Genomic DNA, 72,089 nt, shown 5'->3' on the forward strand with positions numbered 1-72,089 from the left:
GTGAACCTAAAACCTATTTCAGGGCAGAGATCTAATGTGATTAGCACCTAAACTGTGCCATGGAGCTTACATGAATGCAAGAAAACTTGTGTTTTTGAAGCTATGGAGCCATCTGTCTACATGGAAAGGTACCAAAATTTCTCTTCAGTATCATCTGACTCTTCAGAGAAGCATTTTACTAGTTTGATGAGCTCAAATTATGTCAAATGGTTATTGGCTTCTACCTGCAGGACTTGCCAGATCCACGAGGGTGCCCAGGAAGTTTCAGAGTATCTCTGAAGTCCTTGAAGGTGACTGATTCTTGATTAATCATTATTCTGAACTGAGACAAACAGACCACTTGGGTTTCAGATTAAGGTTGCCAAACCAATGTCAAATGCTATGACCTAGCAAATGTCATCTAATGTCATCAATAATGACATGGATGACACCAAATTTTATCATCCTTGATTTGTTGCTGATTGAAACATCACCCTAGTTTTGATATGCTCAGAAATGTGATTTTTGTGATGAATGATGCTAGCCTTTTTGTATGCTGGCAACTTTCTAAAGGGCCACAATAAATCTCAAAGTTCTTTCTCCAGACTCTCACTCATCTTGCTGTCTGGCAATTTTGATGCTAACAACTTCCTCTCCTCCCCAGTTTCTTGCCTTTTTCCAACTCTGTTGTTTGTAGTTCCAAAGCCCTCCATGTGGGATACTGTTTAAATAACTCGAGTCTTTTAATGTATGCTCAAAGCATCTGAATTTTCTGTCCTACACTCTTATCCAAGTGTTTAGGAACATTATTACATCTTAAATTAAAAATAAAAAGAATGTCTTGTTTACTTTTTCCCTATAAAGCTTTTTTATTTTTAAATTATTCCCCTCTTATTTGTTCTAACAATATGTCAGTATACAAAGCAGTAGGCTCAAAAATTAGAACTTTTTACCAGATAGGAGTCTCACCTCATTCTTTCTTATTGAAACTTTTTCTTTCTTATCTAATGAGAATAAGAAAGTCATTTTTGGATCTTATTTTTTAACGAAAAAGGTAAAATTAAATTTAACTTCTGTATTTAAAAAACATGAAATATTTACCTATCACACTCTGAATTTATTAGATTATTGATATGCAGATAGTACAAATTTAGATAGTGTAGGAAATAAAAAACAATAGCTCCAAAAGAGAGAATAGTGGAAAATACTAATAGATAAGTTTTCATAAAGCTTTATTTTTATTTTTTAAGATGAAAATTTCACTTATCTATGATTTGGAGCAGTGGGAAATCTCAATATGTTTTGGTAGCAACTTTACCAATAAAACTATGGCTTTTTAAGTGCAAAATATCAGGAATATATTTTTTCTCTTGCTAGAAATCTCCCTGATGTTATAAAAACGTTAGTGACAGCTTCATTTTTAACCTCTAAAATAACAGGATATATCTTTAATACACACAGCTTTTCTACCAAATAGATTGAAGATGTAAGTCAGACAGTAAACAAATAAACAAACAAACAAAAAAAATTACTGTGAATTTTGTGTTGAATCAATGTTTGCATTTTCACCTGTAATCTCAATTATTTTTGGTGTATAGTTTAAATCATTCTATGTTTCAGGAAGAAAAATAAAATGTGTGCAGAATCTCTATACATATACTGGAAAAACAAAATTAGAAAAACCTCATTTGCCATAAAATTCTCCAAAATAATCAACGTAGCCTTTATTAATGACTAATGAAAACTGTTTCTAGTAGGTGTTTCATGCATAATTAAGATGGACTTATACACATCAAGACTTTTATTATGTATTCCAGTAGTCATTGAAAATATTCTTTGTTAAATATTTTTGCTAGAAAGGTTCTTCTTGTATTGTATTTTTTCTCTCCCTCATGATTTTTTCCATATATTTTAATTTCTGGGAAAAACACTAAATCATACCATTAAAAGGTCTATTTTTGACAAAACCCAGACTTTTGTGAAATAACTAGTTCAGCATAAGCTTTTTGTCTGAAATGCTTTCTATTAGGAGAAATTATATTGTGCTTTCCAATGATCTAAATATAGGAATTTTCAATTTTTTTGCAAATGGACACATCAGACAGATAGTCCTTTGAATCACTTCACCTTTGCTCTTGATGCACCTGTCACCTGCTAACCATCCACAAGGGGCAATACATTCTTTTCCTTTTAATGCTGTAGAATTACCTGATGTCAATAACAGCAACAGTTAACATCAGAAAGTACCATCAGGCAAAAACAGATATATTGCTTTTACAAAGAAAAGAAAAAGAAAAAGAAAAAGAAAAAGAAAAAGAAAAAGAAAAAGAAAAAGAAAAAGAAAAAGAAAAAGAAAAAGAAAAAGAAAAGAAAAAGAAAAAGAAAAAGAAAAAAAGCTGATTTCCCCCTACATTTTTCTATACTCTTTGATAGGTCTGTTAGTCTCCTGGAAAAAAAGATTGGGCATTTTACTGTATTCTGTCTGTACACCTAATAATTTCATTGACAAACACTAATGAGGGCTGGGAATCTCCAACCAGTAGGTTGTCACTATCTGTAAACTAAATAATCATCCCTAAATATACTAGGGATTAATACAAAATCAGCTAAGGTCACCAGGTGCCTTTCAATATACTTTGGATCAGACACAGAAAATTCAGAAATTCATGGTCCATTTTGAAATTAAGAGGCTCATTAGAAAAAGAATCCCCTGGCAGTCACACTGCTATTTTATTGAGCAGAACAGAGCTAAGAATGACCTTCCAGTGTTTTTCAAAAGTTTAGAGCATTCAGCAACTTTGAGTTAATCTTAGAATTGGGTATTTCTCTTCTGTGGTTGCTTATTTGAGTTTCAGCCTCTAAAGGTGCCTTAAATTTACAGATACTGTACCTTTGCACTTCTGCTGTTCTAGAGTATAAGTGGATTATTTAATATGGCATAAGGCCTAAAAGGGAATTCTTTCAACCTAAATGCCACCACCTTTGAAAGGGCAAACTGTTAGGGGGAAATAGAATCATGTTGAAAATTTTAGTTTGAAAAATCATTTAGTGTCCAGTTGCCACTGGACCATGGCTAACTACTAATTGCTCCCTTTAGTGGTTATTTTTCACTTCAGCTCTTGTTCCAAAATTTCTGCCCAAATCCAACAATCTAAAAATCTTGTGATAAAGCTCTCACTAATTTACATAGCAGAAGGTTGCTATAGCAACCTGGCAGAACATTTCCAGCAGCAACATACTAGAGGCAATCTTTATCATTATGTGAGAAATGCGTTTTAAAGGTGTATGATAGTCTGTATAACTCTGTTTTTTTCCTCAAGACATTTGTTTGATCACACAGTTAAAGCAAAGTATTTCAACTTTGATATCATGGTCCTAAGTTACTGAGCACTGTTGCCATAAACACATATTTTGAGTTCATTGCATATCAAAGCATGTAGAACTGGAGAACTGCAGAGTTCAAGGCTACAATATGTGTTGCTGTGTTGGACATGCCCAGCTGAGGCTTTTGAACATTGTCAAAATGGTTTTCAAGCACAGTGTGGCACATGGATCCATTGGGAATTCTGCCCTTCTTCCTACACAAGAGCAGTGCTGTGTGTGACTCATGGCCAGCTGTCTCCCTGCACTGGACTTATACTAGGAAACACAGAGCAAAGGGCTTGACAAACATGTGGCCAAAGTTCAAAATTCCGGTACTATGATTACATCAACCAGCAGATCTGTCATCCAACTGTGATGAAAAAATGGATCCCTAATGGATCCATTAAGAAATCTACAGTGATGTGTTTTGGATTTAGTATGAGAATAATGTTGATAGCACACTTGCATTTTGATTGCTGCTGAACAATTTTTACTCTGAGTAAAGGACTTTTCAGTTCCCTATGTTCTAGCAGTGAGGAGGCAAATCAAATGTGGGAGGGAGCACAAAACAGCTGACCTGAACTGGCCAAAGGAATATTCTACGCCATGAAATATCATGACCAATACATGAACTTGGGGAGGTAGTTGGAAAGGGGTCAGTTGCAGTTTGGGAACAAGTTTGGCATTGCTCAGCAGATATTAAACAATTGTATTATTCATCAGCTGTTTTTCTTGGAGTTTCACCCACTCTCTCTCTCTTTTTTTTTAAAAAATTATGATGATGATTATTTTAATAATATTGTATTTTACTTTGTTTCAATTAGTAAACTGATTTTATTTCAACACACAAGTTTGTTTTCTTCCTGATTCTTCTTAGAATCAGGATCAATGCCTGATCAGCCTCCTATCTGGTGCTTCTCCTCATCTCTATTAATAAGAGACTTCAGGGTATGCCACTTTTTTCATTACCAGGATTTACAGCCAGGCAGTAACCATTCTGTCTAGCAGGCAGCAGACTTCTTGGGAGTGCAAAGGTTCATATTCAAACACTGACTTGCAGACAGATGTACACCCAATTATCTGATGCCTCTTCACATTAACAGTTTAAGCTATTTTTTTTGCGTTTGTCAGCTGGGTAAACTCTAAATACAGTATTAATTTTGCAGCAGCCAAAGCAGTTAAAATTCAGCTGATTTCCTCTCTTGTGACAAAGAGGTATGGCTTTGTGAGTGACGTATATTTCATGATGCATCTAAAGCATGAAGAGAGTTTTTACACCAAGCAGCTCACCTGTATAAATGAGCTCCCATCAGAGCCCTGCAATCACACCATCAGATAGATTTAGAGTCTGCATTACCCTTTCTCCTCAGAAGCTATTTATTCCTTCCTGAGCTGAAAGGCTGTCAGACCTCACTGATGTTTAGACCAAGAGTTTTTCCCAACTTAAGTGGTTAGGGAACAATTATTCTCTTTAAAAGGTAGAGTCTGCTTTGCCATCTGTCATGGATCATCATCCAATACATCTTTTGGTGGATCTTATATTTCTAGTTGAATGTTGAAAGCACACCTGAAAAAGATCATTTGAATATGCTAACTGTATGAGCTCATAATTGGTTCATGACTGAGAGGGACTCTTGAAGGTGGGAATGAATTTGGGGTGACGGATCTCTAACCCTTCCTTCCTGAGTTTATGGAAAAAATTAGAGAAGCCATCAAATAGGAAAAAAATCTAATCTTAAAAATAGGAAATTATTATCAATCAGACTGAAAATCTGAAATAAACCCAGTTTAAGATACATGAGTCTAAACTAAGACAATGTAAAAAGCTACATAGGATGGAGAGCTTCATCAGATTTCTGGGCACTGCATTAATTTTAGCAACAGTAGGGCAGTATTCCCAGAGACAATAACCTGCCAACAGGTCTGATTTTGTCTCCCTGCCCTGTGTGTTTTCACCACACAGGTAACAAAGCAGCTGTGACTGGAGCCAGTCAGATTAACCCAGACTTCTAGCCTAAATTCCTGTTTTCAAAGAGATTTGCTGTTGTAAACCTGTCAGCTTTCCAGATTGAATTTTCCAGGTTTGAATGTTCCTCAGAAGTGATATATGACTGGCACTGGCATGGGGCAGAGAGGACATTGCTGAGGAACAACACTGCTGGACTGGTGCATGAAGTACTGGCTGATGGAATCAAGATTTTGATCAATCCTCACCATCTTGATCGTTCTTCCCTGCTTCAGAAGTCACCAAGGGTTCAATCTCTCTATTCTAGAGGCTGCACACCCCTTAGCTCTGTATTGGGTTCAATGACTTGTCCTTGGCCAGTGTGTAACTTCTTTCTGGGTGCATCTTCTGAAACCATCCCACCTTACTTTGAAGATATCAGATCAAATTACATCTTTTATGTCAGACAGCTGTTGGACAAACTCACTTTAAAAGACATGGGCCTAGATTTATCAGACTCATTTTAGGAAACATAATTAGTGTGCCAAACTGGGAGCTCAGTAATTAACAGAAATTAACTGAGAGCCTCAGTGGGTAACTCAACTTATTGAATATCTGCATCACTCTCTGGAGATACCTGACTCCTAACATTGCCTGTATAAAGACTCAGAGATAAACTTTACATTTTTGGCAATGCAGACAAAAGATCTCAAGTTACAATGGATTAATCTGGGCTTTAAATAAGCCCCTTTGTTAGAATAGCATCTCAAAAGCCCATATTCTGACAGTTTTTAATTTAGATGCTAACACCTCTCTGATTTTGCTTGTTCCAGGATAAACTTGCTAACTTTGTAGGTATTCCTTGTTTCCAAGAATGGGAATTTGCATTTTAAAACCATTTTGTTTAAAAGATCCCAGCTGACTAAGTGATCACTTCTTTTACTTTCCAGAGAATAACCTTGTTTGTGTTATGTGGCTGCAATCTTTCAATGTAAATGATAATTTCTTCTTTATACAGTATTTCAACTGATTCTTGACTTCAACAGAAGCATATTGAAAATTATTGCACAAGGAAAAAACTTAATTAAAAGCTGAAGTTTGGGGCTATATAATTCAAGTAAAGGTTATAGCTAATTTAACAGCTGTAAATTCCTAGGGGTTGTTACTTACATAAAGCACATACAACTTTATTACACCCATAGTGTGGCATTTAATTAACTAATTTGACATTTCCATAGCACATGTTCTGATACTCTCTGACAGGTAGATGCTTCATATTTCATCTAAAAGGAGACAATAGGTTTGTGGTTATCCAAATGGAGCCACTTCAAAATTTCCAAAATGTTCTCTGTGTTCGGATGTTAAGAGAAAGGATAAGTGGGAGTTGAATTAATCCATGTTGAAGTCAGAGACAGCAATATTTGCAATATATGAACACTTGATGGCTTCCATAAAGATTTCTCCTTGTGTGTCAGTGCTTTGTATGCCCCTCCCATGATGTCTGCAGACATGGGTGCTTTCTGCTGCTGAAGGAGACATCTCATGGAAAAGCCTGTGAATTAACAACAAAGTATGATAATTTTCAGATTTTTATGGCCCTTTTCAGGACATAAAAAAAATGAAGATTTATAAACAAGAAGCCAGCATGCTCTACAGAAGCCAAAGAATTGTATCTACAGACAGAGATCTGCACTGTGTGATGCACAGATTTCAAAATGCTGGTGGAGGGAGGAATGGAGCACCAAGATCTGTAGATGCCCATGGTGGAAAGAGAATGGCAAAAGCCATGGAAATTGGCATATATTTTGCTTCTATCTTATTATCATTAAGATCATCATCATCATCACCATCATCATTACCATAAAAGAACAAAAATAAAGAAGGAGAAAAGTAAAATGAAAGGGAGAAGAGGTAGGAGAGGAAAGGGGATCCCCAGTGCTGGGTCCAGCATTGGTCCAGCTGAGAGGGGTCCAGGGTCCTGGGGCCACCACACAGGCTTTGTGGGTGCTACCTTTTTATAGGTACATTTTCCAGCCTGGGATTAGGCTTATCTCTCTTCATTTAAATGAGTTATCATGTACAGTCCACTCTCCTTGACCTTTCTGGAAATGGGATGAAGGGCTTTGAGGATCCTATCACAGTCTTGTTCTGCTCCTATTGGTCTTACCTGCCCCTTGACCCCACTTCTGCTGCATACTGTGCCATCCTGATGGACCTGAACAGGTAAACTGGTTCCAGGAAGGTGCTGCCATACCTTCTTATACTCCCCACTCTCCCCTTCCAGACAAATGCTGCTCTGACTTGCCTGTTTGAATGGTCATTGATGTTTGAGGCAAAGCAATGCATTAACTCCTTGCTGCTCAAGCTTCTACAAGGTCAAAAACCTCCCAGACTATCCCTTTCATGGTTTTACTGCTGAACAATATGTGGTTGTGAAGATCCTGAGAAAAATGTATGAGAAAAAAAAAGTTTGCTTTCTGATCAACTCATAGGGTTATTTTTGTGCATAAAAATCGAAGAAGAAGGACTTATTACCATTCCTCATTACAAAGAATATGTATAAATTTCTTTCAATGTAAACTGAACTTTCACTGTCAGCACAAAATTTGTACTTTTTTGCCTGAAGCCACGTTTTTTAATCATTGTTATATAAATTTTTTAATAAGAGACTGCATAAAGTATTAACAGTGTAAATTCTTTCTATCTAAGCAATTTGGGTTTATTTATTTTACTGCTAATTTTCAATTGTGTTATATTAAATCTGTGACATTAAGGCTGACACATAAAACTGTCAATGAATATTCAAATGTGATGTTCTCTATGCACATATTTTTCAGCAGAGCTGCTCTTTATTTTTAAGCTGGTTTTCTTGTGTTAAATTTATATGAGTAGGAACCCAACAATTTATTTTTATTCTAATAAAGCTGGAAGTGGATTTTCTCTAAATTGTGGCTAACATTCAGAAATTAGGACTTGTCCTGGGCAGAGAGATATTTGACACTACATGGAAAAATATATAATAATTATTTCTGTCTCACACGGAAATTAAACAGAGCATTTAATTTTAATTTTTTAATCAGGTTTGGACTTTGATATTTTTTGTTGCTGCTGTCATGAGAGCAATGGGAAGAGCACAACTTCTAGAACAGTCAGTGGCAAAACACTTGCTTTGCTTCTTCATACCCAGGCAGCAGGTCCAGCTCTGACTTGAACTTCCAAATGACTTCTAGATGCCACAATCTTTGAGATGGGTGTCTCCTTAACTCAGTGCATTCCCATGTAAAGGAATCTAATGCTGTCAAAGCTTCCCTAAGATCATGTGTGTGGCCTAAAAGTGCTGCTGTAGAAGAAAGCTTCTTATCTGCAGGTGTTCTGCTTGCCTGGTGAAAGTATTGGAGAGTTTAGGGCATCTCAGCAGAGTGCTGAATTCAGATAAGCTAATCACATGTGCTCTGCCTCATCTGATTTTTCAAGTGGTAATATTGCTATTATGAGTTGATTGTTGTGTTGTAAAACAGGACGAGTGATTAGCTTTCTAAGACTGAAAAGAAGTAAAAAAAAAAATCTCCAAAATTGTATTTTTGCTTGAGGCTGTTTATTTTTACTATGTTTATCTTTAAGCTGAGGACTTTTGATCTTATGAAAATTTGAAAAATAGAATTTTATGGGGAAAAACCCAACAATTAAAATAAAAAGAGCATGACGAATATAAACAATAAGCTGAGATTCAGAAGTAAATGCATTCCCCAAACACAATGTGTCTTAGGAATTCAGATTGCCATATAAACAACAGATTAATCCCCCTTTTGAATATAATTGTTTCAGTTAGACATAATACTGAATGATGAAGCTGACCACTTTAATATACTTCATTAGTTTTTTAGCCTCTGCAGGTATTAGAAGAACAGGCAGATTATTCTACAGAAACAGTTGGTTATATAATGACATTTCAATGTGTATGTTTTTATTTTAGTAACATACAAAGAAAAGTTAGGAAAATAGAGCAGTAAAACCTACACATTTTTCTTATTCCCCAGGGGAAGATATATTTCAAATTCACTGTACAGCTCTGCAATGCAGTGGAGCAAGCTGCTAAGCAGCAAAGGTACTGTGTGGATGACTGGGTGCCAGAATGGAGCTTCAGACAAAGTTTATTAGAGAAGCCCTCCATTGAGGCATGAGGTGCAGAATGAACCCTCTTACTTTCTAAATTCCTTTGTGGCTGGATCCAGTCATAGCCCTAGGCTGTCAATGGTTTTGTGTAAAAAATTATGTAGGTGTGACTGAATTTTTATACAAGTTTGTCCTACATGGTTAAGGACAGCAAACAAAATAAATTTCTCTAAAAAGAAATAATTTATTATGACAGTGATTGCACTAAAAAATCTTAATCTGAATTATTTACTACACAGTATAGGTAGCTGTAACTATTAGTATGGTATAGTGCACTATTTTTGAAGCAATATTGAAGCAATTATTAAAGTTAGTAAAAACAATTAATAAGTAAAGATTGATCTTACTCAGCAACTACCTTGGGCAGATCTCCTTTTCTCTGCCTTGTGGAGTATCCCTGAAGGATGTCCACACTCAAGGGAGGAATGTCCACAGATTCTCCAAGAAAGGATATGTTGGAAGACCCTGCTGTTAAAAAGTGGGACTGGGCTTTCATAATAAAAAGTGATAGACTGTCAGTCATATGTCTCCAGGCCAGCTGTGTCAGCTCAGCATCCTTAGATAAGTTAGTGGTATAGTATAACTTGATGCTTCCTTTATCAGGTGCCTTATCAGGTGCCACATCTTCACCTCACTCCAAAGATGTTTAACTTCCAGACTGATGAGTCAGGCTGGTTTCAGCATTCTTCAACACCAAACCCAGCATGATATCCCCTTCTCTATTCACCACTAATAGTTTTACAGAGTATTTAAGCTGTTTTACCCCCACTTCAGGGACAGCATCCTGCTACACTGGGAACTATAATTTTCTCCTGGGCCTGAGGATCTGGAAAATCCTCCTAGCCTTCTGCTTCTAAAATATGAATAATATTGGGTCCTCTGGCCTGCTTAAACTCCTGTCTGTTTCCCACCTTCTCCTCTCTTTCTTCCTGTTTTTTCTTTTTCTCCTGCCTTCTCCCTGCTACTGCACATTCGGTTTCTCTGGGGCAAGGCTGCATCATCTGTGGCACTGCCGTGCTTGACTTTCTGTTGTGGGAATAAATCACTTATTGCTCTCAAACAGCACTCTGAAGCTACAGGATTTGTCTCATTCTGAGCCTATTAGTGTGAAGTAAAATGCATAGGTACAATGTTCCACTTGAGCATTTTAAAATTAATGTTTCATCACTATCGCTTGTGTATCTGGCTTTTATTCAAATGCAAGATTAATGGTTTACAAGTCATTGCTCTGATATGAAAAGGTGAAGATGGAAAGAGGAAGAAGCAAAATTAATCTAAAATCCAAACTCACTTATTAACATAAAACTATAATCCAATAAAATATCGGATTTTCAATGTCACCTAATATGAATAGATTCAGTGACTAATACTAATGCTTTAAAGGATTATGCTTTACCATAACCCCTGTTTTTTTTGTATACTTAGATCCACTTTTATGATTTGGAAATTCAGAAAAAACCCAAGACTTTAGGCTCATGTAGGTTGTCCTTTCCCAGCTCTCTCTTTTAACAATCTAAGGTTACAGAGGTAACTCACATTTCTGTGCCTCAGTTAAAACTGTTTAAAGAATATTTTGACATGGGCCATACATTTTGCAGAACATATGCAAATCTAGAAATATGATCTCTAAGATAATGCTTCACACAGGTATATAGTGACCTTTTCCACCTTCTAACCTATTTATGTCTTTCTGAAAATTGTGCACCTTTCCCACCTGCTTTGCCAGGTATGCCACCACTCTCACATTTCATGCTGTTCGTTTTTAACTAATTTAGGATAAAATGCATAGTTTACCCATCTCTGTCCAAAACTGTAACATTTTCTATTCTGTTAATGTGCAACTGGAGCAGCAAAACATGAAGCTTCAGACTTCATGGAGAGTGACACATACTAGAAGGTAAATGCCATAGAGGTTCTTTGCTCAGTTTAAGCCTATCCCACGAGGGCATTAAATGATGTTTGCAGTCAAAAAGCATTTCCAGTCATGTTAATACTTAGTTGATCCCTCTTTGAACAAGTATAACTGTGGAATATTCCTTCCAATAATGTTGAAATGGATAACTGCTGGATGAACTTGCATAGCTCAGTGGACTCCTAGTTAGGGTGTTTCCTGGTGAATTTGAAACAATATTGTAATTTTTCATACAGGTTTAATTTTCCGAAGAGGAAAATTAATTTAGGAAAATTAATTTATTTATCTATTAGGAATATATTTATCTATTCCCCTTCTGATAAATTTAAAATTTAAGCAATCAGAATACTGGGATTATGGGGAGACATAGGGAGTTGTTGTACTGTGACCCATTAAACAAAAGATACACTTTGAATTCAGCTCTCATTTGGGATGTCAGTCATGAGGCTACAGCAGGGCATCACACTGGGATCCTGCTGAAGCTGCTCAAGGCTTTTCCTCTGTGGTTTATTGCCCTCATGTGAGGAAGAATTAAAGAAAAAATTACTGCTCAGTTTATACTCCCATAAAAGTTGTTTCACATGTCCTTTCTCATCTTCCACCTTCCTGAAGTTTGTGACCAGCAGCAAAGAATTGAACACAAAGTGCTGAAACTAATGGAGATGAAATTTTAGGTATGACTATTAATAAAATATTTTGAAAGAGTCGTTATTAATACTACACATTTCATAATTTCTTTGATGAGAGGGAAATCAGAAAGTGGACACAAAGTACTAAAGGAGTGGATTTGATGAACATGGGTAACTTCTACTGCAGGAGAAAGAGAATACTCCTGCTATTGGAGCTGGTGTGAGAAGCGAAAAATTACTCTTCTCAACCTCTATAGTCTTGTTCACTTATTTCATTACTAAAATTTCGAAAATCAAAATTCCATGCTCTGATATAAGCTATAGGCACTTTAAGTTCATTGCAAAACATGGCTTTATTTCATGTTTGCTTCTTGCGCCAGGCTCTGAATACATTTTTGATCACTTGGCTTCTTAGTTGATATTGCTGTGGGCTGTGAGCAAAGATGAACAGTCAATATTCACTTTAATAAGTGAATTTCCTAGGAGCAAGAAAACCTTATTATAACCTCACCTGAACTAATGTCTACTCCCAAAGCCCTTCTGGCAACAGTTGCATATCCACAAATTCTGTGACCTTTCAGTGCTGCACAAATATATGGATCACCTGTAAGTACACTCAAATGTTGTGTGGAGATTTAACTAGCCCAAAATTTATGTTTGGAGTCTAGTGGTTTGGATCTGTTGTGAAAAACACAAGAAGAATAATCCTCATCTATGAGATGTACACAGTACAGTGCAAATTGTGGGATGCTGAATATTTTCAGCTGACATGAGCACTGTTGTTTCTGATGCCATTGCAGTGAGACTGTGAGCTGAGGACCTGTGAATTTCATATATAGGGACACTTATCAAGTTACACAGAACTCTCCTCTATGCACAGTAACTGTAATGCATATGCTGCATTCTGAATAACATTTGTAGTATTATCCAGGTCTTTTCTGGACACTGCTCTATTTGAAGAAAAAGTAAAAGTAAAAAAGTAAAAAAACCCTCCATGTCAACAGCAATGTTTTAAATTCTTGGAGTAAAATTGTGATAGCAATGAAAACTATTATTATAGTTCAGTATTAATAATATTATATATTATTAAAAAAAAAATGGTTCCCCTCCTGCTCTGTTTTGTTTAACAGAGCATAATATTCTAGCTTAGAAACCTGGAAGATTTTATGTGTTTTCAGTATAATATTGAATAATCAGCAGTCATAAATAAATATAGATTATGACACAGTAAGATTTTTTTTTCTAAGATTACTTGCTACTGAAGTATATTGTAATGTAAAATTTAGTGTAATGTACCAAAATATATATGCCTTATGCTTATGTTAGTAGACAAAGTATATACACTATTGGACACATAGACTAAATTCTTATAGTAATAAGCTAGTTTTTAACCTTTTGGTTCTAAGTCCCACTTTGTTATACTGCCTGTGCTAAGTGGTGTTCCTTCTAGAAAGCTCTGCTTACCTGTCTCTTGAAACAATTTTATTTATCAGCTCAACACAGATTTTACAGTAATAAGAACAATTGATTTCTGAACTGTGTAAATGGACATGAATTGAAATCTGTGACAAGTCTGATGATATTTAGAATGCATTCTTCACAAAAAAAAAAATTTTGCAGCAATTCTTCTAAATCTAATTAGTGCAATGTCAGCATGGCAGATGAGAGTGTTATGCCATGTTTGGCCTATTCATATCTCATTAACTTTTAAAAATATTTGCAATCTTTTTTCAATACCCAGGAAATCAAATAAATGTTTGTGTATATTAATGAGAATGAAACACATCTCTCCCTCAACTCCTCCTTTTTACCTTGTGAGGATTTAAATTGATCAAAAATCTCACATTGAGAGGTAATACACATCCAAACATGACAAAGGCAACCAAGGATGGAATATATGCTGCTGTTTCATCTATATGGAAGATCTTCAAGCATAGGAAACATTTACTGTACTGAAACTAGTACTTTTTTGTCTCTAAAAACGTAAAATTTGCACATATTCCAGGGTTTCAACCTAACTTTTGACACACCACTTCAGGAGGCTAAAGTGTCAAGTTGGAGAGTCAGTAAGTTCCCAGCATCACATCAGACCCGAATTGTCCTTGGCATTTCTCCTTTCTCCCTACTTTAGCAATGTGCAGCAAACAGATAATCTGAACCCAGACCTCAGGCTCCATCCTCTGCCTCTAAAGAGGCTGCTACAATTTTCACTCATTTTGACAGGAGTTTATGGGGCTCATTTACTTTATACCATTTATTCCAAATACTGCAAAGCTAGTCAATACATGAGTGAAGCAGCATCAGAAAAATAAAGCAAGCTCAGTCTCCCAATTAAAAAGAAAAACTACTCTTTCTGTTGAATCACTGTGCTGACAGCTGACAAGTTATACAACCCTACACTTCTGCCTGACTCCATTAAAAAAAAACAAAACAACAAGCCAAATCAAAATCCAAACTCCAACTATATTAAGATTATTTAATGTTTATTTAAACTATAAGAAAAAAAAATCTGGGTAACTGCTCAGTTTATAGTCTTTCTTTGCACTGTGGTAAAAGTTTTGATTTTCAACAAATTCTAATTACTCACTTCAAGTTAAAGGTTTTTCTGAGGCATCTGCTGTAAACAGCCCTATATATATATTTTCTTAAAGCTTTCAATCTCAGCTCTTCTCTTTGCTTGGTTCTTCTGTTCCTGCTCTCAGGCTGACTATGGGAAACAAGCAGATCTTTGTGACTCTTTAGTCTCCAATCACTCTCAGTACTCAGGTCAAAAACTTGTAGATCTGTTAATATCTTTTGCTCCTGCAATCACGGCATGTTTGTCCTCAGCTCTGATGCTCTACCTCAGCTCTGATGCTCTATCTTGTCTCACTGAGAAAGAAATCCACTGGAAATCTTCTGACAAATGGACAGATTTCAGAGGCTATATCTATTCAGATATAGATTTGTTTTTCTGTTGGTTTAATTTGCCGGGTCTGCAACAAGACTCGGATTTCTAGATTTTCTTGGGAATCACATTTAGGTAATAATCACCTAAATTTTTACTAGAAGAAAAGTAACTAGAATATTATACTGTGCCTTGCTCCTGGATTATGGTGAGTGAAATAAATCCCATATCATATGACATAATTACAAGGCACTGTTTTATGTTGCCTCTTATCCCTTCCTAAACTGGTACTGAGTCAGATACTTAAAATTAAATCACTTGAGAGAGCAGATTTTCTAAGGTCACTCTCTATTTATTGATATTTTCTCCCTAGTTAAGTCTAAACCAAGTAATTATTTTTTTTTGTCCCCATAATTTCTATTGTTTCTTGCATTCCAAAGCTTGCACCAGACCTCTTATACTGAAAAGTCCAGAAGTGGACACAGCACTTCAGATTCCTATCCCTGTTCAGCTATATTTGCTCAGCAAGCAGCTCTCTTGGCACCCAAATTCACACTTTTTCTTTAAATGCTTCGCCTATTTTTACCCTTAAATCTCTTTCTCTTTAATTTACCTAATGATTAGGGAAAGGGCCAATAACTTGTCTCTTATTATTGCTCACATTCTTCAGAGCTATGAATCCAGAATGCATTTTAATTAAAATGCATTAAAATGTATTTATTTTAAAATGCATTTTCTCCCAGCCTCAGGGACTCTACACACAAACCTGAGGAGTGAAAAGGATTCTAGATCTGGGGACTGCTTTACAAGATGGATAGAATCTCTTTCACATCCCGTAAATGTTGTGAAAGCCCTTTAAACGACTCAGGCACTTATTTTATTAAAGTAATTATTTGGAAAGGAAAAATAAAGCAATACTTACATTTTGGGATGTATTTTTTCACAATTAAATTAAAAATTTATTTTGCTTGATGTTTTATAGCAATATCAGTAGCAAAAGAGAGTGCATTTACTGCTGCTGTCCACTCAGAAAGCATAAATTTAATTTTGAAATATGCTGGCTATAGCAAGTACAGACACTACCAGTCAAACTGGACTATTTGTATTCACTTGACTGATTTCACTGAAGCTACAGTAATTTAGATAGGAATGATCTATACTGATTTACTTATGTGACTTAAGTACCCAATCTAATATGTGGCCTAAGTTAATTTAGATGGATCCTTTTAGATCTCTTTATCTGTATGTTTTGAATTAAATCACATTGCTTTCAAATCTTAGAAAAAGATTGAGCCTGTCTGTTTTCTGTAAATTTAAGCCTTTCAGTTGAAGTAAAATATGAGCTGTTAGACTTTCCATCCATCCTGGTTTATCTTTTTCCAGAACTGACAAATTAATTACCAGAACCAAAAATGAAAAAATGTAGACATAAAGAGAAAAGAAAATCTTCATAACTCTAAGAAACAAATATTTCTTCATTATATATTATTTTTGATATTTTTGCCTTAAGAATAAAAGAATATTTTTATTTGTTTGTTTCTGGCTCAAAAAAATAGGGTTTATTTCTGCAATAAATCACTTACTGTGCATCATGCAGTGTCCACTTCTTGCTGCATATTAGGTAGAGGGTGTAAACAGGACTTGAAATCCCTGCCCTGCTCCTGCTGGCCACACTGTGCTGGTACAGGCCAGGTGTCATTGTTCTTTCTGGACACCTGGACACACACTGGCTCATGTCCAGCTGCTGTCACCAGCACACACAGGTCACCTTTTCAGGGTCTGACTGGATGTTAGTAAACTTCAGACCACTGCAATGACCTAAAGTGTAGAGTTTATTCTCTTGACAAGTATGGTTAAAGTGAATAATGAAATGCTACCTTTTTGCACCCTGTGGTTGTTTTGGGATAAAAGATGCCCCAATCACAGGCATTTAATACCCATTGTCATGAATGTACTATTGCTGAAGAAAAAAAAATAACGTTCAGTCCCTGGTCTAACAATGTTAATAATGCACAAAAACTGTTTTTAAAAAAACTTTAAAAAGTTGTGGGGTTTTTTGCTTGTTGTTTTGTTTTTTTCAGACTGGTTATCAGACTAAACTGAAAATAATGAGATGTTGAAATAGATAAAGTTGTAGTTAAGGTCACTTTGCCCTGTTGTGTAGCTAAAACTCAGGTCATTGTAGAATAATAATCCATCACTCAAATTAGAATAAAAAACACTGGGGTTTGGGTTTTATTTGTTTCATCATTTTATATAGTTTAGAATTCTAATTTATGACTTGTTAATACAGAACATCTGGTTTAGGAAGAAAAGAAAGAGCAATTTTAGGGACATTTCTTAATGTGCTGACAAGTTGTGTTTTAATTAAATTCCACCTTTTGTATTCAAGTAGGATGGTAACACTCAGCAAATGAACATGGCTCTGCTGTTTCTGAATGATAATTTCAAAATCTAAAATGAATAAATTTATAATTCAAAGATGAAAAAATAATGTAAAAAGAACAGAGGATTATTTCATTTTAATAACTTAACAGCAACAGTAAGACTACTCATGGCAGTAATAACATGCAATTCAATATCTTTAATAAATGTTCTTCATTCAAAGACTGTGAATGAGAGAAGGTCAATTTGTCAAAGAGATAGAACACATGCCATTGGAATATTGGGGAATTTAAGAGTATTTTAGAGAGTGGAAGTGGTGGTGGTTTTAATACTGCAGTGTTACAATCCTGTGAACTACATTCTAGTGACAAGTAATAATCATCTTCCAAAAATTAACTCATCAAAATAAAGGAAAAAAGAAAAATTGCATTTTCACTTTATTTTCTCATCAGTCACCTTCATGAAGTTTACCTCCAGTTTTTAGTTTTCAGTGTTCAAACTTTGTGTAGTTGAAATTGTACAAATCTGCAAAAGGACTTTGGAAATATTCTGGACCAGTGGTGGGACTCTTTTAGCCTAATATTCTGTCTCTGATGCTCTGATGGGGGCAGGAAAATGATGCTATTTGGGTGCACTCAGCAGCTTGGCTGCTTTCTATGGCCTGGCTCCTCCTGCTGCCCCTGCAAGCAGAGGGGAGGTCTCTGTGCTGCCCGTGGGTGCAGCTCTCATCCAGACCTCCCATCCTTGTTTGGGGAGTCCATGTGTTCACATCAGCTTTTTGAAGTGGCTGCTGCAGTCTGTGGCTGCAGGCAGCAGGTTATGGAGGTTATCTATTAACAGGTCAAGGAAGTGCCTTTGATCTGTCTTAAAATTGCTTCATTCTCATTTTCTCAAGTGACCCCAGCTCCCATACTGTGACATTTAATAAATAACAGTACTGTCTATTTCAGCTTTTTAAAAGAAAGTCTTAACTGTGTGTTCCCACAGCTGTGCCCTTTCTAAACTGAATCACTCCACTCTTGTCTGGTTCTCTCCTTGCTCCTTTTGGTCCCTTCTCTAAACCATTAGGACTATTTTGAGGTGTAGGGATGAGAGTTGTACACAACAGCAATGTGAGCAGCAATTTTTCTGTACTGGAAAAATTGCACCCTCAGTCTTGGTCTCAGCACCTCCCTTGATAACTCCCCATATTTTAATGCTGTTTTATCAGGAATGGAAGCCAGTGCCATGCTGTAGTTCTCAGTCTCCCCAACATTCCTCTGACTAGATGGGAATTATATGGGAACCTCTCAGTAATCCAACAGAGCAATAGTTTGCAAAGCCAAGTTGCACACTTTGGCCAGCATATTTGCAATTTCATATTTCAGTCACTTAGGTCTTAAGTAAATGGCGTCTCATTAAAGGGATTTATGACATTTTTCTTTCTTTGATAATTCCTCTGTATTTTCTTTGAGTTGCCTAGTCCCTTTTACCTATCTGCTATAAAAAAGCTCATTGCATGGTGGAATTTGTCCAACAAATCAGTTGAAAACCTACACACAGGAATTCTGGAACCTCTGTGCTAAAGCCTTATCACACCTGGGTTAACCTTTGAAATCAGGCGGTACATTTAATAAAATATTTGGTTTTGATGTATTTACAGAATTGTTTATTTGGTTTGAGTATTCTCTTCAATATGATAATCCATTTTTTAGCCTGCTTAGTTTTTTTCTTGCATTTTGACTGGCCATGTTTCTCAGACTTTGTTTTTCTCATTCTTAGCAATCAGATATGCTTTTTCTTTATCTCATATATCCATTTAATTATTGCTTAAAATAAAACACTTGAATTCCTGTCCAGAGGTTCACTGGCACTGCTTTTCCTTTCTTCAGAGAATATATTGTCAGTTGTTTGGGTCTTTTATTCCTTCTCATATTTGAATATTTGATCCAGAATCTTCTAAAAAGATTGAATCTAAATTTTGGCTTCTACAGAACCATTTCCTTGGTTCTAAATATTTACTGCTGAGTGTACTTTGAAGCTTCTGGACTAGGTATCTCAGGTCAAGTTTGGGGCATGTCTTCCTTACAAGTAAATTCTTTGTGCTTTTAATTGTGAAGCAATATGGCCCTAGAGGTTTGAGTAGATAACAAAAGTGGGGTTAAATGTACAGATAAGCATTCCTTGGAAAGGAAAAGTGAATGCATTGCCTTAAACCTAACCCCATTCTGACAAAACCTGAACTTGATTGTCCTCAGGGCATATTCTGAATAGCTTGCAGAGCATTCACCTTTCAGTGTCAACCATAAATGGAGCTGCAAAATTCATGTGTCCCAACAGTGGAGGATGAAACCTTTTAGTCTGTGCAGCTCAGGAGGGTCAGCTGAGGATCTGCAGCTGAATAAAACTGATCTGCTTGGCTCTAAGTGATATTTAAATGCCAAAGGACTGCCAGAGGCCCACTGGCACAGTGGCACATGCACACAGAAGCCTTCTGGACATTTCATCTTCTGTGATTCTTTCAGGGGTGCTGCTTGATATCACATACTCAAAAGGCAGGTTAAACTCTGTTGGTCGATGTTCATTTAGTAGGTATGACATGTTATTTGAGAGCAACATCCAAAGAATCAATAAGGAAGGGAAAACAATCTTTACTCCTTTCCATATCTTTAACTGTGGACCTTTCCATGTGACCAGTGAGATAATTGCCCAAAGTAGAGAAAGCAATGACTGGTATCACTGACCTTGTTTGATGGTGCTTTAAAAGGCTGGACAGTATTAATCACCAATACCTTGGGGGAAGAATTGCTAAGTGAATTATTAGTTTTTTTGTTTTCTGAGTAAGCAGGAAGACAATACTTAATTTAAGGAGATCAATATTGATAAATACTGGTTTCATACTAAAATAGTTTCAGAGCTTGGGAGATTAAAGACAAGATACTCATTCAAAGTACATGTAAAATCATATGAAATACTGAAAGAAAAAACAGAGCAACATACTAAAAGCAGGACAAGGAGGGAGTTATCCATTTGAAATACAGGAGTTTGTTTTTTCCCACCATTATTACATTATCAATAGTTTAGTTTTTTTCAAGGGTTAATGTATCTAATATTTCAATTTTGAAAATAAAATTGCTTTCCATCTCCTATTTGCAAACCAGGCTTATAAAACTCAGCATGGAAAAAGACAATGCTTCTTTATCATTCCTCTAAATGATTTGGATTTATTTTGTGCTCTGAGTTTTGTTTACATACACAGTAGACTTTATACAAAATGCCAAGTCTATGTTTTAAATGTTTCAAACTACATGTCTTATATATGGAACATTGACTAAATTCTGTTTTCATTTATGATCAAGTTTCTTAATTTTATTTTACTGGGTCCTCATCTAAGCCTAGTTGAATTAAATGTCTAATAAAATATGACTAAATTCCTCTATCAATAACTACAATAAATTGATTTTGTGATCAATTTATGGTATTAATTAAAATTTGATTTTTGTTAATTTTATTTCAATTTCCTGTCTACTGAAATGGTAAAATTTAGGTAAAATTAGAACAATAAAACCAACACTTATTTTGTAGATATGTAGAAAATTCTTTCCTAGGTTGATTGTTTATAAAACTGATGAGAACTAATATTGATACAAAAACACATTTAAATGATGCTACATTACCAAAATTCTCCATCTTTATAGGAATTTGAATTTATAATTCTAGATTGAGACAATATCTAGTTTGAGGACATTATAAAATTTATCAATGCAGACTATGAAACAGTTTTGGTGTTTTTGGGATAGAGAGAGCAACAGATGGAAGAAATTGACTGCTTCTTCAGTAGTTCTGTATTTTGTGGCACAGCAGAAGCCAATATAGAGGCTGTATTTTAATTATGACTTTAAAACTTATGCAGTAACATGAACAGTAGTCAGAATTAAGCTTAGGTAACCTAAATGGAAGCACTGGAAAAGGTATATTTTGGCAAGGTATGTGATAAAGAATGTTGAAATTCAAATGAAATTCAAAAGGGTCAATAGTTATTGAATATGCAATCATTGTTCTTCAATTGATTTCAGAAAGCTCTGCTACAACAAAGGAATAAATATCTAGGCCAAAACCTGTATTAATCCTAAAATATAATATATTTTTAATGTACCAGAAATGTAAAATAAATAAATTGGAATTTAATTATTGCCCTATAGCATAATGCAAAGCTAGACTGTCTATAGCATCATTACAAAGGTAATTCTGAAGCAACTGCATGTTTAATAGCTATTTTATCTAGCTGAAAAATCAGATTCATTACATACATGATTTCTTTCCTGCAGAGGACACAATTCACTTAAGATATAGTGATATTGCCCCAAAGGGACATATTTCAAGTGTCTCTTGGCAGAGCATCACATTACATAGTTGTGAACTATAAGTTGTGTAGAAAACATTAAAATGTTGTCTCACTGAGCAGCTCTCTTAAGACGAGTCTTCTGTCTTAATATGCAGTGATTGCTGAAAACAAGTACTTGTCTCCTCCCTCCCTCCTAAGATGAGATTGACCAAAAAAGCCCAATATTATTATTTGGTATCTTTCTTTATAATTTTTTTTCCTCCATTGCCCAGGGGAAGAGCTTTTCTGGAACCTGATAAATAACACGCTTTTTTTTTTCTTTGCTTAAAAGTCACTCCAAAAATAATGTAAAGAGAAAAGAATGATAATATATTTCAGTTTGGTAAGTTTGTATCTGAATAGGTTTTACTATAGAGATTAATGGATGGGTAATGTATTCTACTCTGTCTACTCATGCATGACTTAATTCAGTGATCAAAAGTAGACTCCATAAGGCAAAACGTTGAGTAAGTTGGCTTGGAAAAACATCTTTTTCTCACCTTGATATTTCAGTTCCTGATGTGGCTGCGATATGTCTTGGAGGCAATGCATTTCTACTGCACTGCTGTACAGCAGAAAAGACTTGTTACAGGCCACAAGCCACTCATCTGAACTTCTCTCATTTTCAGGGTTTTGGAGCATTTACTGGGACAGCAGATTCTTGATTCAATGTATGGCAATGCCAGCTAAAAGACACTCTTGCTCTTTTACATGGTCACACAACTTGAGAATGCATCACTAGTGGATATAAGCTTCCTCTCTTGCTCTGAAATATGGTCCTTGATGATGGCAAGGCAGGATTTTGGTGGGACAACAAAAAGAAGGTCACTGATTTGTATGTTCTGTAGGAAATTACACTCCTTTGACTTCTATGTAAATTATTTCTATGTTACCTTTGCTTCTAAAGGAAGGAGCAGTTTTGAAAATAATAAGTATGGCTCATGACCTTTAAATGCCTCAACTAACTGCTGTACATGTAGTAGAAAATTTTATTACTATTATTTCCCAAGAAAGATATTTAAATACAGTTAGATGTAACAAGGCATTTACTAATGCAAAAACCAATGTTCTACATCATGATGAGCTCTATCTGCATATATTAGAAATATTTTTATTTAGAACCACAGGCTAATAAACAGAGGAACAAAAAAAATTTATAATATGAAGGTCAGTGGAAGGAGCTTTACCTAGTCTGGGAGCTGAATGGATGATGAAATCTAAATGTAGTTGTCAAAATATATAATCTTTTTCTACTATGTATAATTGTGTGTCTTTTCAGTTTACATAAACAAACTGAAGGTAACTTGATGGAATGCTTGTAATGCTAAAGTAGTTTAATCAGTGCCATATTTAATAAATATAGTTTAGCAGTTTGCAGCATGTGAATTTAAAAGGACTTGTGCTCTGTAGAAGAACACATGGACTTAGCCTTCATAGTCATTAATACATCTAGAACATTCATCTTCTGAAGACAGTCTATAGAAAAAATAAAAAAATAGGTTTTAATTTTAGTACTATCTGTCAATCTTCCCCCTTTAATTTAATAGCCTTTTTTCCATCTTTGAAGATGAAGTGGTTTATTTTAGATTTTCTTCTTGATATGCTTTTGCTAAAATTGTAGTATAATTGTTCTCTTTTCAAAGGTACAAAGTCTTCTAAAAAAGCAGAACTTAGATCTGAGCTGGCTTGTATTTATCTGGCTTAGTCTCTGACCATAAACAAATATTGTATATGGAGAAACCTCTTTTCTTCTCATTCTTTCTACAGCTGCCTGCAGATCTGCTGCCCCGTGGGTGGTAATTTGAAGAGTTGCCTGAATGGAAGGACCTTCACAATTTTTGCCCTGCAAGTCTTTTAACGAGTGGATGTGATTTCCTTGGGATATTTTTAAGGATAGTACTGACACCAATATGTGGGACATTCCTATCCATTTTTTCACATGGCCACCAGATCTGCATAAGGCTCCAAAGAATGCTGGCCTAGTGGATAATTAATTAATGAAATAAGGGTCCCTCATGCTGCTCTTCAATACATTTCCAATGCATATGGTAAAGATATCATGTACGTGCTAAACGATTAAATTTTGTGATCCATCAAGATATGATATCCTTGAACAGTCCACATCTCAGCTGTCTGTGGTCCTGTATCTCCTGCAGATTGTGTTTGATCATAGAGGTCTTGAGGCATGTAGAGGATTTTTCTATATGGCTTCTTGCCAGACCCACCTTTGATGTCATCTATTCAGATTATTATACAGCCAGTATTCTAGTTTTAATTTTGCTATTTTGTCAAATAACATTGTTTCTTTTAATACTACCCACACTAGAAAGTGATTTTTTTTCTGTTTTAAAGACATTTTAAATTACAGCAGACATCATAATTTTCTTGTCCCTTGATTCTTATGCAGGAGCTTTCAACTGTGCCATTGCCAGTTGTAAACCCCATACATTTGAACCCTTCTATTTTGTACAGTGACAACCCCCAGCCTCTTCTGCCCTGCTTGTCCCTCCTGAAGAGCCTGTAAACATCCAACAGGGCACTCCAGATACAGGATTCATGCACCAGGTTTCACTTTTGCCAATGATCTCAAGTCTTCAGGAGTTGGCCAAAGCTTTGGGCTGCCCTTTGTTCCTGATGAGCCATAGGATATAAACATTTTGGGTGGGGTACATTGTAGCCAACACCTCCTGAAGCATATTGGGGGATCCCATCAGTGCATGTTTTTGGCCCACAGTCCCATCACTCATCACTGGCCAGCCTGGGTTTCTCCATCTCTGCCTTCCAGACTGGTTCAAAGCTCTATCAATGATTCCCACACTCCAGCCCATGGTAGAGCTCCTTTCCCCTCTGAGACACGTGCACCCTGTCAGGGGTCAGTAAAGCAGGTGTTTGAGTAGATTATCCCATGGCAACCTCAAATTTTTCCACTATGCCAGTCTCAGAGCCGTGCATTGACCTAATGGATCTCCATATTCCTATCAATATTATTCCTTGTTATCAGAAGAATCAAGGAAATTACCTGTGCTCCTGATCCTTCTACCAATTGTCCCAAGGCCCTGAAGTCTCTTTTGATTGCCATCAGGCTTTGTGATTTCATCAATGCCAGTTTGAACAACCAATAATGACTAGTAATCAGAGAGCCTTATTAGAGTGGGCAGCTTTTAAATAATGTTCCTTACCTGAGCCTTTGAGAGACAGCAGACTTCCCTGAGTTGTGTCTGGTCTTTGTATCAGGGCCTCTGCTCCCCTTTGGAAGCAGAATCCTATTACAGTTACTCATCTTTTCCAATGAATTCACTAAGTGCTGATATCTGTAGGAATTTGAAATAATGCTGTGCATGAGATCTGTGGGTGCCAAAACAGGTATTACAGACATTTGCACCCAAATTTCAATTATTTTTCCATTCTTCCTTCTCTTCCCCCTCAATTATTCCTTACTCCCTTGTCTTAGAATAAAAATTAAAAACATCTTAAGAAAATTTAGCATAAAAAATACTCATATGCAATTAATAGAAAAAGCTTTTTCAATTATTGAGGAAAATAGAAAAACAAGAGGGACTTTTTTGAAACACATAGATGTAAACAAATTATGTGCCTTTAGGACTGCCAATTCCTGAAATGAAGGAAAATTGCTAAAAATATCTTCATGATTCAGAATAGATTTAATGAACATGTAAAAATCCTTATAAATTTTCAATACAGAAGTTACAGCTGTCTTGGGACACTAATAAATTTTGTAACTTTCTTTCACAATTTGCGTGAACCTTTTGTAACAAATACATACATGTATCCTTTAAATTCCCTTTCCATATTATGCTTGGTTTGTTGGTCTCCTTTCCTGTTAGGTTTTGTTCTCCCATCTTTACAAAAGAGAAAAATTCTTGTGATGTACTTTGGAAATAACTTACGTAGTTTGAAGAAAATACATTATGCCTATTTTGTTTTTTGTCTAGCCTGATTATTCTCAATGCAAATTTATTTATATAGTTTGTTAAGTCATTTTATCTCTAGAACTTCATTCATCAGCTATTGAAAAATATCAAAATCAGCAATGAAACTAAGTCCCTAAATGAGCATAAACCCAAGATGTAATCAATGCTTTCTTTAATATTTCAGTTAAAATTTTTAAACTATCTCTTTAGAAAGAAATAATAATTATTTTAAGCTGTTGAAAAGAAATATGTAACAGGCAATATCAATAAGTTGTTTATTTACTTTTAATGTTTCTCAAGAACCATTGATCTTCATAATGAAACTTCATATAACATCTTAGATATTTCACTGGTAAGTAGCCAGACCATTTTGACACTTTCTTTTATTTTTGATAAAAATTGTAAATGGTCTTCAAACTGTATTTGATTAAATTGAAATTGTATGTTTCTTAGACATATATATTCTAGATTTCTTTAGTACATTGAAGAATGAGTTTTAAAAAATCTTATATTCTAAAATGAGGATGGTAAAATAAGACTGAAATTGCTTAAGATGTTGGGAGGCTGAAAACCATTAGAAATCTGGTTCTGGCACTAGACTCACGGATAAATCCACTGTTATTTCTACATTTTTCTCTGACAAACAATGTGAGTTTCAAGACTTTCAGGTTAAATTTGTTTTATAGAGATTTACCTCCTTTGAATGACCAGTTACCTACCTTCAATTATGATGTCAAGTTTTCTCTTACCTTGAACACTGAGAATCTGATGTAAGAAACCATGAAACAATAGCCAGGAGAAGGAATAAGTAAAATAGCACTGTATATTTCCTGATTCCTTTATTTCTTCCCTTTTTCTGCAAGTCTTCTACCTCATTTATGTTGAAATAACTGTTAATTTATTTCTCTGGTTCTTTTCCTGATACCAAACACTGAATTTGGGCTGTGTGATCACTGGCAACAACTCAGTCTATGCAAACCTCCAAGGGTTTACAAGGGAAACAATTTTGTAAAGGGTCTAAAGCTATTCAGAGCATCACTTTGTTCCTGATTAGTACCAAGAAAATTTTCTTACTTTATTTCAAACATACTGAGATTTAAATAAAATTAAATGTCATATATTTGCACTTCAGCAAACTTCTGCACCATATTGCAGCCCCAGACACGGTTAAATCCTTTTTCTATAAACTGAGAACAAAAAGAATGATTGTGGTACAGTTGTGGAATTCTACAGAAAACTGTGGACTTTTGAGCATACATACATGAGGTTAATGTTTCACTTTTCAAGTATAAGTATCCTGTGCCTTGCTGGCATGGATTTAATTTTCTTCATAGCAGCCTGTATGATAGTCTGACAGGTATATTTGTGAGAAAAATCGCATCAATAGCACATGAATGTTGTGTCTGTTGCACTCTTTGCAGTGTCAAGGCTTTCTCTCTCTCCTCCCTGCACCAGTGAGTATTCTGGGGGTGAGTAGGAAGATGGGAAGGGATGCAGCCAGGCCAGCAGAGCCCCAGTCATCAAAGGAATATCCCACATCATACAGGACTGTGTTCAGCAATGAAAATTCAGGAAAAGAATAATGAAACAGGGACACTGAAAGATTAAGGTCTTTAATTTCCCAAGCAACAATTATGGATGCTGGAGCCCTTCTTCTTTGGAAATGGTCAAGCATGTGGCCTAATGATGTGAAGAAGTCAATGAATTCTTTAATTTTGCTTTTATTGCAGACAAAACTTCCCTTCACCTGCTAAACTGTCTTTATTTCAACCCATGAGTTCTCATTTTGCCCTTCTCTCTCTGATTCTGCTGCAGAGAATGAACAAGGCGTTTGGTGGGGTATTAGCTGACAGCAATCATCAGCCCACCACAACTCCTTAATACATTTTGATCAGTGAAGCTCTAATGCCCATATAAATCGGATGATTTAATGGATTGCACTAATTATCAACTTTGTCATGAACCAGGCAGAACTTCTCTTCTGTTTTCCCTGATGACACAAAACTATGTCACCACTGATAGATGAAGAAAATTTGCAATGACAATTATAGTATCTGCTAGAAAGTTTGAGGAAGTCACTGTCATTCTCACAAATTTAAATATATTGCTTGTTGAATTTTATTTTGGTTTTCTTTGTGCTTACTAATTTTAGACAAGATTGTACTACTCTGAAATAGAAATATACTAAAGTAGGCAATAGAAAGGAAACTTCTTGAAACCATCCTGCCCATTAAAAAGGAAGAAAAAAACCCATTCAGATGCCTAAAGCATTCTTGTGCAACTGTTTCTTATACAGCAGCTGGAATACAATTTCTGTTTGTTAATATTTCAGGGTTGGCTGAATTGTAATTACAAAGCCTTCTGTAACAGGCTGCTGGAACTAATGCATGGATAGATATCATAAAGAACTAATACTGAGGTTTTAGAAGGGATTTGAGAATCCCATCAAAAGAAATAGCCTTAATCATCCACAATAACATTGCATTTATTATTAATAGAGCTAATCAGTAGTCGAAATTGCTCACATTAAATATTAATCATAAGGGTAGATGAATTCCTATTATTTGTGACAGGCACACTAACCCTATTTCTCAAAATATTTATAGTGTTTTTATTTATCTGCCAAAATGAATAAGAAACATTTCAATTGTTATTTGTTAAAATATGCTGGAAAATATTAACTTCAGAGGTTGTGTTTTACTTATAAACCCTACTCATCAGGAACAGGGCAACATTATAGGGAAGCCAGCAAACTACTGGAAGGATAGAAAAAAGTTCTTCTTTTAATATAAGGATTTGTGATACTCCAAAAATCACGCTCCATGCAAGCTGACAGACACAACTACCCTCCTGACACTCAACACGAGTTTGACACAGATTGTTCTGCTCAGCAGAGGTTGGTCTTGTGTTACTTTTTGTGTGCGTGGCACTCTTGCTTTATCTGACAAACTAGAAGTGTTCAGCTGTCTGGGCTAAAGTTTTCCAATCTGGCAGCACTTTTCTTGTAAATCTGAGAAAGCAAAGCTCACCAGCTTTCGTGTGGCTGCTTCATGTAATGCAGGGCAACGCTCTGGTACCACTTGAAGTCACATCTTTCCAAACTCCCACCTGCCACTGAGGAGGCAAATCAGAGCTACCAGAAAACACAAACTGAAATTTTTATTATTATGAATTTGTGAGAGGTAGGACTGCTATATATTGATAGCCGCATATGAATCTGCAGATATTTTCTCATTCTAATGAAATTTGAGAGAATTTGCTGAGGCTGAAACATAATAAATAGTCTAACTACAGAAGATAGCATTTTTTCAGTGGGTATTAAACATACATAAACTTTTATATTTAAACATACAAAAAATATCCTTACAGCATGCCTGTAATAGCAATTTTAACAAATATAATTCTATTTCTAAATTAGAAAAACGGGCCATATTAAATTGCAATTGACCATATGTATTATACCAACAGCTCTGGTTGTTGCTTTGTAGCTTAATTCAACAGAAGATAAATGTTATAATAATTACTGTGAGCATAACCTACTGGTCACTGAAATGAATAGGAGTATTTCAGTTATTTTCAGTGGCTTTTAGACCCTGTAGGAATTCTGCAACAAAAATGCCTATGCTGTGTTTGATGGTACTACACACTTGTGCAAGTATTTAAATGAGTGGGTTTTAAATGCATGGACACACACAAAAAAAGTTTGGAGAGCAATTTTTAGTGCAAGAGTAGTTTCCAAAGTTCTTCAGACAGCTAGAGGACTCAAGTGTGTTTGATCAATATTGTACACACTTAAAAAACTGCAGCAATTGAACACAGGTGAAAAGGTAATAATATTGAAATTTATGTCTCTAAAACATGTAATTTTGCTTGGTGTATAATTGTAAATGGAGAAAAACAAAGCAGTGAACAACTCACGTATACAACTGGAGATCTAAATGTGCAAAGTTTTTCATCAACTTTATGAGCTTTTAAAACCATGTGGCAGGCTTTATTTCAGGAATAAAATTAGCAGTGTTGGCCTACTAAACCAAAAATATGTAACATTTATGTTTAAACTGAATTTAAAATTTCAAGAGTATTAACATGAATCACATTTGAGATGCAGAATTTTGTCAAGAACATGGTGTTTTGTTATATATACATTTTTAAAAGATCTGTTCATTGCAATCATGACTGGGTGAGCTATAGTAATATCTATCTATCTATCTATATATATATATGTATATGTATTCTTACACCAAATATATTTTTGAGCTTAAGGAGGTCTGAAGAACAAAGACATGTGCTTTTTGTGACCCCTGCATGGACTGTTGTGTGGTTCATGCACCAAGGGGCAAAAACTGAGGTGAATCAGTTTGGAACTGGCAAGCAGCCATTGAAAAACACTTGGAAAAAAAAATCAGAAGATGACAGAAATGGAGTAGCATCTTTTTATCTACTTCCACTGTTTTCCTCTGCTTTTGTTTACATGTGTGTTCCTAAACAAAGCACATCAGGGGCTGACATGAATAATTCATACAAGATGATCTGGGTACCAATGTATTTGTGTAGCAAGTAATCACAGAAAAATATGAATGAACATCTACAGTTGTTATCTCTGTGTTGTGTCTGTATAATCAAATTCCATAATCAGAGAAAAATTGAAACAATTATGTAAAACATGCTGAAAATGAGGGTAGAATTTTTTTTAAAAAATCACAATAGCAACAGGGCCTCTGCAGTAGGAATAAGAATGTAGCTGTCACTACAATCACAGTCACTAAATCACTCACAGGGAAGTATTGTAGAATATTGGAAGTGTTTTGTCAACTTTCAGACAACACTGAAACACAGCAAGTAGAGGCTGCAAAAATAGCTTTCTCTCTAGAACTAAAAAAGCTAAAATTTTAATTTTTTAAGGCAGAGGCAGCAATTCAGATTAACATAGAAGGTATTTGCTAACTTGGGCTTAGCGTATCATTGCCAACAGCTAGCAGAAAACATCTTGTTGATCCTTCCTTTCATGAGAAATGTCAGTTCCATCACTGGCTGGTCTGTTGAAGTTTTGGAACAGTTCAAGTAATTTCTGAGCAGAAAAGAAGGACTGGTACAGCCTGGGTCTAAGCAGATTGTGTTGGTTTCACACGCTGGGGGGAAAGGTGGATTCCCCTCAGGGCAAGCACCACTAGGCTGGGGACTGGGAGGGACTCTCCCATCCCTGGGAGCTTCCCCTGTGAGCTGCTGGCACCAATCAGAGAGCTGATTTGGTGATGGACAGCTCAGGAAACCAATGAAAAGTTATTTCACTTTCACAAATCACAGTGGACCAAGTTAACTGCTCGCTTTCGGTTTCCGGCTGTCGGGAGGTGAGGTGGCTCTGGCCGGGGCCCTGACCCGGCTCCGGGCTCGGTGGGGGAGCCGGGCCTCAGGCACCGGCCACATGGCTCGGGCAACAGCCCCGGCCCTGGTGGCCCCCGGCTCGGCTCGGCTCGGCTCGACTTGATTTGACTTGGCTCAGCTCGGCTCCCTACATGCCAGAAGAGGACTCCATCTGACTGCGTGGCTTCTTCATGATCTGGATACAATTTTAACTTCTTAATGCCTGGATAAGATTCTTGATTACCTGAGCTCCCCTGAATGAGAAGAAACAAAACATGGAGATTACAGAAGTCAGCGGAATGAAGATAAAGTTCCTGATGGGAAGAGATTGAAAAGATGCAACTAATAAGTAGCTGAAAACCTTTTTCTTTTGTGAGATTCTAAGAGGATGGTGAGACTGGAATATGAACAGAGACATTTGATAGAGAAGGAGATGGAGAGGATTTTATTTTTAGCAGCGTGCCTTTAAAAGTTGTACCCCATGTGTGCATCGTAACCCATATACACGACTCTGCAAGGACTGTGGGAATGAGAGGAAAATTCATGGTTCTGTAAGTCCCCAGCAGATGCAGACTGTGAAGGTGAAGACACCCCCTAAGTCTAAAGCAAAAAAAGGAACTTTTCTCTCTTAAGTGAACTGAAATAATTATTTCAGTGAACTGAAGTGTTCTCTGTATGTTGTTGGTAAGAAATGTGGAATGAAGGGAAGAGAAGATAATCTAGGAATCATATTCTGAATTCTTCTTTTTTTGTGCTATTAATAAATTTCTTCTTGTACCTTTTAAAGTTTTAAGCCTGCATTGTCTTTACTCCTAAATCCTATCTCTAAAAGAAATTAAATATATTAAAATTGGCAAACCCAGTCACACTGTAAGACAGATGCTGCTCTGTAGCTACCACGGTAACAACTGAGGATCTTTTCTTCATTTTCGACTGTTAGGGGGAGAGCATACATCTACCACTGGTATCTTTATCACACATCTGAAGAAGTGTCCTTACAGAAGAGTAGAACACTTTCTATATGGTATTGATTTAGTTAGGCTTCTTACACATGCCAGGAGTTCTTATAGATGATGCAACAGCTGAACTGAAGAAACATTTAGAAACAAAGCTTAATATTTAAATGAATTATTTTTATGTGAGCTTTATTAAAATACTAAATTCAAAACTTCAGATTTGCAAAATCTTCAAGCTACATCTTTAAAATGCATAAAAAATTTTAACTTGAAAGCCTTAAGCACAATAAGAATATGATTTATCCCATGCAATATTTTTTTTTCAAATCTTAGAAACTCAAATTAGTTTTAAGTTTGTAAAATTCAACCCACAATGTTGCTATAAGTGCCTTGTGAATTTTCAGCGTGAACAACTGGTGGACATGCATCATCTCAGTCCCAGAGCAGTTGCTAAGTTTGAAGTGAAATTTGACTCAATTCCCAGACCTGTTTCAATCCAAGTAACAAGTGATTGACAGATGTTTATTGGAAAAAAAAAAAAATATATATATATATATATCTTAAACAAAAAAGTAATTATTCAAAGAAATTTTTCTGCCTAATGCCGACATTTTAAATGGTCCTGTTTTAACCAGCGATGTTCCCCTATTAGTTCTGGGCACTTTTTATCAGCTTTAAATGTAAATAGCTTGCACAATACTGTGTTAATGTCAAATAAACAAAATACTTTTAATGCTAAGACCACAATATATTTTAGAGGACTTCCAAATTGCCACAATAGACACACAGCAACATGCTTCATCTCCTTGCTGTTTAAGTCTCTGTCCACTCTGCTAGTGTTAGAGTTGAAAACCAGCTGTCTGAGCTGAACACTGCTCTCCAGTTTCATCACAGACTGAACACAGCTGTCTGATTTCATCACCTCGTCCCAGGTTGGATGTAGGCGTTTTTGGCACTCCAATAATTGTGTTGTTTCTAGGCTGCCTTCCTTTCCTTGCTGTTAGTGATCTAGCCTGGCTCCTGACTGGAAGCTGCACCATCCCCCAGGGTCTGCAGCCCCTACCCGAGCACTGGGCTCCAGTGGGCAGAGGTCTGGGCAGGTGAAAGGCTGAAGGTACCTCAGCTGTGTGTGATTCCTTCTGACTTAGTTGAGAGAAGACAAGCCTACGCCTGCAAGAGAAGTAGCTGGAAGCTGCAGGCAGATCTACACACCTGCTCTGCATATGGATTGCTCTCTGATTTCCACAGACTATCTGGATGGCTATCTGGATACTGGTTATCCAGTCAATGATATCTCATAAGAGGAAGAGCTGCCAAATTGGTGAAATATCTCCTCTAGATTCAAAAAGCAGAATATTTTCAATGGTGAATAGGACCAGGCATTCTACAAAAATAGAGTCCTCTAAGCATCAGACTGCAGAAATGTTCTTCCATTATTCCTCTGACCACAAGGAACAACTGTATAATTCACTAGAATAGATTCAGAAGGTCTGACTGACAGACATCCTGCATAAATATTCTGGATTCTGAAGGGAGACGGTTATTCTGACATTTGTGGTCTTTATTTTCTAAATCTTTTCTTTGGAGAAAAAGCAAACAAACACAAAGAAGTCAAGAAGGCAAAACAAAACAAACTAAACAAGTCTGCCTCCCTCCTCCTCACAACAAAAATCCAGCAAATCCTGAACAATAGAGAAGATTTGATACCACAAGAGAGTGCTAGAAGCACTGCACAGCCATTTGTTCCTTTGGCTTTCCTTTTGAAAGTATCTTTTTTAGTGAGGAAAACACTTTTTAATCTCAGAAAGTCTTAGCTTTTAAAATTCTGACTAAATATTTTTATGTGGTGTAATAACAGAAATTTAATAATGGAAAATTATTTTAGCTACCCTAAATATTGGAGCATTTGTGTTTAGTTGTTTTTGGTTTTATTTTTTTTTTTTTTTTTTAGTTTAACAGCATAATAAAAATCAGTTCTTCCTAGATTTTCATCTCTGTGGCTTCAATGACTAGTGTTGCTAGAAATAAATCTCCATTCCTTTCCTAATCTGGTAACTTTCTATATTCGTAACTGTATATTGTGTTCTCAGCCTATCACCCTTGCTCTCTGTTACACAAGTCACAGACTGAATACTCAATTAATTCAGAAATTATTCCTATCTGACTCATTGCATAACTTAATTAATTTTCTGCTGGGGTAATTAATCCATTCTTCAATGGCTTGTCTACTGATCAGAGTAATTGCTGGACTGATTTTGAATCAGTTTTCCTACTGCTCTAATTTCTTCCTATTAAAAATATTCTTGATTCATTTTCTAACCATGTAATATTTGTAATTCATTCCTAAATTATTTCCGTGCTCCCCTGAGTTTTGCCCCACAAAACAGACATTTAAATTCATTGGAATATTAAGGAAAAAAAAAAGTAAGATAATTTTTTTGTTCTTCTTGTCAGGCACGGAATTTAGAAATTGAGACAAGTAAGCAATAAAGAAACCTTGGTGGAGTGAAGACCATTTTTCTTTGTCAACACCCAAATGAAGCTCCTGTGGTCACCTGGTGGGCTCTGTACAAGCACAGCTACCCCAGTTCAAGATGTGCTGCCCTGCATTGTGGATGGGATGTGCTGAAGTCACAAGCCCTGCCCAGGTCTCAGGCTTCAGGGCACCACTGTCAGGCCACTTACCCTCTGTGTGGAGGTAGGATCAAGATGTCATGGCTAAATTCTGATACATCCAGATCATTTTTCAATCCAAAAGGGAAAGATAATTCATCAAATTCTTACAAAGTCTGTCTCTGAATTTCAGCAGTGGAGCATGTTGACATTTTTGCTTGATATCCAACCTACGTTTTCTGCAGAGTAGATTAACAAGTCATTGTTTTTCAGCTTTGTCAGTAGAGAAAAAATTATCATCCTCTTTCCACTGGCATTTTACATGGTCTACTGCTTCTCCTATCTACACTCAACTGCCTCTTTACTAAGACTAAAGGAAACCAACAGCTTTAATCTTTCTTTGCAGGCAGGCAGGTCATACTTTCTAATATTTTAGCACTTTCTTATTTCCTGTGGATTCCTTGCAGCTCACTATTATCATTTGTAACACTTGTTCTGTACACTTTGTTACTTCAGCCAAGGCCTCAACAATGCTAAATAAACCAGAAAAAGTCTTTCCAGAGTGAAAGCTGTACTTTCAGAAAGAAAATGCAGCATGCTACTACGTTTAGTTTGTGATACAATAGAACATCCTACACTGTTGCCCAGCCATTTATTTCCCTCTTTTTTCCCCTTTTTTGTGCACCCTTCAACTGTGACTGACATATCAGTTCAGCTGATACTTGCCTTTACTGAGTTTTGTCTATCTGATTTCAATCCAGCTCTTCAGCTTGTTAAGATAATTTTGATCATTTTCTCTGGATTCCTTGCACTCTGCCTCTGCAGAATTAACAATCCTCCTGCTTTTTCATCATGCAAATCATTAATGAAAATACTAATGGGACAAAGGCAGACCTCTATGGGATGCCATGTTCGGTTAATTCACAGTTTGATGATGAATAATTAAAAAGATGTCTTTGATTGTAGTTCTCAGATGTACATCTAATTCAAATTTCTTAATTTTCTGATGAGATTATTGCACAGCAGTTAACAAAGTTCTAAATTTATTAGATCTACATCTTTTCCTTTTATCTACTGTGAAGTTATTTTGGTGCAAGGAAAAAAGTCAGACTTATTCATAAAGTTTTGAATAAGTCCAGGTTGTCTGTTTTATATGATTAATTTTTCTTCAACTTATTTTCAAATTCATGGCATTTACATGTTTTCTGATACCTTCTCACATATTGTCTTTAATTGATCAGGTTCTCATCCCATTACATGATTTTTAAATGAAAGTTGCTACTATTTTTTTTCTCAATTCTAAATTCCTGGTGTTTGCAAAAGGTTGGCATTAGTATTTAAAATGTTCTATCTAGTTTCATTCAGGTTGAAAGATGCAAGACCAGATTTCACTTGCACAGAATCATCACATAGACATAATTTAGATCAGAACTGTCCTTCAGAAGTTTTCCTGTCCAAATCCCAACTCAGAGCAGTTCCAAATTTTTCGTCTCTTGTCCCAAATTGTTTATATCTTTTTCATGGCCTTGTCCAGTTGAGTTTTGGTTATCTCCAAGGTCGACCTATTCTTATTTTGGACTACCCTGATAGTGAGAATAGTTTTCTGATGGAGTTTCCCATACTGAAAGATGAATCTGTTGCCTCTCACCATGTTGTGCATCTCTTAGAGAATCTGCATCCATCTTTGCTCCATTCTTCCATGAGGTCCTTGCAGGTACTCTAGGCTGAACAGGTCCAAATCTTTCAACCTCTCTCTGTATGCCACATGCTTCTGTCACCTCATCTTCCTCACTGAACTCCCCTGCCATGTCAAAGCCTCTCTTGTAGTGGGGTGACCTAAGGTGGACACAGCCCTCCAGTTGTGGAGCCAGAGCTGAGAGGAGGAGAATAATCCCTTGTCCTGAGCAGATGGTTGTCATCTTGCTAATTCAAACCAGGATGCAGTTAGATGTGTTTTAGATGAAGAGCACAAGGCTCCATTTCTACTGTGAACATTTTTTCCACACTGTTAATGTTTAGCTACCTGGATAAAGAGGATCTTTCAGTAATTTTTACGCCACAGTCATTCATTAATAATATGCAGCAATGAGTGGCTGATTATGTCTCCTTAATAGTGTTTAAAAGGAGATATTACACAACCACTCTATCTACCACTGACCATTACAGCCTCACCCTCAAAACCCTTTTCTGGTTCAAAACTCCATAAAATATAGACTTTGGTGCCCTGAAGATCTTTCTTACCTAAAACCAGAAGAGGCAAACTTCAGGGAAAGAAAAGTCACTTGAATATGTTCAAGTGTTCTCCATGCTTCATTCCGGAGCACTATGGCATGGGGAATCCTGAGAAGAGTTTGATGGGTTCAAACTCTTTACACATCTTCTTGTTTAATTAATTTGTTTGTGTCCTTAAAACAGATTGTATTATTTGTTGACTTCTACTTTAATAGGTAAATAATTATTTTATTAATTCATTCAGTAATGAACATTGCCATTGACATTGATAGTATCTGAAGTGTCATCCATAGTGTGTAGCTCATACAAATCTTTATTTCTCATTTTTATCTGATGAGCTGCTATGCATCTCTTCTCTCTGTATCTCCCATTTTCAGCAAATGTTTTATTTTTTGCTGTTTTCTTTCTTTTTTTTCCCTGAAAATATAACTAACTTCCACCTCTTTACTCTTCTATCAAGATTTGCTAAATGCAATCCAACATTGTTTTCTTCTCATGCACTGTTTTTCAGTACCACCATGCCCTGACCCGTAGCTCTGTATTTCACACTTCGGTCTTCAATAAGACTCTCACCAAACAAATACTTTCTTAGTACTGTGTGCTCCATAAGGATCTTTCAAACAACTTCCTCCTTACTCTATAAATTTCTAGGCCTGTTACAATGAATCAGATTTTATTGCTCAGGCACTCTTATTGAGAACAAGCTATTAATTTCTGGTGGACTTTTCCATCTTGTTTTTGTTAGACGTGAAAATAGACTCAATGGAACTGGTCTGTAAGCGGGGTCACTATAAATAGGAAAGGTAGAATCTTGACCTATTAATGGCAATAAACCCTGTGGCAGGCAGAATAGCACCATAAAAACACTTTGACATCTGATTTGAAGACAGATTTGAGTGGGGGAATGTAAGGCTTTGGATATTTATTCCCTGATGTGACAGGTTGTGCCTGACATGTTGAAAACTCTGCTATCATCTCTTACTAATTCACTTGCTTTCAACTATCTAGAAGCTTCCAATCTACATTCTTTTGTTTTATGTAGCACTAAAACTAAGATATTTTGCAATGTGACTTAATTTCTAGACATTATGCAATGCAAGACATAAGTAAAAATAAATGGTTTTCTCTTTTCTGTAATGCTACTTGAAAGATGTGCACTCTTTAACATATGCTATAAAAAATAAATATAAGTTGAAAATGCATCCAGCAAGGCAATAAAATATGTTTTTTGTATATTTTCAGAGAAAGATGTCAGACCTCAGGCTCTCTTCCATGAGCAGTTTTAGATTTCTTAGATTTAATTAACTTAAGCAAATCTAAGTTCTGCATTTAGTGAGCTGGTGTCTTGTGGAATTTGACATTTATAATACATAATGGTTTATATTTTAATATAGAGATAGTCAAAGAAGGTCTCAAAATAATGAAATTATTTCTCCTTACAATGCAATTCATTTTCCAGAGTAGGTAATTGCAGTGTTTTCCTTCTAGGCATAAAAATATGTAATAAAAAATTACATGGGCCTCATTTTCCATCCTATTAGATGCCTAAATGAATGGACAGCTCTCTGATTTTATCAAGCAGGATATATTTCATCTGCTTTCTGTGAAAAACGCTTCAGTTCTTTTACTGACTGACAGGTCTCAGCCAGTCTTTCTCAGTCTGTATTTTCATTCTGATCCTGTAATGGGTTGTGGCTGGGCAGATGTCATGAGCAGCCCATGCATCTGATTTGCAGGATCAAAGCTTAATGAGAGATAAGTGGGAATGATTCTTCTGTCTAACATAAACTGCCAGTATTTCTCATGTTCCTCACATACCTTCCTGGGTAGATCATCTGAAATTGTTAGGGAGGAATACAAAGCAGAGAAAGATCAGAAAGATCAGAACAGATAAAATGACACTGTCAAAGCCACTCTATTGGGGTCTGAGAGCACACATTCAAATCACAAATTGCTATGAAATGAAAATAAAACTCCAGGCAAGAAAACCCCAGGCAAAAAAACCCAACAATAACAATCCCCCTAAACAGCACAATTAACAATCCAAAAACTAACCCTTCCAAACCCCTTAATTTTTTTCACAATTTTCTATGAAATTACAAGTTCACTGCAGTGACACATAGATGATTAATCTTATTATACATTATTTGCAGGTCAATAACTAGAACTTCCATAATGATTCTAAGTAGTATATTACATAAACACAAGGGTGCAACAGGAAGAAACTTTAAATGGTTTATATAAAAAATTATATCCAAAACCGTTCTTTCTTTTTATATTGTAATCAGAGACAGATGTCTGAGCTGGCATAACTCCACAGGTTTGATTTTTGTGGAGCAGATGAACACAGGCACAGTTGAATTTCCTCTTTTAAAGTTCTCAAACATTTCCTATATTTTCATGTTAAAACAGAGAAGGGAACTACAAGTAATAGTTGCTGAATTTCTCCTGTCAGAAAAAGTAACTCATATATAAATGTTAAAGTTTGCTGAGCTGCTTGGATCTAATTACCTGTTGAGACTGAAATGTGAAGCTGGCAAAGGTTATAAAGTAATGGTAATTACTGTGCAAGGCAGTTCTTTTTATGAGGAATCATTCAGCTTGTTTCACATCATAACAGAGAGAAAGAGAGAGAGAGCCAAGAGAGAGCAGAAATATTCGGATAGATTAGAGAAGTAAAATCATAGACAGAAACTGAAAAAAGGCTCAATATAAGACATTTGAAAATAACCACCCTTATGGATGCTGAATTGCATATATGATATAATGATCCTAAATTAGAGATTATAATAACCATTATTATTACATAGGAATTGTGAATCTTTAGCCAATCTTCTTACTGATGATGACATTCTTCTCCCCTCATGTTTGCCATCCAGTCTAAGGCTAGCCATAGATATTCCCCAAAACCTGATTCCCTCCACCAGTCTTCAAACTAAACCTTAACATTAGATGAAGGTGATGAGCTTAGAATAATTGTTTGTGTTTTAGGTAGAATAGAATAGAATAGAATAGAATAGAATAGAATAGAATAGAATAGAATAGAATAGAATAGAATAGAATAGAATAGAATAGAATAGAATAGAATAGAATAGAATAGAATAGAATAGAATAGAATAGAATAGTTCAGTTGGCAGGGACATGCAGTGATCATCAGCTGCCTGACCACTTCATGGCTGACCAAAATCTGTGGAAAAAGAATTATTAAGGCAGTGTCCAAATGCTTCTTAAACACTGACAGGTTTAGGGATTTAACCACCTTTATAGGAAATCTGTTTGTGTTTGATCACCCTCTTGGTAAAGAAATGTTTCCTAATGTCCAGTCCGAACCTCCCCTGAAGTTCAGAATGGTTTATCTTGGAACCATTCTTATTCATCCTGGAGCATATATCCCCTGCACTGGATACTAGGGAGAAATGCTTAGCACTTCACTATTTGTGATCCTTAATCTCCTTTGCTGCAAATTAGGTGAGCTCAAAATCCCCAGCTGCTCCTCACAAGACATTTCTTCCAGCCGCTCCCTGGCTTTGTTGTCCTCCCTGGATGCATGCAAGGACTTTCACATCCATCTTAAATTGTGGGGCCTGGAACTGCACAACCCTGGTCAGGTGAGGCTGCACCAACTCTAAACACAGAGGGACAATCCCCTCTTTATCCCAGCTGTTCTTGCTGTTTGGGGCACCCCAGGTGCAGTTTGCCTTCTGGGCTGCCAGGGCTCCCTGCTGACTCCCTCTGACACACTGCCCCAGATCCAGCACCCCCAGATTCCTTCCTGCAGGGGAGCTCTACAGCCTCTCCTCTCACAGTTTATATTCATGCTTGATGGTATTCCATCCAAGGTGCAGAATCTACCATTTGTTCTTGCCACTGATGATTTCTAAATTCTCCTATCTGTCTAGATACCTCTGTAAGTCATCTTGTCACAAGAAAAATCCCACTCCACTGTGATATATAAAGAGATAGCCTTTCCCTTATGGCTTTGTAATCTAAATGAACAAGATAAATTAATGCAGAATGGAATGTTGTCCTCCCTGCATGTACATTAGCAACTGATTGATAATGAGAATTCTGCTGGGGTTGGTGTTATGAGTCTTGTGTAACCACTTAGTAGACCCACTGATATTGGTTTTGTGACATATATTCAATTTACATTTAATCTACCTCAAGACACAGCCAGGCATATATTTGAAAAACATTTTATTCTTGTATTAGCATTATAAAAAAAAATTATAAATTTACTATTTGAAAGACAATACTGCAAGCTAAACAAAGTGGTTAAGTGGATGTCTTTGGAAGAATTGGTTTGCCATTTCATGTCCATAACATTCAGAAATGTTTTCCTGAGGGGTAATAATATCCAGATTTTTAATAATTTCTAAGAAGTGAGTTAGTGAAATAGGTGGCTATAGTCAATGTCTTCATCTACATGTGAGAATGTGGTAATGATAGCACTTCAGAGAGGAACAGATGTTGTTAAGATGTGTATTTTACAGATTGGGTTACATTCTACTGATTCCCCACTTAACAAGTATTTTCAGGGTTTAAGGGAGAAACGGCTAAAATAACCTTAGGCTCTTGTGCTATCAGTACTCTCCTGCTGGCTAATTTAAAGCTGTCCTTGTTCATGTCTGTGTGTTTCTATTGTGCCTGCAAGGGGGGAATACCCTAAACAGACATGAGACTGATGCCATGTTACAATATTCTCCTCTGGCCAGGAGATGGGTATTAAAAATGAGCACCTTTTGACTGACTTAAAAGAATTGTATAGAATTGCATATACCATTAAGTGAAATTAAATTAACAAGGCTAAAGGCTGAACACATTATGCCTTAGTACAGGCTGCTAAGTACTGCAGCACTAGACTTGAGTGCATACAGTGAGTAGACATGTGAGTACTTTTTTCCAGAATGGTATCTAGAAAAGTCTACTTGCAAAGTAGACCAGGGAGTGGTTTCAATGATAGACAAATAACAGCTGAATGATGCAGCATGTTCTAAGAAATATGCATCTGTTCAGTCTGTGCTATGTGTAGTTAATCCCTTCCTAAAGGCAGGATATGAGCTTAGTATTTCTGATGATTTTATACAGTTTCAGAGCAAAATGATTCAAGTATTACCTTTCAGAATAACTGAATACCACCATTGCTATTTTTTCATTGGTTTCTTGCATTAAGGGTTTCTATTTAGACTGACAGAGAGGGTCAAATGATTAGAAATATACCTAAGGTACATATTTTTTTCATTTGTCTTAAAGCACAGTCTCAGAGCCTCAGAGCCTGTTAGCAAACAGGCTATGTTTAAAACTCAGTTTATCATCCAAATGTTGTTTATGACATGGTAGTAAGCTGTTTTGGGTTTGTGCTCAAAACAGCATAACTGAAGTATAGATGTATTTTTGTTATTGCTGAGCAGCTCCTGCACAGTGCCAAGGCCTTTTCTGCTTCTTGTACTTCCATGCTTGCAAGGAGGCTTGGGTGCATGGAAAACTGGGGGAAACACAACTGGGACAGCTGACCCTAAATGACCCAAGGGATGTCTCATACCATATGAAGTCATGGTCAGTATATAAGACTGGGGGAAGAAGAAAGAAGGAGATAACATTTGGAATGATGGGGTTTGTATTTCAAAGTAAGCATCACACTGACGGAGCTGTGTTTTTTGAGTGGCTGAACATCTACCTGCTAATAGAAATGAATTCCTTGTCATGTTTTGCTTGTATGTCTTTTGCTGTATCAATTAAGCTGTCTTTATCTCAATATGTGAGTTCCCTCTCTTTTTCCCCTACTATTCTCTCCCATCCCACTCGTGTGGGAATATGTGTATTGTACTTCATTACTGGATGGGATTAAACCACTATTCACCCAGGTCAGCACTGCAACCCCCTTTGGATTAAAGCCAGCCTTCAGTCCCACTGCAACAGTGCTCATTCACATTGTATTTTTAGCCCTTTAACCTGGCTGCCACAAGTATCTTACACTTTTCCTGCAAATATAAAAACTTGAAGAGTTTTTTACTGCCAAGCTCCTATTTACTTTAATGAGATCGATGCCTGGGACATGGTACCTGTCCCAATAGCTCAACTCATTAATAGATCCTCTGACTCCATTAGATCCACACTGGAGGAGCTTCTCCTTGCCAATGAAGAGAAAAATTATATTGTACAATATTAATTTTTATTTTAATTTTTATTACTGTCCTTTAAGCAATGAAGTAGCATCCAGAAAAGTGACAAGCAGGATTTGGGGTAGTGGGAAAAAATATTTTTCTGTTGTTCAAATTCTTGCTCTTACTGCAGGTATTTGTCATAAGGTATCATGTACATTTTATACATTGAAAGAGAAAAAAAAAAAAAAAAGTATTTATGAGGAAGAGCTCAGAGACTGATACATTTACGTGCACCAATAGGATGAAGGGAGGAAGAAGTAAAATGCTTTCTCACTGGAAGGTGCAGTGGGCCAGCCCCAGCTGGAAGTCGAGCACCCACCCACCAACAGGAGATGGGGGTGAACAGGAGAAATGAGGCTGAGAAAACTCATGGGCCAAGATAAAATAAATGAAATCACTTACTGAGTAACAGACTCTGTTGTGAGACTGTGCCTGGAGTGCTGCATACAGTTCTGGTGTCCCCTGGATAAGAAGGACATGGAACTCTTGGAGCAAGTCCAGAGGAGGACCAGGAAGATGCTTGGAACACTGGAGCACCTCCTCTATTTAGACAGGCTGAGAAAGTTGTGTCTGTTCAGCCTGGAGAAGAGAAGGTTGTGTGGGAACCTCACAGCACCTTGCAGGATCTGGAGGGGCCTGCAGGAGAGCTGGAGAGGGGCTCTGTGTTCAAGGGGCTCTGTGTTCAGAGTTGCAGTGACAGACAAGCAGTATTGAGGACAAACTGAAAGAGGGGAAATTTAGGTTAGATATTTGGAAGAAAGTTTGCACTTTGAGGGTGGTCAGACACTGGAACATGTTGCTCAGAGAGGCTGTGAATGCCCCAGTCCTGCCACTGTTCAAAGCCAGGTTGGATAAGGCCTTGAGCTATATGGTTTAGTGGGAGGTGTCCCTATGACACCATGACTAGTAAGGTCCATTGCAACCCCTGAACATCTTATGATTCTATACATGGGTAGACCAGATTTGATTTGGGAAATTTAACTTGATTCAGCCAGGTAGCATAAATATTTAATTACTAGTTTGGTTACTGGGAAATAAACAGACTAAATAAAGAGAAAAAAAAATTAAAACTCTTAAGGAGAAAAATCTTTCCTCCCCTTTTCCTGACCTCCACTTCAGACTTCTCTCTTCTCCCCTTCCCAATAGCCATCCAGTTCACTACATCACTCTGGACACCTCTCCTACCCCAGAGTGGTGCAGAAGGTCAGGATGAGCATTTTCTCTCTGCTGCTCCCCCTTCTCACATTTTACCTGTGGTCTGGCACAGGTCCTCCATGGGCCATGGTCCTTGTTGGGAAGTGTTTATTACGGTGTCAATGTTTCCTGGAATAAAACCACAAAGACTTTCCAAAGAGTGATAATATAAAAAGCAACTCTTTAATGAAAGCTTTTGGGTGCACAAATATGGCTCTGCACATGCAAGATAAAGGATTTCTACAGTTTGATCAGGTTAATTAGTATATCTAACAGGTACATCCAATAGGAGATCAGTTGCCTCAGAAACCCACTCTTGAGTCAGACCTTCAGTCACCCTTAGAGTTGGTCCAGGGGCTTCTTTGTCTCATTTCTTGTTATATCTCTTAAACTCTGATGGAAAACAAGATGCACTTGTCAGATTTTTTCTTCTAATAAAAAAACCTAACAGAACATTAAAAATATGTTAGTAAATATTAGCTCATTGTGAAAAAGGGAAGGAAAAGTACTTGAAACCATATAATAGTATATTAAAATCACCAAGGCTACAAATCCATGAAAAATATATAGAAAAGAAAAAAAAATTATAACCAAGCTGCAAGAGGTGCTTATACTTCAGGCTGTGCCTTCTCCTCCATGGAGCACTTTTTCCTCTGATCTTAGTGTTCTCTCTGCTGCTTCTCATTTTAATTGTTCTTTCCTCCTTCCTCCATGGGGTTTTCTACCATTGCTTACATATGTTTTGCTGGATGGCTTTGCTGGTAGGCACAGCTGTGTTCTGTGATGGACAGGTTGCCATTGAGGAGCCAGCTGGAACTTGGTGTGTCTGGCATGGGCCAGTCCCTGACTTGTTCTTAGAAAGGCCACTCCTTCCAGCCCCCCAAAAAATGCCTAAAAAAATAATGTGCAAGTTAAAAGGACACAATTTTGCAATTTGCCAATCTTTTATACAAAGAGATGCTCTGTAAAAAGAAGTAAATAATGTGGCCTTAATGTGGTAACAAATGTTCCAGGAGTAAAGTAAGGAAATAAAGTTTTATGAGGACTGCTACACCATCAGCAAATATTTCTAAATGGAAGGCAGATGATTCACATAAATAGGATGGAGAAATACAATTTATTTGATTTTGTGGAGAATATTGTAGTGTTAAGTTGTTCTATAACTTCATACATCTTGACTTTTTTCAATTTTTAAGCAAAATTTGAGCATTGTTTACATATAATATACCAACATAGTTACAAGAAATGCACAAATTGGTATTTATGAAAATTTTACAGTGCATTATCTTTTTTTTCATGGTTTGTCATGCCTACTCCATATAAATTTTTGCCCCTTTTTATGGCATCATTATCAGTGCAAATCCAGGGACATGAAATTTGGCCCTTCTGACTTCCAGTCACTCAACCATGGTCAGAATTCTACCCCTCACTGCTACTTCAAAGAGTGTTAATAAGGACAGAAGGTTTAGGCTTTAAAAAAACTTAGCAGAAATGCTATCTCTCGAAAAATTCCAATTAAAGTGAATATATGATAGTAGTAAGTTTATTAAAACTTTAACACAGTTTGATGAAATTGTGTGAAGTATGTGAGAAAGAATGCTTCTAAATAACAAAATATTGAGACATCTTTATTTCCCACTCATGAGTTTTGACTCTTCCTCACAATATCCATCTCCCCAGATCATTTATTGTTACCTGCTCAGAAGACTCTATCTCACCAGGCAACACAACTAAATGATAAATTAAAGTCTGTAGGGTTAGTTTCCTTCCTGGATAAAAGCTTGGTGAACAAAGGGTGGTGCTGCAAAATGTGTATAAGCTGGTGTTCTGGTATGTGCGTGGGTTGTTGAAGGTAAATGAAGCATTATGCTGAAATTCAATAGCACAGAGGTACGTCACTGACCTACCTGCACAGACACTGAATACTGGAGGAAATGGATATTTTTAAATGAAATAATTTGATTAGTGAAGCAGTAACCTATAGATAAATGGGGTACAAAAAAGCTGTACAAGTCTTCTCAATTTACAAGTATTCTTCATTGCAATGCTACCATGCTCCTCAATCATAAAAAAAAAAAAATTGTAAGAGCAAAATATTTTTTTAAAAAAATTAATAATTCCCGTTCTGTATTTTCTTTCTGTTACAAGAGTAAAGTTTTTTGTGAAATTATGGAGTCAGGTATATAGTTTTAAAGGATTCAGTGTGCAGAACTATAAGGAAACCTTCAGAAACATGTAATCTGAGTCCCTTTAATCATAGTTTCTGTTCACTGCAGTGTAAATGTTAACTTGCAATTCATGCACATAAGCAGCACACAGATTTTACTCACTCAGCACTTCTGGTAACTGCTATTGATGCCAAAGTCAATGACACCAGTGGAGTTACCTTACTTCAAGGGACAATTGGTCAGCTCCTGAACTGCTGACTGCTGAATTCCAAGCAAGAAAGATTTTTAGTGATGGCAGCCCACTAGTTAGGGCAGATTCCTGTATATTTCAAGAGGAGGTTACACTCTAGTGTCCTGGATTGAGGTGTGTGACCAGGCCAGAAAAGGGTGTGATCTAGCTGGAACGTTTAAGGCAAAAAATGTCTCAGCCCCTGACGTGTTACCTGCCTCTTCCCTTCCACCAACCAGGATGTGTAGGGGTAAGGCACCCCAGTGACAGATTTCAATCCAGATACAGACGTATTTTGTCCTTTCCATGCCTTTTTTTTGGCTCTTGAGACAATACTTTTGCTCAAATGTCTGAAGTTGAACACATTTTATTTGGGATACCACAGACTCCATAATTCTGTATGCCATGATAAATACTGCATGGTTTGGGCACCTGACACTCTTGACTTTTTGTTATTTCTTTATTCTCCTGAGCTACCTTCTTCTAGGTGATGTCCAAGATGAGATAGTACATCAGTCTGGGCTCCTGGAGAATCTTATTACTTGTGTCTTAAGATTCTTTATGCCCTACTCAGAAAACTGAATCTCATCCCCACAAAACCATGTGGATGTCCCACTCACATTGGTGTTGGAAGAATTTAAGCCCTAATGTATCTTTGTTGACCAAGCCTTAAATTGGAATGAGCATTTAATTTCTCATCAAAATCAGAGAACAGTACCAAAGAATTGAATGTTAATAAAGTCTCGAGAAAATTACATCTTCCCTGTGGCATTAAGGTGTAAGGAGATGAAGATAATCTCTTATAGACATTCCACCCTGAAATGCCAGCAGACTTAAGTCTGGATTATTTATGGTGAGGTGTGAGTAATTGCAATTAGATATTATGTATGTACCATACAGAACATTTCAGTAAATAACACATAAAGACTAAACCCTAAAACCAGAAAATATTACAGGCAATGAAACCAGCTATGAAAACTGATTCAGGTAAAAATGTTTCATTATCCCCTAGGATCTTTCTATTAGGTCTTTCCTCCTGCAGCTCTCAACCATGTCCAATTTAGAGTCTGCTGAGGGTGATTTTAGGCTCTTTGCTACATTTCAAAACTCAGCTTCAGATGTGTTCTCAACAGGGACCTTCATAGAGATCTGAATAAAGTTCTTCTCTGTACAAGCAAATGCTTGAAAAAAATAGCCTAACTTAAAAATGTAATGGAAACAAAACAATATAGGCAAAGCAAGTATCTGACTTTCCCCTATGGATAATTGGTGTTTAAAACTGACAAAAAAAAAAAAAATAAAAAAAAAAGAATCCTAGTGTCTTTTAAGTAGGACACTTCTGTCTGTGATATGGTAAAATTATTAACCTGCTAGAGTCTTTATTGACATGGATACTAATTTTCTAATTGTACTAATGCTGCTTTAGTGATAGGCTTGGAGTCCTGTGTTGATAGAAAAGTGCCATCTATTATCTAAGGGACTTAATTTAATTGGGGGATTATTTTTTTCCTCAGACTAAAAATAGCTGAATAAAAAGATGAAAACTTCTGATAAAAGGGAGAAATCCCCAACCCACACTTTCAAAAAATTTCCTAGCATTTGAACGATATGTATATACATATATACATATATACACATATATTTATAATATTTATTTGCCATTTTAATTTGAAATATATATATAAGAAGCTTTTCAGTTAACTCTTCCTGGCTTACTTTCTGAGTGTTCCATATTATATCCAATAAAGAAAGGGGAGGATGGGATTTTACAGTGCCTATGACTTATGTGTCTTGAGGAGAGGGATATTATAACCTAATTGCTCTTTCTCCCCTCTTAATTCCTTAAAGTGTCATTGCCCGAACTCAGGGAAAACCATTCTTCTGGCTCTCCTGCAAGCTACTCAAAATGTAGCCTGCACTGGCTTCCCAGTGCTCATTTAAAGTCTGAAGAGAAAGTAAAGGGTGTGACTTGGATAGTTAAGGTCCTATAGAAGAACCACATAGAATTTTGCTGGGAAAATTATTTGAATTTTCTGTCCAATGTGGTTGTGAAAAACTCCAGCTGTGTTAAATTGATCCTGAACTTACACCCTCTGTGTATCTGGAACTGTTTCCTGGCACTGAGGCCAAGTGGTGTGGAGCAGCTGCATATGTGATATTTAATTTCTAATACAAATTTTTACAATGTCCCCAGTGAGAACTCTTCCTAGTTCATGCTGACTACCACACCTTGCCTGAGATCTCTCTGTGCAAGGTTGATAGTTAAACTGGGTCAAAATGGGTCAAGGATCATTCCAGCAGTTTAAGAGCTCAGAGAAAAGTCCACTGTTTGGAAACATTCCTTGACATTGTTTAATGAAAGACAATAGGCATGTTAAAATATTTTCTTTCCGCTGTTTAATAAACATTATTAGGTGAAGTATTAACTTTTCATGTTTCTGTTAAGCAGCAAAGTGCCATTAGGATTCTTGAAACACTGATTTTAATGGCATTTTGAATAATAAAAATACTATATGGAAAAAAAAATTGTATTATTCTTTTTAGAAACAGGGTAATTGAATGTTTGTACTGTGTTTTAGGTAATAAGAATACACTGTTCTGATTAATTCTTAAAATTTTAAAGTAAAGATAATGATTATTATATCATTAGCTATAATATATGATATTATTTTACAGAATAGTAATGTTACACTGCTTTCATGTGTAAATATCCATGCTGCAGCACATAAAAAGAATGTCTTTGCAGGTATTATTTAAGTAAAAATAATTTCTTTCTATAGGCAATTACACAAAAGCTTAAGGAAGACAGATTAGTCCAACTGAAAAATTTGAAGAAGTGTCCTCTTGTACTAACTCCAGTGCTATGACTGGACAATTTGAACAGAAAGCCACCTGGACATGGAATGATCAATAGAATCTTCAATTGAACTTTCTTTGTATGAAGACAGGAAGCTACTGAGTGAAAAGTAGGGGAATGTAGGAATTCAGAGTTGTTATGGAAGTTAGGCTGGGGTTGACAGCACAACTCTTTCCACAGTATGGCTCCACAAGGGCATCTCCCTGCAATCAGCCTGTAGCTAGGAATGATGGTGCAAGACAGAAAACTAGAAATAACCATATTCTTTGCAGTTATTTTCTGTGTTTTCTCAGTGTAAGAACTGAAATTTCAGATCTTATCAAATGAAACTGATATATTTACAAGGATTTTAAACCTGATCTTTGTCTGTTGTATTATTGCTCTATCTATTTATGTGCTAACTTTAACACTGGTCACTCAGACAAAGGCCATGTAGTTGAGCAGGAGAGGAAAAATTTAAAAGTTTGTTATTTTAAAAAGAAAATATTCTCTATTCATGCTGCTATAGCTCTACTTGGTGCCTTCTTGTTCAGTGAATAAAATATCAAACACCTTAGCCACATTTTCCATTTTTTAATTATAGAATAATACTCCTCACAATCCTGCTCTTTGCATATCTGCACTGATCACTACCTGCAAAATTGCCTGCACTGTTTGGTCCTGGTTTTCAGCATCAGCTAAAAAATTAACCTGATTTGATCAACCTGCAGCAGAGAAAAATAAAACCTGAGTTTAATCATGTCACCCCAAAGACAGGTGACATAATGATGGTTATTAGCTGACCATGCTGGTTTTAATGTAACTGTAGATCAGCAATTAGGTAGTAAAAGCACTCCTGAATGAGCTGAGTTTCCCTGAAATCAACTTCTCTTCATGCTGAAGTTGCCACTCTCAGATGCTGTTTAAGGAGCAATTCAGTTTTGATTTCTCCCAAAATCTGTTAGATAAAAATCAGATAATTTGCACAAAATTTATGGATTATTTTCTTTTCTTTTTTTTTTTTTTTTTTGTTTTTTTTTTAATATATACATTCATATAAAAGTGTGATGGTTTTGCTTTGGAGCTAACCAAACCCATTACAAAACCAAAACCATGACAATATGGCACTTAATTTTCTGCATGTATTTTCTGCCCTCTCATCCAGAATTTTCAATTAAGTTTTTAGATCAGTACACCGTTGGCTGGTGCAAAATACTTGTTCAGCAGCTCAAAATTGTTGCAATGCTTATGAACATGATAAAAATGGGAATAAGTCTGTTTCCCAATACAATTCTGTCTTGTTAACACCTGATATAATACAGTGTGCTCTACAGGCTATTGTAATTTTTGCCAGTGTGTGCAGCCTGCTCTTCTAGCATCTTAAGGACAGTGGAAAGCAGAGTAATTAACAGAGCTGCTCAGCATAGGAGCTCTAGAAGTGCAAAACTCTTTCACATACTCATTTCACATATTGATTTCACATACACATTTCACTTCACTGCTTAAGACAAATTTTCTTTTACTACTCAAGCCTAAGAGCACACTCAGTAAAAACCATAATGCAGCAGTGGAGATACTTTCCTGTAATACTCACAGTCAAAAATTTATTTCAGCTTGCATTAAAGAAAGTAGCTTTTTTGGTGTGAGTTAGAAAGGGCTGCACTCCAAGCCACCTGCTTCAATTATAATCCAAGCATTTGTAAGTGAAATTAGTCATCTATGGCATTGTAGTGTTCCAGCACACAGATTGCTCAGGGATGTCTCAATGCCTAGGAATAGTTGCTAAATTAATAAATTAATCATGTCTTCAGTTAGCTACTGCAATATATCATTATGAATTTGTGAAGTTTGTATTTCTCTTGCCCTTAATTTAAACACTTTAATTTTTCCCCAAGGGCCAAAATATTAAAACAAATACCAAAGCACAGAATCATAATTGTCCTATAAATGAAGTAAATGAAAGTTAATTGGAATTTGTTTTCACAAAATATCATGCAGTATATTCTTAGAAAACACTGATAAGATTCAGAGTGCCTGCTGTGTTAGTTAAAATGGGACTTGAAGAAACTGGCTCTGTTAGAGCAGAAAGTGATGAGAAAATCTACCTCATATTCTACTCTCCTTCCAGAGTGAAATTTCTCTTGACATCTGCATGCATAAAGGAAGTGTTTCAGAGTGAAAAGCTGGGTGCCAGCTTCCCAGCTAAAGTATGGTAAGATTGCCAGATGAGGCAGAAGGATGTTTAAGAGGTGCCTGGTGTCCTCCAGCTTCGGCTACTGCTTATCTTTATTTAAGTAAACAAACCACTGTTTTATCTAAATTATGTTCATATAAAGTACATAAAATCCCACTAGGTCTTGCTTAACCTCTCTTCTGAAGTCTGAGTCGATTCAAACCTGGAATGTCCTACTCAAAAGACCATGCAAAACTGAAAAGGAGGACAGACTGGGAGAGAGCAGAGTAGAGGACTTATTAGCTTATGCCAGAGGAAAACTAGGCAAGCAAGAAGTTGCTTTTGCTATCTAGTGATCAGAATATTCATCTTAAAAGAGGAACTGGGCTGTAGAGTCTGTGAGTAATTCAGTTGGGTTTTTTGTTTGGTTGATTTTGTTTGGTTTAATTTCTCAGGTCCATTTTTTTCTGAGTTAAAATGCAGGTAGTCCTATCAGGCTGCTTGTTCATGGGGTGAAGTGAGAAGTAGAAATTACCTTGATGCTGTGCAAGCACTGTTCAGCAATAATTAAAACATTGGTGCATTGTCATCACTGTTTTCAGCATGACATGTGACAGCAAAAGTTCTTTTTAAGTTTGCTTACATTTATAATGTAATTTCTAATGATTTCTGATTATTTATTTGGCACCATTTCCATTTTTTTAAAATTTTTTTTAAGATGATCTAACTTTTAGTGTCTCAGGTTCATCTATATTGGCTATGTTATCTATCCTCCTTCTAATGGTCAAAGTTATTCAGGATATACCCATTGTAAGCCAATTAACTCTGGTAAATTATTTATGTTTTCTTATTTATGATTTATCAGGGAATAAAATCATGTGGGATTTTTTTTTTTTTTTTAATGGCTTTGGCTGCTTCTTTGCTTTCTTGCTTTGAAGAGTCTTCTCCCCTACCACAAAACCCAACACCACTGAGACTGAGCTCTGGAGCATGAATCTTAAAACACACCAGTAATGGATAATTCAAATATGTAGATTATAAATATTTGTCAAGCTTTTGGCAGTCCTTCCAAGGGTTAGACAGTATTACTGTTAAAATGTTGCAGCTTGTATTCAATTATGAGATCTCTGGACAACTTCTTTTTATACTCTCTAATTAATTAACAAATACAGCTTAAATAAATTTCAGAAAAAAAAATTTAGATTGGCACTACAAATTATGGACCCTCTGTAAGAATTCTGAAATAGAAGTAAGAGATCAAGAAAGAATTTTTTGTTACATAGCATTTTAGTTTCATGCTTTGTTTTATTTGCGTCTGTAGATTGACTGTAAGTTTGCATTCCTGTGAGTTTTATTATAAATTGTCAATTTCCTGTAACTCTCTAGAGAAAACTTCCTTTTTACTATGATTAAGTTTTTGCTGAAATGTTTATTTGGTGTGGAATTGTAAGGTATCTTACATTTTTTCTGCTGTCTAAAATAAGGGGTGACTTACACTTTGTCAGTGAAAAAAACCCAAATGAACAAAGTCCATCTGGACCAAGTGGCTTTAGATATTTTAGAATTATAGAATGTTTTGGTTTGGAAAGGATCTTACAGATCATCTAGTTCAACACCTGTGCTGGAGTTGCAATTATCTCTAGATCAGGTTTCTCAAAGCTTCATCCAGCCTGGCCTTGAACACTTCCAGTGACTGAGCATTCACAGCTTCTCTGTGCAACCTGTTCCAATGTCTCACCAACCTCATAAAAAATTTCTTACTTATTTCTAATTGTGGTGGATTTTTTTTTAATGGTACCCCCTAATTCAGTGCTCCCACTGAAACTCCAAACCATGCTGCCACTTGCCTGTTCCCTCTGTCCTCTTCCCATTCCCCGTTGCGGAGGGCTGGAAGGGAGCGCTGGAGGCACAAAAGGGGAAGAGCGTGGGTTAAGTTAAGAACAATTTACTGATGAGATAAGAAAACGAGCAGTAACTCTGTTAAAACTAATGAGAGATGGAACAAGAAGAAGGAAGCATTGCTGCTCACCCTGGCAGCCTCAGCAGTGGACAGTGCCACCAGAGCCACACCAGTCGGGGCAGTCCCTCCGCTCCGAGCCAGCCGTGCCCAAACCTCTTGGTGCTTGGCAGGAGGAGCCCCTGCTCCCTGGAAGAGAGTCCCTTCTCCCTGCCCTGCAATATTGTGAGGTGGTATAGAATAGCCTCTGTGTCCTAGCTGTGCTCCCTCCCATCTACTGTAAAAAATTTACCCTGTCCCAGATGGAACTGGAACACTTGTCAAAACCTACCCTCTTTCAGTTTTAAACAATTTCCCCTTGCCCTGTCACTACAGACTCTGGTGAAAAGCCTTTCTCTGTCTCTTTTATAAGCACTCATTGCACAAAAATTCTTTCATCATCTTTCCTCTAAACCCCTTCTATAAGCAATAAGGTCTACCCAGAACATCTCTTCTACAAGTTGAATAACCCCATCTCTCAGCCTTTGGTCATAGGAGAAGTATTTAATTTCTCTGGGTGTTCTGTGGCCCTTACTCCGGACTTACCCTAACAGGTTACTATCCTTCTTGTGTTGAGAACCTCAGAGCTGGATGCAGTACCCCAGGTGGGGAGTTCTACTGTCACAAGAACAGAGTAGAGGGTGAGAGTCTATTGGTCACTCTGTTTTTGCTGCCATCCAGGACACAATATATGGTTAGCTCTCTGGGCTGCAACTGCACATTGCTGTCTCATGTTCAGGTTTTAATCCATCAAGATCAGGTTTAAAATTCATTAACTCAAATGTAATCTTAAACTTGCCTTACAGGTTTCTTTTATTTATTTGTCTTTCTGTTTTTTTAGAGGGGAAGGTAAAAATGCTTGTGGCCAAGGAGGGCATCAGAAATTGTGGTGAGTGGGGATTGCAGGAGTAAATATTATTGCTTGAACTTCCTTTCAAATAATTACATTTTATATCAGAGGAAAAGGTTGACTTAGAGAGAACTAGAGACAAGGAGCTGTGTGATGTGTCACTTTGGGTATTGTGTAAATTTCAGTAAATTTATTTCAGTATTATAAAAAAGATAACAGCAGAACACTTTCATTTTTGTGCAGATGTGGTGGAGTTACATTTCAGGTCAATAATTTTGATCCAAAAAGATTGCAACTCACAGACTTGAAAGGCAAATTTTGTGTGCTTTTCTTATGCTTGTTCTAAGCCAAGCCTTTTAAATAAGAAACATTTGAAATCAAAGACAGATGAGGATTTGCTGCTAAATACGAATGAAAAAGACAAGCATCTGTTTAACCATTTTCTGATTAATTTCTCTTTCCAGATTTCCCAGAATATTGTGTACATGATGTATTTCTCATACTGAGAAGAGCTACTGGAGTGAGATTGTGTAATAGTCAAATACTAAGATCTTATGAGGTATCTCCAGGTGTCTGAAATCCTTCTCAGACACCACTAATATATGTCTCAAGTTTTCATTTTTGATTGGTGTGTTTCTCTTGTGTGCTAGAATCATGCACTCTTATGTGTCAATTATAATGACATTAGAAGGCTTGATTTTTTCTTTTTTTAGTAGGCACATGTAGAATTTCAGTGGCTGTATCATTGTACCTAAGATATAGGTAAGTCAACACCTATCATGTTTCATTTAGTGTAGAAAGGCATTTCACTGTTAAGTGCCATAAAAAACAGTTCACTATGTTAATTTTCCTCCTGAATGGGGACAGTTATGTATTTTATTTCAAGTCCAAATATCCAGCATCCTTCTGTTTCCCATATCTTTCAGTTTCACCTTCAGGCACATTCTAACACCTCTGCCTTGGTGAATCCCTAAAGAACATGCACCAAAGGCCTTATTTGCCTCAGGCATCTTGCATTCATCAGTGAGTACAACTGTGCTGCTTCTTGACTCCACATATGCCTTTCAACACTACCAACCATGGCTTATACACATCAACAGAAGCAAAACGAATCCTGTCATTGCTCTCATGTTAAGTCAGAAAGCTTTTAAAGAGCATCTTCTGTTGCAAAAACTCCTAGACTAAATCAGAGAGATATTTTGGATTCACTTCTGTACTTATAAGCACGATGCTGCTAAGTAATTTCAAGTATGAAGTGATATCCCCCAGGTCAATGCAGTCTAGGGGAGGAATTTGTTGAGAGCAGCCCTGAGGAGAAGGAATTAAGGGTCCTGGTGGATAAAAGGCTGGACATGATCCTGCAATGTACACTCCCGTCTCCAAAAGCCAGCCACACCCTGGGTGATATCAAAAGCAGAGTGGCCAGCAGGTCAGGGGAGGTGATGCCACCTGTGTGCTGTGCTCAGCTCTGAGCCTTCAGCACTGAAAAGACAGAGCTGCTGGAGTGCATCCAAACAGGGGCCACAAAGATGATCCTCTGCAAAGAGGAGGAGCTCAGAGAGATAGGGCTGTTCAGTCTGGAGAAGAAAATGCTCTTTAAAGTGCACTTTAAAGCCTTTGAACACTTAAAGGTATCTTACAAAAAAGATGTGGACAAGCATTTTAGCAGGGCCTCTTGTGATGGGACAAGGAAGAATGGCTTTAGAAACAATTTAGAAAAGAGGGAAGTTTTAGACTAGATATAATGACAAAAGTTTTTTTAATGAGACTGGTGAAACACTGTAACACTTGAACAGAATGGGATAGATGTTCCATCCTGAAAACATTCAAGACTAGATTGATCAGAGCAACTTGATCTAGTTGAAGATATCAGTCTGCTGCAGGGAGTTTGGCCATGATGATCCTTAAAGATCTCTTCCAAACCAAACTATTGTATAGTTTGATACACATAGGTATCAGGTAGATAGCTAAATGTTAAATAAAGCTAAATAAGGATGTCCTTAGAGCAAATATGACATTTTATCCAGACAGAACAATCTAGCTTTCTATGACAATTAATGGTCTGTGTTCATATGTTTTGAAAAAAATCACTGACCCATTGTGATAATGAAATTTTGTACATTATCCATATTTATGGTGAACTACCTAGGCTGCATTTTGATTATTATAACTTCGACTGGTTAAAAAATCACTCTGGCATGCAACCAGAGTTGCATGCACAAAAATTTCCGATTAAACATGAATTATAATGGAAGAGCTTGTCATTTTCCTCCTTCCCTCCACTGAAGACATCTGGCAAATTGTTAATATGGTTTGCAACCCTAGCAGCACTGTTGATTTCTTTCCACTTCTTGTTACCTATTGGTGAAGAGCCAGATAAAAAGAAGGCTATTTTGAAAACCAAATGACTTAATGAACTCATGTCGGATCTCTCCTTTAAATGCTATTTGTAATTTCTGTCTTGAACATGGTCATTTCCTTTGTGACAGTAAACCTCTGCTGAGTTTAATTCAACCAACATTCTTTAACTTTTGCTGAGCTCACCAGCCTACCTGCTCTCCTAAAGCCTCAAAATTCAATGTATCTGTTTCTTCCTCTAGTAACTTATTAAATAGTGAGTACATATTTAAATGGTATTATTCTCAATTTTAAAGTCTCACAGTTGACTCTCTGAAGTTATGAAAATAAAAAAACATTCTGTGGGGCTGAGATATTTTTTGGCATTCTGTAACGTCACTGCTGTCCATCTTCAGAAAATATGTTTTCTCAGTGTCTGGACAGATGTCATTTGAGAAATGGGTACTTCCCTGGACTTTGTAGTTTGGTCATAAGGACACAGAGGTCTGTGGTAGATGGCAGAACTGAATTTGTATTTTTCCTTGTCTGATAGGTAGGCATTTTTAATGGGTTTTTTGTCAGATCTAAGCTTCCCAAAGATGTTATTTACTGCTCATAAACTTTTACCTTGTAGAAGAAATGGGGAACAGGACTCCTGTAATGTAGTTTCTTCCATGAGGTATTGGTGGTGGATTTGGCAGTGTTACTTTTATGGTTGGACTTAAAGGCCTTTACCAACCTTAATGATTCTGTGATTCTATGATCTATCTAAACAATGAAACAAGTACAAATGTTGAGAAAGATATAAAATATAACAAAACCATAAATTGACTGATATCTTACTAATGTCACTTTAATTCCTCAAGGAATTTGGCTGAAGGAATGGTGAAAGGAGGAAATAAGAGGAAATTATTTTAGATGGACAAAAAGAAACAGACATCAAGTCTGAGAGAGAAGGCAAACAGAAATAAAGTTAATCTGACAAATTAATGACAAAGAAGGTTTGACTAGAAAAAAGTTATGTACTACTTATTGGAACAGAAATGCTCTCATGGTACTCTGAGACTTCACTGCTGTGATAATTGTGTTTGGCAATTATTCTGAAGAGTGTCAGATCAATTGGACCCACAAGCCCATCCTTAACTGATCATGTGCCAGGATATTTATGCTCTGCCTATATTGAACACAGTAGATACACCATGGCAGGAGAGCTACCCCACAGCCTTGGCATCTCAACAGCACAAACCTCCCTAGAGAGTTTTAGGGTCCATCATTCTCACTTGTCCTGGTTGGAATAAGGACAGTGCCACAGGATCATTCACTTGCTATGACATGTTTTAAAGTGGCCATGTTGCACTAGGTGCACCTCAGAATCAAGGTCTTCATTCTTATCCTAATGCTGAACTCCTGAAAGGTTATTTTATTCAGATTGTGTCTTACTATTTTTCTTCCTAGGTATTGGCCAGGATCATGGCTGTGCCAGTCTTTGGTACTGTAAAGTGCAAACAAACTCAGAAGGACTCAGATCTAGCTTCCAAGTATTTACATCTTTCTTAAGGGCATTTAAGTTATCATTATTCCTTGGGAAAGATATGGAGATCCCTTGACAGTAGTTCCAAGAAAATCCCAAAGAGCTTAGATGAGCTGGTAAGGCCCCGTAATAAAATTCTGCGGCAGATTTCAAGATAAAAAGCAGGGAAATTTGGTACTTACCAATGCTGCTAGGGGATCAAATGAAAGGAAGATAATTTTCCTGCTGTCATAGGATGTTATGAGAAGTTAATAGTTCAAGTAGTACAAATATTTACTATTCATGTAATGCTCTACCAAATAGATAGGCATTTGTGCTTTACAGAGCAGCTATTTTGTACTACTCTGACCAAATCTTAATCTAAAAGTTGATCATTGTAGAATGGCCTGAAGGATGTTTCAATTAGCATCAGATGGGAGCTGTCAGAATATCTCTGTGAAAGAAAACAGATTATTAGAGAGGGGTCCTATGGGACATGAGGTTAATAGTAAATGGGTTGGGTTGACCCTGGTGGAATGTCAGGTCCCCACCAAGCCATCATGACTAGAGGGAATTATTTTCACTTTTTGCCCGTCAAACTAAGGCAGAATAATGAGAAATAAAAAAATCTTTAAACACCTTCTTCCTTCACCTCCCTTCTTCCTTGACTCAACTGAACTCCTGACTTGTCTGCCTCCTTCCATTAAACAGTACAGGGGGATGGGGAATAGCAGTTTTTGTACAGGTCATTGTTCTGTCAGTTTCTCTGACATTGTTTTGAGAGTGTAATCAGAGAGGATAGAGGTAAAGAGAACTTGTTAACCCAGCAGAGGTGATCCAACAGCATGTGACCCTACCTGCATGCTGTGAGAACAATGAGAACTGAAATGATGGTGGAAGAAGCTGAGAGTGTCAATTGGGGCAGCTGTGTCTGTTCTGTACACCAAGGCTCTTTGCCATTGATTCAGTGCTGCTTCAGAGCTTCTGTCAGCTTGGTTTGGCAAGAGTCAGTCCAAGTACTGAAAGATTGACATTCTGCATTGTACTACTGAAAGAATTCAATTCTGTGAAGTCTGTAAAAAACATTGATCTATTGAATATTCAAAAGTGTAGGGGGAATCTCTGTTGAGATAATTTTGAAGTTTGTTGTTCCCTAAGCAGCAGAATTCTTGCAATATTTAGTTTGCAGATTTTTTTTGCTTTGTATCTATATCTATATCTATCTATATCTATATCTATATCTATATCTATATCTATATCTATATCTATCTATATCTATCTATCTATCTCTATATCTATATCTGTAACTATATCTGTATCTATATCTATCTATATCTATATCTATATCTATATCTATATCTATATCTATATCTATATCTATATCTGTAACTATATCTATATCTGTTTATCTATCTATCTATCTATCTATCTATCTATCTATCTATCTATCTATCTATCTATCTATCTATCTATCTCTATATCCCAGCATGGCAATTAGTTGTTCCTATTACTGGTGTTTTCTAACTGTCACTCTCCTAACACTTTAAAAACCACTCCTCATATTTCTCTTCAATCTTGTTCCTGACAGATTACTCTTAGGCTCTCACTGCAGATTTCTGGTTGCCAAGAGAAGCAAAAAAACACCCCTCTGCTTGAATCACAAACACTTATTTTGGGCAATTATCTGGCATTCTCAAAAGTCTGTGACTGGAGACAGACATGCCTGTTTCTTTTTAGTGACAGGCCTATTTCTCTTTATTGTCTCTAAAGGCACTCTAGGTCACCATCTTAGATTTGAATGTGTAGTCTCAGGTTTTTAAATTTGGTGAGATGAAGCCCACTGTGGGTTAAGAATGTAGATATTGCTTGCTAAATGCATTTTCTTTCATTAATTTTAAAGATCTTGCTGTCTCTGGTGGTATCCTTTGGAGCTCTACAATGCAAGTAGCCATCTCATGCCTTAGAATCTGCTGTGGGACTATTTATTACAAAGTTTAGGAAATGCAGCTGGACCATCCAGGCATGGATTTTTAAGGAGATGAGGGAAGTGTTCAAGAATTTAAATTCTGCCAGGTGGCATTTTTATAGTTTTGAATAATAGCTATGGTAATTTTAACAAAGTCCCTTTAATAAAGGAATAACAAGAACGTGAAACAAGTGTTTCTTAATGGGATTTTGAAATGAGAAGCATAGAAATATCACAGAGTGTGAAAGAATGTTGTAAACTACATGAAACAAATGAAAAATTGCTGTGTGTTTCAGATGAATAATCTCTAATGAAGGGACTATTTCTATTTGTCTGACTGGATGAATAAGGTGGTAGAAGTCTAGTTGCCAGATATAATTTTACCTGACACTTGTGTTTTGTTATAAAATTACCACTGTGGAGACCAGTTCCCTGTCTGCCAGCCAGATTTTTTTAAAGTTAAATTGAAGTGACTGACTCTGTTGCAGATAGCTGTAGGCTGCATTTCTGCTTCCTACTAAAGGACTGAGAAGAAGAACTTTACCATGGCAAAGCAGCAGATTGATTACACTGGCAAAGCAGTAAATAGATTTTCATTTGTATTTGGGCCATTCTTTCTCAAGGGAATTGAAAGAGTTCATCTGAAATTTAACTTTATTTAATAGTGTAGTTTCTCCAGCTGAAATTGCTGGCTGGAATAAGCAACATTTTATAATGTTATGTAAATCAAGTAATCACTTTTCCCCCCACTGCATTTTTGACCTGGAGATGAAAGAACAACTTACAAATACCAGCAAGTTGCCTACATCTACATTTAATATGAAGTAAAGTGGAGTGAAGGAAAATTTGTGCTCATTGGATCTGTTACTATTATTAACAACAAATTCTAATGCACCTGTGATCAAATATGATTTTTTTTTAATGATAAGATTTGTTTGTAATTTCGCCTCCAAGTGTAATATACTCACTTATTAACTGTTATTAACTATGGTATTGATCTGTTGATCTATTGAGTAGGAAGTGGAGTATTTTCACTGGAATGATATATGTCTGGCTTTGACTGCCATGGCTACACTGAATCCAGCAGAGGATGTGCACATTGGCTTTCATGGGCACTGCAAAAGAACAGACTCTGCTGCTGATAACAAGCAAGTGGCCCCATGTGGACAATATTAACTATGAGATGTCATGTTGGCACTTACTGATTCAAAATGCTCACAGTCTTTGTCTAAGCTGTTCCAAATTGCAGATGCTGTGAAGAATCTTTCCACAAAGTTTTTATATCAGAGTGGACCTGGTAATGTGTAAAAATACTGAAGTCCATAAATTCAGAACAACTGGGTTAGCAAGCAGATCACGTAATCTACATGAATTTCTGTGCAATTAAAGTTTTTCTTTAAGCTCTTCCTTCTACAGTGTAGTAAAAATTTATGGATTGTCATTTTATTATTCCATGGTATATCAACTATAGAATAATAATAATGCTTAGCATAATATCAATATTTTTTCTCGTAATACTTATTAACTCACAATCATATCTTATTCTTGGATTTTTCCTTAGGGGAATGACTGAGTACTGGTAAATACTTTCTTCACCACAGCTCCCTGAAACCTCAAGGCTAATTCTATGTAGCAAGAAAACCTGGATATAGCGCATGTGGTTGAGTGTTGGCATTGTGGGAAGAATATTGCTGCTCTCCCAACAGACATCACACTTTCTAGCTCTAGAAAAATAGTTTTTCTATCTTGAATAAACAATACAGTTTTTTAAAGAAGAGCTGGAGAAAAAAATTGTACTTGGCTTTTTACAGTGCCAATTAAAAAAGTGTATAAACAAAAGGAAATATATGCAATAAATAATCAAAATAATGTATTTGGTAGAATTTTCTACCTTAGACAAAATTCAGATAAAATAACATATAAGTGGATTCTTGTGGGATAAATGCTACAAACCCAACTACAGAATTTCCCTGATGGGGAAGATAGAGACCACTGGATGGTAGAAGCTATCTCATTATGAAATAACAGATAAAGGAAAAATTATAAAGATGTTGTTGGGCTTGGCATTGTAATCATAAATAGAAACAGAAAATGCAAATGATCAATATGAATTAGAAGTAGGGAGGCTCATATTAATATCAGAATAGAGTGAAAATTTCCTTTCTATAGGACTTCTGGTCAGTATTGTGATATATTCACATAGTGCAAAATCTGTATTACTGGGTATAACTCAAGGCACCAAATTACCATAAAATACAAACTCAAGAATGTTCAGTGATGGGCAATAGCAGCAGTGAGGAACCAGTTTATGGGAAAGGATGAGTGCTGCAGCTTGGCAAAGAGTGGCCAGCAGGGAATGTGCCTGACAGGCTAATACTGAAAGGTGCAGTCAGCCAGGAACACAGTCAAATTTTATAGCTTAATAAAGAGAGGAGTAAAAAGAAGCAGAGGGATTAAATTATGAAAGGAAAAATAAAAAAAAAAAAACAGAGTTCCTGACAGAGAGATTTGTTTTCTTTGACTATGATCTCATGAAAGAAGCAATAGAAACTCTGTAACAAAGTAAATTTAAATGAAAGTGCAAAAACCCGTTACTGTATAGACAATGGAGAACAGTCTGGTAAAGATACTGACTGAGTTGTTTAAGAGTCCCATAATTCATGTTTATATTCTAAATTACACTAGCATAAATAAGTGACTGTTTTGTGTCAGTCTGAAAATTACTTCTGTAAAACGAGCTTATCAGATACTATCAAAATGAATCTGTTGTTTAAATTAAAGTGATTTTGTTAGGATTTTGACAGCTTTCTATTATCTTCTATATTTTTTACTGTCATAAAAACAACTCTTGAGTTCCTGGGGCAGAAACATGTCTACCACAAAGATTCTATGATTCTGCACATGAAATATCCTCACCTTTCCACTGCTGCAGATATTTCATACTTTTTTTAGATAGAATGTCTGATTTGTAAGACATTTAGCTCAGAGTTTACAAAATCTATACTCTGGTTATTTAAATACACTTTTTTCATCACTTTTTCACAACAGAACTGTCATGTGCAAGGCATCTGATTCTGAGTCATAAAGATGTACTTGGCAAAATAAAAAAATTATTTTGAAGGAGGACTTGCTGAGCCATCAAATCACGACCACTTCCCATATTTGCAAAAAGCATTTAAAAAGATATTTTGCTCAGGAAAATGCATAAAATAACTGTTCCAGGCTCTCTACTTACCACTCACAAAATATTTTCCAAAAATCTAAGACAGACTTCTGGTCTGTGCAACACCAGGATAGGAAAAATAGTGGCAGGAATGGAGAAGGCAGCAGCAGAGCACATCCAGAGAGAAGCAATAACTGAGGTTTCAATAGATTTGTGCAAGAGGAGTACAATAATTCCACTTTGCAGCTCTAATTTTTTCTTGATAACAAAAATTTCAGATATCCATAGTTTAGACAGGAATTCATTTTACTTTAGCTAGCAAAGCTAATCTTTTTCTTTCACTGTTCCTTTCATGTGTGTCAGAATTAAGGAGGAAACACATGAAGAAAATTCTATTTCCTTTAGTATTTTAAAAAAGAATTGAGATACTACACAGTAGCCAAAATGTTCCAGCATGTGTTAATTGGCTGAAATATTCAAAACACATATTGATCTTGAAAACATCCCACTTTGCCTATTATGGGTGTTAAAACATTTGCTAAGAAGGAAGGCAGATGCTAATTGATCATGAAAAATTCTTAGCAACTTGTCTGGGTCTGTGTTTGACTGTTGCTTGAAGTAATACAGACCAACTTGCTTTTCTTGCTGCAGCTAATTACAACAGAAAGTTCTTAAGCAAAGTGTAGAAAGCAAACAAATCTTATCACTCAGTTTTATTTCACTTTCTAAGTACATTAAATCTTTCTGGAGACATTTATTTTTGAGTTCTAGAAGTTCCCTTAATAAAACATACAAAAAAGGTATGCAAAGTCATATTTTCAGAATAAAATGATGCCTTCTTTGGAACGATGGGTCTATAATATTTCAAAAGTAAGCACAAGTATAGACCACTCTTATGTCAGGAAAATATCGTAAGTTTTGTGTACTATTCCAAGTATATATGTGGCAGATTGTAAGTTTTCATAGCTGCAATAATAAAAAAAATTAGACAAAGGTAAAGAGGAAGTGGACAAAACTGTATCTCCCAGCTCACCACCTGTGGAGGCATGGCTAGATTGTACTAGAGTTCTTGCCATTGAAATATATGGCATACTCCAGGGTATGATCTCTATCAAGCATTTTTATGTTAGTAAAATAGAAATATTTCAAATCAGAACTATGAGAGTCTTCTTCCCCTATACTATCACAACCTTCCCGTTATAGTTATCTGCAGTAAATCCTCAAAGTGAATGGTACTGCTGCAGGAAAGCAATTTATCCAGTGATAATGTCCCATCAAGCACAATTGGTTGGCAGCTCTTATGCTATTATTTCAAGGACAGCAAGTTGCCTTTTTCCTGAAGTGAATGGCATCCAGCCAGGTGCTGTCTGAGGCTGAAAAACTACAAATTGGTGTAGTGTTTTCTTTCTCTCTCTTTTCTGACCTAGTTAGGAAGAGATGTGGGGAGCAGGCACAGCAGGAAGGTGAAGTGCTAGGAGTGAGCATCTGAGTGAACATGGTGTTCAACTCAGCAGAAATCTGGTGGGACTGGGTGACACAAGGGACAAGAAAATGGGGCATGAAACCATTTAGTCTGATTAATTTGGTTTGCAGGCATTAATGAATTGCCAGGTGATGGCTGTTCCTTGACTTTTGTCAAATAATCTGTTGGACTTGGTAACACTTTTCTTTGTACAATTAACTAGCAGGAGGTTTAAAAACAAACGCAGAATTGGCACTAACATTGGATAAAAATAAAATGGTTTTGGAGAGTGACATAATTATTAGAATTGGGTTGGTACAAATTGCCTTTAGGTTGAGTGTCATATACTGATGCCAGGGGAAAGTGCAACATTCAGAGTAGAAGGAATGCAGTGAGATAGGTCCTTTGACTGCTATCTTAATTTTGATTAGCAAATTAATGAATGCATATTACCTATTCATCTTTTTCAGTATTCTGAAAAAGCAGGTCATGCAGGAATATCAATACTACAAAACAAACAAATTAACAAAAAAAGTAGGAATCAAATATTCCTAGGAATACTACAAATATTCCCCAAAATACTTTGTATTTTTAATTTAGGCCATCTTCTGCCTAGTATAGTCCTGTAGAGGTGGATTAGAGGGCATAAATCAATGCCTGCCTGAAATGTTAGGAAGCTGCTCTGTTGGACAGTGTGTACCATTTTCAAGGAGACTAGCTGTGTGTCTTGCTCCCATTTTCAATGGCTGCTGCACATGAAAGCTGGGCTGCTGACCCCAAAACAAGAAAAGTTTATTCTTTCTCTCCTTGTGACATTTATAACTTATATATTAAAAATCTATCCAAATAACTCTGCAGAAAACTCTCTGTTTGCTGTCATGGAGATTTAATGGGTTATTCTGGTGTGGACACCTAAATATCAAAGTTTGTCTTGACATCTGTTGGTAGCTAAGAATCTGTGACAGAATTGTCTCTAATCATGGGACCAGTTCAAACAAGCAAATCCAAAATGTGTGCAAAATATATTCTGTTTTGTGATCCTCAGTGATCAGCATTCCAGCTTTCGTAAACATATTTGTACTGTCTTAGAACATATTAGTAAAAATACCTGAAACAATGTACCTCTCCACTAATGACACTTTTCAAGTTTAAATCCTGTTTCTGTTGTTCCATAAGCTCAAATCACTTCCATTTTACTTTGAAAATCCATCCTATTTGCCAGTTCTGCAGTGTCAAAATCAAAAATCAATTTATATGTAATAATTTGTTCATTTTGACACCATTAATTAATAAAACATTTAACTTACAGTTAAATTATTGTGTATATAGATTGTGTATATATTGTATTCATGTATATGTATTTTGAAATATGATGACTTGATATATTTAAACTGAGTCACAGAAACGTCTAGGATACTGGAGTACCTCTAAATAGCAAATTGTTAAAAGCATAATTTGTTAGGATATCATATTTCTGCAGTGAATTTAAGTTCACTCACCAGAAGGTGCCAGTCTTGGTCCATAAACCCAAGACTCTAGTAATTGCATTTCAGTAAATTCTATTATAAGGGTTTCAGTGAAAATGAAAAGCACAGAATTCTAGTGTCAAGGAAGGCAGCAGCTTATGAACTCTGAAGGTAGAACACAAAACAAATTCCAGACCAAACATAATATGCTACATTAACATAAATGTAATAACAAATGTATGAAAAAGATTAATCATTCTTCACTGATTTCCACACTGGTGTAAAAATAATATGGTCCCCATGAAGGAAGGGACAGGGGAAATGGTAGATTGTAGGTTGTACTTACAGAAGGTCTTCCTTTCTTCAGCCTATGTGTACTTTCCATTTTTATATTTTTTATTTGTATACTTTGATTGTGGAATAAGTATGGATAATTAGAGCTAAGAGGTTTTAGAATGTGAAGTACTGAGTTTTATTTGTTAAAATTGATTTAATTCTTTGAACATGTCACTAGAGATACTTGTCCAACTACCCTCAGCAATGTATGCAAAGTGACTTTTCTTCCAAATGCTGTAGAACCTTCTCTTGTTTTAAATAAAATCAAAGAATAAGCCTGAAGCTGGTAAGGTCATAATGTGACACTCCTTCCCCTTACTTTTACACAGTTCATGCAAATACAGTAATCATAACATTTTATATTAACATAGCTTTGAGAAAAATTGTTTACTTTGCCACATCCTGCTTTTGCAGGGTTCAGATTCTTCCTTGTGCAATATTTCTCCCCTTTCAATGCATCACAAGAGAACAATCTGCCCGATGCCTGCCTCTCTGGGCTGTTCCTGCCCTGCTGCCTCAGCCTGAATGCTGTGCTACCCTAGTGAGGCATGTAGTGAAGGTATCTCTATCCACAGGTAGGTGCCTGAGATTTCCTGTGCTTTGGAGTCTGTCATACAGGCTGTCATGGAGTCTGACAGAGGCTGAGAGCTGCAGCATGGAGTACAGCTTCATCCTGAATTTATGCTGTAATTAGACTATCACAAGTGCCATTGTGTCACACATGTCATTTCTCTGATAAAGAAATGAGAGAACAATAGCTGTGAAGAGGAGAAAAAAATTACATTCAAACTATTTCCTCAGAAACACTGAATAAACCATGACAAAATGGATCCATTTCTGTTATTCAGCAGTTAATGAAATTAGATGCTGTTAAAACAGCTTGTAAATATTAAATCTCCTCAGCCCTTCCCAAATTTCAAACACCTATCTGAATCCTCAAAAGCAGAACCAATGGACATTGGGTTGGAAAATAAGTTTAATTTGAGAACAATATAATTATGAAAGAAGGACATTTTCTCACATTCCTTTGTGAAATCAGGTAGATAAATATTTTCCATATAAATATCTTGTGTTAAGTAATTTCAGAATTTTGATATAAGACATCTAAGGAGCAGTAGGTGGCACTTTGTCAGTGCTGAACTATTCACCTTGGAATGTTTTTAAGAGGCATAAAATGACTGAAGGTGTCCTCCCAAACAGGATGTAAAACCTGAAGTCCTCAGCAATTAGATTTCTGAAATCTTTCTAATGGCCTAAAAAAATTGCATCCTATTATTTTCCCTTTATTTCCTATGTAAATGCACAGGTGCATCAGTGCAAAACCCTACATCTTTCTGTTAGTTTATCCTAATTACTTTTGATGAATATCCTCTGACAAATTTCAGTTAAAATTGATAGAGCAGAAGAGGTCCCAAAATCCCCAGATATTTCATGTTAGCAGCTGTCTAGGTAAAGGAAAGCTCTTCAACAAAGCCAAGAGAACACCTGAACAAAGCCAAAGTACATGTATGTCTTGCTTGGCACCAGAAAATCAATTTTTTAGGCAAGAGGTTTTTCCTACATGGTTATGCCAGAGTCAATAATGCAAGTTTTCTCACTTGAGGTTTTCCTCTGGTTGAGGTAGTCAGGATGGTTCTTGCCTCTGAAGAATCTTGGATGTCTAACAAGAAGTGAGTTTCAACAGCAACTGTATTAAAATTCACTTACAAAATAAATCAAGCATGAAACACAAATCCATAGGAACCTAAGCTTCATTAATTCCACTTTCAATAGAACTGTTTGTTTGCTTACTATGATTTCCCTAGTTTCCCTGAAACAGCACATTGGGGTTTTTTTTCTCCTACTTCCTGAAGCTTTAGAACATTTATTCAAAATTTTTATAGATCCTGCAAATTTTGCAGAAATAAAGCATCTGCAAATTAGCACTTTTGTTTTATTCTTTACTAATGATTTTAATAGGACAATTCAGGAAGGAAGATACTCCTCATTACTGGACTAGAGGTGGACTTCATCACTTCAAATTTTGTACATTTACAGTGGAGACATCCACATTTGAGCTAATTATAGAAACTCCATTTATAGTCACTGGAAACAAATAAGTATTTCCAAATACTTATAAGTGATTCATCTCCTCCCAAGGTTGACAACTAAAATAGGCCAGATGAATCACTCTAGAAGCACTCTTATACTCCTCTGACTGTAGAGGGAATTTGGACAACTTCTCACACACAGATCTCTGCTGTTGCAGGTCTAAAGTTAGGTGATGTGATACAATTTTACATATCTAATAGTGTATGGCACTAATACTAGTGTGCCAGTATTAGATGTCATTAGGTGTCCCCAATCTGGAAGTAATGGCATAGAGTCTCATAGGTACCTTTTTAAAGAGAAGTTTAACTATGAACATTTCTGATTAAAGAAACAACATTTTTTGTGTTGGGATGGTAATTATTTCTCCTGCATGAAGTGCATGATGTATTAGGGTATTGCTATCCTGAAGGAATAATTAGTTAATTGGGCATTGGAATTTTTTTCCTGTATTTTTCCTATAAATCGAAGTTCACTGTCCAGAGAGGAACAGAGATTCCTGTATAAACTAACACCTAAGCATAATTTTTAGTCCATCTAGAAAAGTACTAAAAATATCTTCAAATGCCACTGAAACTCAGGGAAAGAACACGATTCAAAGTGCTTAAGGTCCAGCAAAAATTATAAACTGTTATATTCCATTTAACTCTCTAAGTGCCTATTTCACACCAGTAAGCAAAGAGATGGCTCTGTTCTCTTTCTACCACACATTTCATTTTCTGTTTTTATTTACCATGCTTTTTAACTTACTCTTAAAAACATGATTAATGCAAAGCATTTCATATATTTTAAAGTCTACTCATCAGTAATTTTTTATATATTTTGGCTTTATTTTCTGTGGTTATTTTTCATTTACTCATCTTTTATATATTGAGACTAATTTTTCTTTTTATTTCTGACAAGTTACAGAGCATGTCCCAGCTTTAAAGAAATTCTAATATGATGAGGACTATAAAATGGTGAGTATTTGAGATAGTATTCACGTAGGTATTTTTTGCTTCACTTTGTCAGATGTAGCATGGAGAAGGAGCATCATTCAGAATAACTCCATGTCACAATAATGTATCACTGCACCTTTGGTCTTTTACACTAATGAAAAAGGAATATTTCACAGAAATCTTCAATCAATCTGAATATATAAATCCCTGAATCTCCCTCTTTTAACCTGCCAGGTTCATGTGGATTGAGAGTGTGTTTGTAGGCAGGAAACAAAATCTGTGTCTTACATGAAGAATAAAGCACAACACTAACCATGATTCTGTAACAAAATACACAGGAGCAGAAAAAACAAAATAAGGCAGATGCTTGAACATCTCATTAGCACACCATCCTTCTAACACCCTGGCTAAACATAACCTGCACAACATTGTGCATAGCCCTATTGACAGGCATACACTTCCTGCATCATTATTTTGAATAATTCCACTGAAAAACAAATTAACTTGCTTTAGCAAAGTGTAGCAATAGAACCTGATACTGTAGTGGTTTACCCTATTTGGTCTCAGTGCAAAGGGTGACACTCTGATGTTCACACATTCTAAGAGTGTAATGGGGCCAAGGCCAGGGTTCCTGTGAGATTTTGGTCTTTGGAACTGCTGATTGCAGTCAGGTCCAGATTCTGTCACTGGGATTGCTAGAGGTGCACCCTATGCTGTGGCAAGCAATCACATGAGGCATATTCATTGATTAGGACCCAGAGATTTCACAAAGATGGCACTCTCCTCTTTCAGGTGGAGAATATCACATTTATTGCTTGTGCCTAATGTACAGGTACAGGAAATAGAAAAGCCTGAAATTTTCCTACTGACACATTCATCTTTTTCCACTGCATGTCAGATTCACTTTACGTTAGTGGCTGTCAGATCCAAGAGCCTCATAGAAGTGAAGCTTCTGCTGCTTGTCCCCAGGTCCACCCAGCAGCAAGGCTGAGCATGTTCCCAGCAGGCACACAAGAGCACTGTGCACACACACATATACACACAGCTGGCAGCACAGACCAACACAGAGAGAAAGTGCAGCTCTCACATGGTCACACACAGTGACAATGGACTGATCCCCCTCACCCTGGCTGAGCAAGGTGAAGGCTCATTTTTGGGAAAATATCTATAAACATGTAAAATGTGGATCCCTCCAGTACTAGACTCAGACACTCTGCCCAGTGTCAGTCTTTGGACCCCAGTTTTCCCAGTGGAGCACTTGCACATAGAAGCCATCACTGTGCTGCTGGGAGAGACTTCTGCACAGAGCAGCACAGGTACAGACACACACGTGGATCCCCTGAGCACCTGGGCTCAAAAACTGGCACGTCCCCAGGAGAAATGCCCTAGCCATCCCTCCCTCATGCTCACATGCCCAAATGGTCTCACAATTAATGCCCAGACTGCACAAACTCTCTGGAAGCTGACTGAAATCTCCTGACTCTCCAATAGTCATCCCACAGACCCTGTGGTCTCCCCAGGATCTGTCTTAGATATCTGACTAAAGCTCTTAGTCTACTCACTGGCTAGTCCTGTTTGATGTTCACTGCCCAGCACATGCAGACTTCAGTTTGCTGCACTCAAACCCCAAACACACATGCACACAGAAGAGATGTAGAAATACAATTTTATTGATGAATTAATGAAATTTAATGACAAGACAGGACGGACCACGCTGGTTGGGCACAGGACTTGACCAGACCAGCAAGCTGTTTACAGGCAGCTGACACCTTTTAAGTCCTTTTTCTTCTGGTATCTCACTCTTTCTCTGCTCCATTTGATTTCAATGCCTCCCTTCCTCCACCTTTGATTTCCTCCATAATAAGTCTTGCACAACCCCAGGTTGTATCTAACAATGACCCACATCCTTCAAGACCTCTGGTGATGGTGCTAACCAAGACATCCCTGGGAGGAGGGGGGGCCAGAGCAGGGGCTCAAGTCTCTGACTCCCCTACTGCCCTCTGCCTCAGCCTTCCTCTGTGTGCATAGGAGATGATCTTTATCTGCCTTAACAATATTCTTTTTTTTCCAAATTGGGGTAAGATACAGCATCTTTAAAACACATTCAGATAAAAAATGCACTCCAGAGCTGTCAGAGTAGGATTTATCTACATTTCTTCTTTGATTTTTTCATCTTCTCTTCTCTAGTTGGCAGATACAGCAATGACATGAAGGTCACAAACAGCATTTCAAAGCATGAAGCACACCAAAATACTGGAAACAAAGGCACTCTAGCCACCCAAAGAAACGTTCTGTATCTGTTTCAGTACTTGAGGTGGTAGGTGTCCCTATGTGCTATGATTACCATGCTTGCAGTGGGATCTGTTGCATGGCTATTGGTTTCACTTCACTCACCTTTCTGGGTTCACATCTCATAAAAAAGCATAGTGTTATACAGAGATGGACACTTTCTGAAGCACAGAGCAGACAGTGCTTGCCAGTAA

The sequence above is a fragment of the Erithacus rubecula genome, assembly GCF_903797595.1.
Source record: "Erithacus rubecula genome assembly, chromosome: 3".
Classification (NCBI taxonomy): Eukaryota; Metazoa; Chordata; class Aves; order Passeriformes; family Muscicapidae; genus Erithacus; species Erithacus rubecula.